General features: G+C 34.6%; 1 protein-coding gene across 2 annotated transcripts; it reads right to left on the bottom strand.

Annotated features, from left to right (window-relative positions):
- Positions 1-16,437: 16,437 nt before the first annotated feature.
- LOC117318696 lies at positions 16,438-50,114 on the bottom strand. Of its 2 annotated transcripts, XM_033873653.1 has the most exons (11): positions 50,067-50,114; positions 48,831-48,929; positions 48,066-48,137; positions 28,880-28,951; positions 26,907-26,978; positions 22,422-22,454; positions 20,960-20,992; positions 19,503-19,535; positions 18,924-18,947; positions 18,028-18,073; positions 16,438-16,698 (listed from the first exon to the last, which is right to left on the bottom strand). In XM_033873653.1, the coding sequence occupies exons 2-10, from the start codon at positions 48,839-48,841 to the stop codon at positions 18,055-18,057; spliced, it is 369 nt and encodes a 122-aa protein (XP_033729544.1). In that variant the 5' UTR covers positions 48,842-48,929; positions 50,067-50,114; the 3' UTR covers positions 16,438-16,698; positions 18,028-18,054. The 2 variants fall into 2 exon arrangements, with proteins under 2 accessions (XP_033729544.1, XP_033729545.1); XM_033873654.1 differs by lacking the exon at positions 50,067-50,114 and having other exon boundaries at positions 48,831-49,040.
- Positions 50,115-72,089: the final 21,975 nt, after the last annotated feature.

Genomic DNA, 72,089 nt, shown 5'->3' with positions numbered 1-72,089 from the left:
CTAATCTGTTATCTAGTAAGCTTCCAGTTGATCTACAGTCAATGTCATACGTGTCCATTAACGTTTGAGAGACAGGCGACGTTTAGATATGTTACATTCATATTTATTTTTTTAATTGTTTGTTTGTTTGATGAAATCAGGCCTACTTTATCGTTACCTTTAGTTGATGCATGTTTATGTTTTGAAATATTGACCAGCTGATATTTTGTTTATGTCGAGGAACAACGTTTCGAGAATCGTATCACATACATATTAGCTTATGATGACACGAACTTTCAAGGAACTACTGACTGTACACGAACTTCAGTACACACTAGCAGTACATTGAACAATTTGTTTTCTATAATAGAGGGATTTTTTTCTCAAATTTTGAATGAAATATTTATATTCAAATGCTTTAAATTTTGAAAAAAAAGCCTCTGGCCTGCCCTTTATTGAGATGGTTCTTAGGACAGGGTCAAAGTATATCATCTTTTGCATTGATAGATAAATGAAGTCAATTTTCAAATATATTTGCCTCAAATACTATACAACATATTTAAACCTTTCATTTTTATACACTGCAGAAACTAGTATGCAAGAAAGCTGTTCTGACAATTTTAAGCTAAAATACTGTCAATTAATATGTCGCATTAAGTAAAATTCAGTTATTGGGTGTAGAAAGATGCCATATTTTTTCTTCATCTGTTGAAATTAAATTAATTTCGACTTATGATAATACAATAGGTATAAGCAGAGACCTATATAATTTAGGTATCTGGTACAAGATGGAAAATTATTTGACAAAATCAAAGAGCTTCCAAGTTTAAGCTATCACAGTTTAACAAAATAGTCTATGTTTACATTTCATAAATTAGTAAACTTTCAGATATCTATAAGTTGTGTTATTATAAATACCATATCAACATATTTCAACCTTTTGTCAACATGTGCGAAAGAAAACATTGTGCGGGAAACTTGTTCTGACAAAGTTTTACTAAAATTATGTCGATTGTTTTATTGCATTAAGTTAAGTAACTAATTTAGGGTGTGGAACCATGTTGTATTTTTGTTTTATATATCTTTTGAGGTTAAATCAGTTTCAGCTTATTACAAAAGTTATTATAGAAAACAACTTGACAAAATTTTACAAAATATTTTTTCTGTATGATTATACCATGCTGTGTAATAGTAATCACTCATTCGACTATAAATATGAAAATGATACGACGGTTGAATAACTATACCCAATTGATGTAGAAATGTGGGTTAAACAGCGAAATTAATACAGTTTAAATTGTTTTGGTTCGGGCAGTAATTTTTTGTTGTTTTGAAATCAGTAGCTTACGGCGAAACAACGGGGCTATACCGGTTATCAAAATGTACTTACTGTGTATGGCATTCATCAAGAGAGGAGTGGTCAGGTCCATAATAAAATTTAGAATTACTGTAAAAAAACGTATAAATAACTTTGCATATTAGGAAGCAAATTTACATTAGTGTATAGATTATTGTTTTCAGTAGTTATTTCGCCAAAGTATGTCGAATTGGCCAACCAAATGATAAGCACATTATTTTAGATTGATAGTATTTATTGAATCAATCCCGTCAAATTGGAAAATTGGGCGCTGTTTATCTATACAAAATTGAAACAAAAAGACGAAAACAGAAAAACAAAACATTAAGCAAACGTTGCCTCATACTGTATGTAATTGGGATGAGTTGGTAGTCATTGGCAGATTTATACTGGACTTCTTATCCAGGATAATGAAAGATACACGTCAAAATTTACCGAGGTAATGATGCGTCCTTTTTTATAAAATGAAGTTAGAATACCGACAAATAGTGAGGCTGCCAATGTGCCCTTAACCAAACTTGGATGTGGGTAAATAAGTACCCGTATCTGTAACTAGATGGGTTGCATCCGAGAGACGGTGTAGATTTAAATGAACTATTGCATTTATTGTGATAATAATGATTACAAATTCAGCAGATGATGATGTAGGTGAGCTCATTTTCCTGATACAAGAGGATGTACACATGAAAGAAAAAAAAGATGACATGGATTTAATGAAAGTTTGATATGTGATCAGGAGATTGGCTTATTAGGTGTCTACTTCACATTTAAAACGCGTCAATGCTAGCAAATAGTGAATTACAAAACCAACCATATATTGTGTATAAAGTATATAAATGGTTATCACTTACCAATTGCCCATGCTGAGTCTTTGACTTGTAGTCGAACGAGTGTGCTATAAATATTTCCCGCACAGGTAAAAACTGGTTATCATTTCACGTTAAGGACCACCAGCGATTTTACATTTGACTTATGACATGAGTATAACAAATGTCCATACACGTAAAATCAAATAGAATAAACATCAACTAGAAGTTCTGTCAATAAGATATACATAATGAAACAATTTTAGCTCATGATTAACAGAAAATGTTTAAGTCGATTTTTAAAATCATTTGTCATCAATATTTTCCATTGTGACGTCATGATATATTCTGGCGATACATGTTCATAGTGTTATCAAATTATGATGTGCGAGGATATATTGATGGGACTTAACATTTTACATGTTTTATCGTGATTATATATTATCAATTGATTTCTGATAAAAACTTTCGATACGTTTTTCCTGGTAGTGTGTTAGCACATGGAAGAGACAACCCGATATGTTATCGTGTTGATTCTGCAACATTAACAGTGTGGACACAATAGATATATTTCAATTTATGTGAATAATCAACTATAAATAGCAAAATACTGCCGATATCTTTATAACAAAAACTTTAAATACTGGACTGTTAACAGTATAAAGAGGTAATTACTATTTTTGATTGGATTCTGTCTAAGTCGATTTAGATTATCATCAGTTAGGAGGAAAAAATTAAAGGAATTTAAATCATCAATTGTATTACATATATAGAGAGAAATATACATTTATGGATTGAGTAGATCTTTTTAATTTTCATTTCGGCTATGAAAACCAGTAGCTAGCTACCACTGGGAGACACGAATGTCCTAGTTTTTTTTCATATTTTCTCCTAATTTTGAAATTTTCACCAATTTTACCAAATAAGCACTAATTTAGCACAGCATAGTCTATTTTTTCAGAAACATATCTAATTATGAAATTCACACACTAGCTTTTTGCCTTCAAGCCTAATTTTGTGAAATGTACCTAAAACTTCTGTGATAGGCACAAATATTGTTTTCAGTGTCTATTATTTCCCTCAATGTCTAAAAAAAGATGAATACTCTCTAATTCGCTCTTTACTGTCTAAAACTGGGTGATATGTCCTATTATTCTTCAATGATGACTATTTTTCCTGGTCGGTGCTAGAAATATTGGACAGTGTCTAAAATTGGAGAAAATGACTAGTTTTCTTGGGACAAGGACTAATTTTGACAGATTTGCCTCGGGCTATTTTATCAAGCAGCAACACCAGCACTGCTAGCTGTATACTACCTTACCTGGACAGCAGTAATCCCTGACCACCAAGCTCAGTGGCTAGCCCTGGCCTGGAGCGCTCATCCATGGAGCTGTCTTATATAATTACCTAATTGATGGATATCAGGTCTTGAAATAATTAGGATACACTAGGGAAACATTTCATCATTGTGATAATTTATTATGGAAAATTAAAACATATACGTTTAGTGATATCAAAAGGACTACCCAAAAAGCTGATGAATATTTCATCAATTAAAGGATTTATTCAGAAAAATGGAGAACAAACTGTTATATTGAACATAATCATAGACGTATATATCACAACATTTTATGTTTATTTTATCTTTGATAACACAATAGCTTACCAGATAATGACAATTAATCAGTGACAGTGGTACACGTATACAGGATAATACAATGATATTTCACACTTTTCAAGTTAGCATTGTGACACTGTATTTCATTGCATCATAAGCAAAAATATATGTCTGCAAATAGCTCATCTGTCATCATAAGTCAAAGTATAAATAGTAATATAATTAATTATAAATAGCTATGTTATAATACAAGTAGTATTTTATCAATAATCATCGATTACATGGTGCTATCAGGTTCCTAAAACATCTCTCTTTACAGTATCTGTATTAATTTGGAGTGTATCTTATAGCTGGGTATATCTGTAAAAGACTATTGGACTACTTAATTTATCAGTGATAAAGGCTACTTTATAATATATATTAAAAGTTATAATGGTTTATATTCCATATAAAGGACTTAGTATTAGGTTATGGTATGTAGTAATTATAGTTAATAGAATAGTAGAAATTGTCAAAATATCAGTTTAGTAAATGAAAAATCTAGGACATTCGTGTCTCCCAGTGAAATATACGTGTACATATCCCGTGGTGCGCGGTAGAGACAATGTTTTCATACGGGTTTCATAGTGTATCCATGGTCATATGTTTGTTGTTTTCACTTGGTATGTTCATATCAGCAAACCAGATTAGGAATGTAAATATAAAACTGTACACGTAGCTAACCTTTGATAACAGCTGTCCACACTATCTAACAGTTAAGTGGTGTCATCATTGTGATATTTGTTTATGCACTCGTGTGATCTGATCTGATAATGTCTGTTTTGTAACAGGACGAGAGGGAAAGGTGTATTTGTATATCTGTGTTATTCTGTCCTTTTCTAATGTTTACTGTTACGCTTTAAATGAAAGTACTTTTGTAAATGCTATATAAACCACAGGTGGCCGCTTCTGGTTAGCATTGAAAGAAAAAAATATTAACCTTACTACGCCTGTGTTTAAACTTACGCAAAACCATACAGCTACTCTAGTCTATTCCATGGAACAGTTTTTTTTATATAGAATGCTGCTTACGAACCCATATAAAAGTGCATTCCAAGCCTTAATCTTGTCAGAAGTAAGATTATTCTTGTTGAAGGTGAAGAGTCTGTGTTTGACGTCGTTACTCCGGATTCGCCTCTGTATTGTGAATATGAACGGTATATATATATATGTGATCGCATGTAAAAGTGATGTTCGTAAATTCATTTTGTTTGATTTCTATCGAGTTAAACAATCTCAAACCTAATTGTTATCGGAAGGTATTTCGAGTTATCGCTCTTTTATGTTGGAATCTGTAAAAACTGATGCTTGAAAATAGGAAATTCATGATTTATATTGATTATTTGTCTTATCTATCGTGTATTGTCTAAGTTGTGAATTTCGCACGATAACATATCTGTGACTTAAGTTTACTGTGTAAGTAATTAAATGAAGATTTTTTTTTCTGATTTATGTATGTCCCCGATTAAATTACCTACGTATCGTAGCAATTTGGAAAAACAGTATATTGGAAGTTAGCGGTGAATCACGCGACATCTATGATACACCAAAACCCACATTCTCTCTATTAAACAATTACACGAATGAAGTATACACACCTACACAATGTCACTATGTATTCAACCTACACGTGTTCTGTGCATTTTAGGGGTAAACGACCTACAGGAAATCTGTTCTTTTAACAGAACATCAATAAGCTGATGATGGCGAATCATCGTCATTGATCGGGAGTTTTTCTATTTGAACAGGGAATAAAGGTGTGCATAGAGGCTATTGAAAAAATACAATGAGAAGGAGAATTCGGGTTCGAGGCGGGTAAAAATCTGTTCCTTCATCGATGACACGTAACATACAAATCTAGGTTTCATCCGGGATTAATCAAAATATGATACAGAGTTCTTCGTCTGATACTGTATGTATCACTATTTTGACCCTGTGCAACAGACTCTTCCTTCAGGAAGACTTTACCAAATTCATATTAATACTGCAAATCACTTATATTTCGCGTGGGATTTATTTTCGCGAGAAGAGTCAAACGCGAAATCAAATCCCTCGCGAATATTTATATAAGAATGGCAAGAATGAGTGGCGTACATTTTGAACCTACCGTAATCTTTAGTTGGTGAGCAGACATCAAATCACCACAAAAAAGTAAGACAGGCGATTTATAAAATAGCCATTTAACATGCATATTTGAAATGGGGAATACTTAGCTTGTAATCTATTCTTAAAAACACAACGCTAATAGTATACATAGTATAGAAGAGACAATACCGTAATGTCCTGACTACAACATCGTCGTGTATACCACTGCTGTTTTTCATTAAAACAATGATATGGTAGCAACACTGGGAAGTAATACTCTTACATATGCTACAGTGAAAAGGTAGGTGGCGGAATTTAAGCGCGGCTGACAGAGCCTTGCGAACGACCCCCGTCCTTAAAGGCCTGCCAATGCTGCAACCACAGAAATAGCCAATAAAGTACATGATATTGTGATGACCGACAGACAGTCATAGAAAGATATATAGCCAGTAGAGTTGGCATTTTACTGGAAAGTGTTCATTCCATTATGACAGATAATTTTTAAAATGAGAAAGCTTTCGGCCCGACCGGTACCGAGACTTCGGATAGTTGATCAGAAGCAAACCAGGTGCACACTGATGCGTCCTAATATTAACCTTTTTTTAAAAAAAAATCTGCCAACTTTCTAAAGAAATTTGTCACTATTGATGAAATATGGGTCAATCATTTTACTCCAGAGGCTCAACAACAATCGAAACGATGAAAGCACCTTGCCTCTCCCCCGCCAAAGGCACAGACTGTTTCATCAGCTTGGAAGGTTATGACTTCGGTTTTCGGGGATGCAGATATTATTCTGCTGATAGATTATCTGAAAAAGGACAAAAAATCAATGACAAATACTATGCTCCACTTCTGAGGAAGTTACGGGAAAATATTAAACTTAAGCGCCGCGGAAAGCTTACCAAAGGTGTGTTATTCCTTCAAGAAAATGGTCCTGTTCACTAGTCGTCATTGCCATGACTGCATTTCACGATTGTGGCGTTAAGTTGGTTTAGCATACGCCTTAATCACCTGATCTCGCTCCATCTGGCACCCCCTTTCAGTCCTATGATGACGTCATACATGGAGTGGATGACTTTCTGAACATTCATGAGAAGTAGCGATAATGTTGGAAAATAATACAATATGTCTGGCAAAATTCAAATCCTTCAATATAAAGCTCACAACATATCACACTCCGTTGTCACCATCATTATTTTAATGCTGACTTCACCTGACCTTGGTTTTGGTCTGTATTGCGGGTGTCGTCAACGGAGCAGAAGACAATTGCCCTTTCGGATAAAATGGTCTTGTTATCCTTGTATTAACCATTGCTAAAAACGACTTTGTCTTTCGAGTTATTTTTGAGTTCAACATTCTCTTATTTTGTAATGCGTTATCTGTTTACCAATAAGGAATTTTGAATATTCTCGGGAATGTTAAAAGATACAATTCCATCATGATTTTCCAATATCAACTTATTTACCAATAAGGAATTTTGAATATCCTTGGGAATGTAATAACGATACAATTCCATCATGATTTTCCAATTAGAAATACAAAAGAGAGCGGAAAGTTAGTATTGCTGGAACTCATTAAATAATTTTCTTTGGTGTCTTCGTTAAAGGCAGAACTTGCGCTTTAACGTTGAAATATCTTGGGTTCTATGATTATCGTAGATTATTATAATAATTGGTATTCTTATTTCAAATCCATTAAATTAATTAACTATATAAGGAATATACTGTTAATAAAATATATCAGGAATAGCTTATGTCTATAGTTCTACCCTTATGTCGTGGCTTTCTATCAGACTATTTGACTAGGAAATGTATTCAGCAAGCAAAATTATTAATGTCATTTCTTCAGCATTATCTTTTGGAATTTACTCTTGAAAATTGTATAGCTAACATAGAGTGCCATTTTTTTACATTATGTTCTAAGGAAAATTCATTCCGGCCGATTTAGTTAGAATTCCACACCAAAGTCAGCAAAAGGTAGAACTCATCATACTTCGTCCCGCCATTATTCGATATTCTGAATAAAATGTATTTCATTGGTCTCCCAATACTCCCATAAAAGAATTGGTAGAATTTATTTTAATAAGAGATATACACACTAGTTTTGCGTACTTTCATCCAAACGAATGATCAAGAGAAAATAATGGTGGGAAACAAACTCTACTATATTATTATCTATAGCCTATTCATTCTTCCCCAGTTACGTTGACTCTTTAATAAAAAGCACATGTCAAGCAGACTCTGTGGGTCATTAGAAGGCAATACAGTTATAAGTTTATCAAAGTTACTCCGTCCAATGCTGTTTTGTTTAAATGGTCTGCATATTTTATTAGTCATATAGAGATTGTACTGCTGCTTTGGTTTGCGTAATGTACTTGACCAATCCACATATAATAACACTGAACTGGTATTCCCGGTAGTCTTATTGATCATGTTTAGTAAACAAATTGAAATGTATTTAATCTCTTTAGTAAAGAATGAGGTGTAGTAAAGGGAGATAACTCTGGTATCGTTTCTAACTAAACATACATATTAGATTACGATGACACGAACTTTCAAGGAACTGCTGTAGATTGTACTACAGTACAGAATAGCAGTAAATTGATTGAAATTTTTGTCTCGATTTTTTTTATGAAACTCTGACTTTCCCTTTATATAGATGGTTATAAGGATATATTTAATTTCAAACTTAGTTCAAACGATTGCTAAAGGGATTATAGAAAAGCATTTCACAAATTCAAACAATGACCAGGATTTTATGATAACAGTTCTACAAAATAGTCTTCTTCGAAATGTCATCTGCACACAGGTAAAATACAGTAACACAGCGACTAATGCAAGTAGATTATATGCTTCTATTTGTAGGCCAACGCCACCATCAGCAAATATTTACATAAGGAAGCGTGTTTTAAATTGCTGGCAAAAATCTGCATTAATTTTCCCTCACCTGACATGTTGCTCTTTTAAGAACTGTTTAGTGTCCGTACATGTTGATCTTTTAGAACGTATTTAGTCATATGACATGTTGATCTTTACGACGTATTTAGTCACCTGACATGTTGATTTTTACGACGTATTTAGTCACCTGACATGTTGATCTTTTACGACGTATTTAGTCACCTGACATGTTGATCTTTAGGAAGTTTTTAGTCACCTGACATGTTGATCTTTTACGACGTTTTAAGTCACCTGACATGTTGATCTTTACGACGTATTTAGTCACCTGACATGTTGATCTTTTACGACGTATTTAGTCACCTGACATGTTGATATTTACGACGTATTTAGTCACCTGACATGTTGATCTTTACGACGTATTTAGTCACCTGACATGTTGATCTTTTACGACGTATTTAGTCACCTAACATGTTGATCTTTTACGACGTATTAAGTCACTTGACATGTTGATCTTCATGACGTATTTAGTCACCTGACATGTTGATCTTCATGACGTATTTAGTCACCTGACCTGTTGATCTTTTACGATGTATTTAGTCACCTGAGATGTTGATCTTTTACGACGTATTTAGTCACCTAACATGTTGATCTTTTACGACGTATTTAGTCACCTGACATGTTGATCTTCATGACGTATTTAGTCAACTGACATGTTGCTCCTTTCCGATGTGTTTAGTCACCTGACATTTTGCTCTTTTGCGACGTGTTTAGTCACTTGGTGAAGTTATGTTGACGTGTTATGTCTTGTGTTCGCATAAGAAAGGGTTGTTCGATAGCTGAGGTTTAATAAAAACAAAAAACGCAGAATTTGATTTTCATTTAAGAAACATGAAATTTCTCAGTGTTTATCTGGAATAGATAAACGAGAAACGGAAAGTAAGAGATGGAATATCTACAGGAACTGACCAAACATAAATGGTTACGAATGATGTGGAAAAGGTAGATATGCTGGTTAATTTATTTACCGGTGTTTTAAAAAAAGAACCGCCATGCGAAAAACCTATATTTCGCGCGAAAACCGTATATCGACCTTTTGATGAAATAAGTCTTAACGAAGAGCATTTCGGAATTATGTTTTAGAGCTGGATGGAAACCAGTCGTGCGGGCCAGATGGCATGTATTCTAAAGCTTTTACAGAAATTCTTGATGTCTGAACTATCGCTCAACCTCTACAAATCACTGAATAGAAGCAGGTTGTCAAAATTTTGAAGAGAGCAAATATTTTAGCTTTGCACAAAAAAGGTGAAATCTGAGCCAAAGAATTTTTGTCTCGTTAGTTTAACAAGTATCGCAGTCAAAAACAATGTGAAAAAAAAATGGTAAATGACTAATTAAGTGATAGTCAATTTGGTTACCTGCTCGGTAGATCTACATCTCTTCGGGTGCTGCTTGTTCTGGATGAATTGACACATACGTTTGACAACGGAGAGCAAGTGGGTATCATTAACACGAATTTCGTGATGGCGTTAGAGAAATATAGAATACATGCTCAGTGTCTTAAAATATATGCTGTATTTTTGCGAGGGTAAAGAAAGACAAAAGTGGAGAGCCTCGGCGAGCCATTTTTGTCTTTCTGTCCTGAGCCAAAAATACAGCTTATATTTTAAGACACTGACCATGTATTCATTTTATCCTGCAACAGTCACAGGGGCTTGGCACGATTTTCCAAATGATAGTCCATATATATATGTATATAGTATCAAGGGTAGTAACTACAAAGAGGGGGAAGACGAACGTATTTAAAAAAAAAATAATTTGTCGTATTCTGCGGGTCAAAAATCTTAGTGACACATACATTACCTTAAAGATAAATGTTTTATTTTTCCAATGAGTGTTCGATGAACAAAATTGGCCAAGTATTATCCAAGATATGACCTGACGAATTCGGAAATAGATGCTGAAATGGCTAGGTCGGAATCTCCCTGTCCGGTTGAATAGTCGCCTCGCCTCTAATGGGTACCTCAATAACCATTCAGAAATCGAAAAATCGACGCTTGCAGCGGTATACAGTAACCATAACTATGTCAATATAGGATGTCGGTTGTTTATGTTATCCGTCATGTGCCGTAGCCAATTCCATATTACATCACCGAGCTTACCGTCAGCAAAAAGAACCGCCATCTTTCCCTTCATTCGGAACGCTTCTTGGTTGTACGACCACTGTAACGACATAAACACGAAAGGTTAGGGAAAGATGGCGGTTCTTTTTGCTGACGGTACCCATTAGAGGCGAGGCGACTATTCAACCGGACAGGGAGATTCCGACCTAGCCATTTCAGCATCTATTTCCGAATTCGTCAGGTCATAACTTGGATAATACTTGGCCAATTTTGTTCATCGAACACTCATTGGAAAAATAAAACATTTATCTTTAAGGTAATGTATGTGTCACTAAGATTTTTGACCCGCAGAATACGACAAATTATTTTTTTTTTAAATACGTCCGTCTTCCCCCTCTTTGTAGTTACTACCCTTGATACTATATACATATATATATAGACTATCATTTGGAAAATCGTGCCAAGCCCCTGTGGCAACAGTCATCAAAAATAAGCATATTCAAGTGAAACGGTATCAACAATGTCCCAAATCTGTTCGCCTTTTAACTGTTTGACGCACGTGCTAATATTCTAAAGTATAGCTGTTTTCCCTCACTGTCGTACAACACAAAAATATATGATGGGTGTATTCCGACAATGACGTACTAATTGGAATTTCTCGAGGTTGCGTACCAAGACAACTTCTGTTTGTAATTTACATCAATGGTATAATAAATAACACAATACCATCCTATACTCTTTGTGTTGATGTCACAAAGTTATATCGCAATGCGAAGAAGATACAGATGTGCTTCAATCATATTTAAATAGCCTCCAAAATTATCTGAAAATTTCAGACGGAAAATCAATTACCCTTGAAATTACAGGTATTGCAAAGGACCAGGGATTTTCGGTAGATGATGAATTTGATTTTCAACCTAACATCAATAAAGGTATAATAAGAAGGCCTTTTACATATATGAAGGAGTCTTTATTCAGCAAGTTGTATGAAAACGTTGTATGAAAAGTTGTCGAAAACGTTCAAAGAAAAGCTACAAAGCTCCTTCCGCGAATGAACAACCATTCAATCAACGAAAAACTCAGGAAAATTAAACTCCCCACATTGAAGTACAGCAGGATGAGAGGAGACAATTACAGTTTTCAAAATAATTAACAATATCTTAAATATAAGAGTCATCTCGTAGTTATTCACATCTGATAATAATGAAATGATTCAAGGTCACAACTTCAAAAATTATAAATGTCGCAGTAATACAGAACTAAGGCGAAACATTTTTATATTAAGAATGGCAGATATCTAGAATAATCTTCGTATTCATAATTGTAGCAACTATTGGCCGAACACTTAAGCCATAATCTATGATTATAAAAAAAAACTATGTCGAGTTGTATTTTTTAAAGCCCTTGGTACGTTGTACAATTACTCGATCTTGAATTTGTCACATAATTACATAACAAAGAAAATCCATGCACTGTCCAATTTACCTAATGACACTTTACTTTGAAATTTAGTTGTTTCGATCTCTGAATCATTTCGCAAAGAGCAAATGTAATTCAGCCAACATTTTACAAGTCTGCATACTTCACGGCATAACTGTTTATACTTAACGCTTAATGTGATATAGGGTCGGAATTTGGTTCAAAGATGGACTATCGTAATATGTTTACTTTTTATCCTTTATCGGCTGCTTTTATCATTATGCCATGTTGCGTCATAACATAAGATTTATTTAAGGTAGCTCGCTCGGCCGTTTTTGAATGCGCCTGCGCATCGTTAAAAAAACCCGTTGTCGGCATATCTTCTCGGTGAATAATAAGTCTTTAAATTAATATAGTCAGACCCGTGTACGTTTGCAGTTCCGTCTTAAACGCCAAACGCTACGGAAGTGCTACGGTAATGCTACGGAAATGGTACGAAAATGCTTCGGTAATACTACGGAAATGGTACGGAAGTGCTACGGAAACGCTACGCTAAAATCGAAACTGCGAACGTACACGGATCTGTAGATGTTTTTTGAAATTTTCGGTTTGTGAGCAACATGGGTTTAATCACGTAATGACCTATGGTTTTTTGTTCATTTATTGATACAAGATATCCATAGGTGCACAAAAAACACCAATGAAAACAAAGTTAGATATTATTTCATTATTTTTGATTATGTTTAGTTAGCGATTATGTATCTGATTTCGCTGTACATATATTCTGGTATTGTAGAGCCCGTTGTCAAGAAGACACTTTTTAAACTAAGCCTGGCGAAAAAAATAAGCTCAATGACCTATAGTTTTTTGTTCATTTGTTGATACAAGATATCCATAGGTCACAGAAAAACACCAATGAAAAATGTTAGTTATTATTTCATTATGTTTTTATTATGTTTAGTTAGCGAGTATGTATCTTATTTCGCTGTACATCTATTCTGGTATTTTAGGGCCCGTTGTCAAGGAGACACGACACTTTTTAAACTCAGCCTGGTGAAAAAAAATAAGCTCAATGACCTATGGTTTTTTGTTCATTTATTGATACAAGATATCTATTATGGTGCAAAAAAACCTGAACGGAGAAAAGTTTGTTATTCCTTCATTATTTCCTATCATGTTTAATTTGATTTTGCTGTATAATTATATATTTAGAACAGTTGTTGTCACGGAAACAGTATTTTGATCGAGACTAGAATAAACATTACATCTTTGTTTTATTGTATTTTGTTCATTAACTTACATTAGACATACATATGGATACAAAAATGTATCAACAAGAAAAATTAAAGTATCATTCCATTCATTTTTCTTCGTCTTTAATGACCGACTGGTTATCTCAGTATGCTAAATATCTGTGCAATTTTTTGCCAGGGTGGTTGTCAAGGAGACGCTTTTAACTGGCGCTAGGAAAAAATAAGCTCAATGACATGTTTTTTTTCATCATTTATGGATACTAGCCATCCATACGGACATTAAAAAGTACAAACGAAAACAAGTTAGTTATTTCAAAATTGATGAGCCAGCTACCTTAAATAGCAAACTGAGCCATAATTTACCATCATCTAAACCACTACTCCAGAGCAATGGAACAGAAGTATCTTAAGTACCAATTATTAGAATGTAAAATCGCTAGCCATGGGTAATTTGTGAAGCTACCTGCTAATATAGGAAGTTATGCTTAAAATGCAAGTTCCATGTAAGTCATGTGAATCAGGAATAATCCACAAAAATGATCATGCCGTTATGTACCATAGTTTCTTTCGCAGATAATGGGGCCATTGTTTTGACCGGATGTATTTTACTTCATAAACACTTGACATGTTTTATCGATTTGTCAGAGCAGAGCTGATGTCACTGTATCACGAGAAGATGTCATCATGTTATTTATTTATGATAACACGTAAACCTCATGTTCTAGACAAGCATGTTCGATATCTTTATACATTGTTTGTACCGCCCATATCAATGTGGTGTTTGTTCTCATTGGCACGTGATTTGCTGATGTGTACAATTTTACTGGTTTTAAATAAGATTCTTTTTCTCAAATCAAAACAAAACGCCAATTGTCGTATTGTGACGTCACATTTTTCGTGCCATCCTCGGAATTCTTTCATAGAAGAATGAAAAGAATTTTTCGACCAATCACATAAGAGTATTTATCATGAAAACAAAGAAACATTAATTATATACATGTGCTGATGTGTTTCCTGATTTTTGGTTAATTGTCAAAGTGCAAGTTCTTATTCTACCATGAAGATGTCAAACAAAAAGCAATATATATACATGTACATGATTTATATACACAATCGTTTTTAAATACCTATATAAATGTCATACATATGCATTCAATGCCTTCATTGTACGATACATCCTGTCAGATTTTGTTTCTATTCACTTGTACTCGGTCTCGTTGAAAGTCGAAATGTCCTTTTTGGAGTTGAAAAGGTCGAGTGTGACTAAGTTATCAAAAGGCAAACATCCAAATAAACATTTTATTGTGAATATGAACGGTATACATATATTATCACATATAAAAGTGATGATGGTCGGTGAAGCATCTATTCCAAATCCCCAAAACAATGCATTTCCTTCGAGTCGAAAAAAAAATCCCAAAAGTTATTGTAGTCTAAAGGTAGTTAGAGTTAATTCACTTCTATGTCATAAAATGTATCTAGATAACTGATGTTTAGAGCCGGGAGCTCGCGTCTTCCCGCTTATATCTTCTTTCCCGTAAAATATTTGTGCTTTATGTGTGTGTTTACTTGTATTTTCTCAGATTCTCTAGGTTATAAGCGTTGCGTGAATAAATATGTAAAGTAACTTGTTATATTAGTGATTAAATGAAGATATTTTTCCCTGATTTATGTATTTCCCGTATTACACCACCTACTTGGCGTTTGAGGTCGACAAAACATTATATTTGGAAGTTAACAAACAATCACTTGACAAACACGATACATCCAAACGCACAATGTACACGTGTATATTTCGTATCCGACAAATCACACGAAATAAGTACGGAAACGTACACAGTGTAACTACGTGTTTACTATACACTAAAACGTACTTTGTGCAAAGGAAAGAAACCCCGGGCAGGACGCGGTGGTAACTGAAAAATCAAATTGACATCTGTAAAATATAGGTACAAGGATGTACCGAATTTTATTGTCATCGTCGCTTTTCGTTTTTTGTTTTTGCATTTAAAAAAAACAGAATTAAATATATATAAGTCTCCGGGTGCTGTTAAATCGACTGAACAAAGTGAACAAGATATCTCATGTGTTCTATATATGTCTACATGTACGTATATGTAGTGGACAATAGTCGTTGAACCTATGACCATAACATGTGTACACATGTTTTCGTTTTCGATGTAAGTTAAAACAAAAATTGGTAAAAAAAATAATAAAATATATATATATATTTTCTTGTATTATTGCAGCTCCTTACAAATTTGACAGTTCATTAGAAACTTTTAAGACGGGAATGCAATTATAATGGCCTCACTATTGTATAAGAAACTTGGTCGGAAACATAAGTTCAAAGATAAGGATACTTCATACATCACGGTTTATCATTTATCACTTGATTGTTTGTTTACTTTCATATATGGTGTTATCTTGACCTGAAACACCGTGTAGGCGTAAGTAAGTTGGGAACCTGTTAAATCCGAGATAAAGTCCTTTCATTTGTTTACTTACTGTGAGTAACTTTACAAAGATATTAAAACAATGCTCATAACTGCGACAATCCAGGAAAATAAAAACAATCTGCTTTTTGCACAGGAACAAAAACTGAGCGTAAATAAGTGGGAAGCTATCTTTCATAAAACTGGACAAAACCATTACAACTTTCATTATTTGTGTTTATCGAAGATACCCGTTATCGGTGTTACAGACAGCACTCGCGACATCGTCAATTTATTTTCACCTTTTTGTTTGGTATACAATTTTTTTAACAATAATGAACAAATAATGGACAGTGTTTTTCTTCTGCTTTGTAACACATCAGTCAAAAAAAGAGAAAAAAAGACGAAAGAAAAACACGATATGCAGAATTAAGATAAGATATATTTATTTCATAGCAAACTTTTGTGGTAATAATTGTAAGCAATGATGATTATAGATAAAAAAAAAAAAAACGCGTCAAGCTTTATATTTTTGACCAAATTATATGAATATTGGTGTGTTTTACATTTTACAAATGCACTTGAATAGGTTGTATACTCATTACTTAATCAGTCATTCATATGATTATATGTCTTTTGTCTGTTTTCACTCATCGCCTGGATCCCCGTACAGCCTTCAGACAGTTGTACCTGCATAATGATATATCTGCATTAAAAGAACACTATACATGTATGACCCTGGATGCAGGTTAATATGAAGGTTTGTTTACCCGCAGGTATCATATTTCCCTAGGACTTGTCCGAGGTAAATATGAGACCTGAGGGTAAACAAACCTTCATATTAACCTGCATCCATGGGCCATAAATTGTGTATTATACCGAAACAAAATTAGTAATGATTATACTCAAAAATAAACTGAAGATATGAAATATCACTTTTTTAACACAAACCCCTGTGATGCCGGACGCTCAATTGATACGATTCCAAGTTAAGGTGTTATTGACAGCTTCTTGGAAACAGTTGGCGTGTACATTTGTTGATATTTTCGTGTTCTGAGCAATATTATTTTGCAGAATTTTTATCTATTTCTGCTTCTTGACTGCACGAAAACGTTTGAGTTTCTGTTCGTCTGCCATTTGTAAATAACTGGAAGGGAGACAACTCCTCGCAACAGAATGTGGGGATCGTCATTGGGGCACGCAGTCCAGGGAGATAAGATATTTGTCTCCCTGGCTCACGCGCCTCAGGGAGATATGATGTTTTGTCCCCCTTCCACGTGTTGCGTTTCGGCTAATCACAGGTATTGTTATAAACATGGGGTATAATAATATGGATGTATGGCTGTCAAATTATGATTATTATCAATAAATTTTACCTTGGCAAATATGTCATCATAAGATTACTAAAGTTTTAAATATTAGTGCTTAGATATACGGGATACGCTTAAACAATTGGGTACATGCACACAGTTGATCCATAAACCTCAGTAAATGAAATGCTATCCACCTAGTAATTAGAATCTGGATGGCATTTATAGATTTTACATTCAAATATCTCGTCAACGTTACTGAAACAACACAACGGAGCATAGTTAGTTGATATAATACCACATAATTAACACAAGGACCTGAATAAACATCAATTCAATTATCGTTTTGACAGTGTTATTGTAATAAAACATTAGTCGGAAAAGAAATTTACTGACCACAGGCACAAGACGTAACACCAAGTTTCAATCTTCTTCTTATATCAATGGGTATCAAAGAGATTAGTCTGTTGTTTGGTTTAAGTAAAGGGATGTTAGATTAGTTCCAGAGATTATACTGCTGTTTTGATTTAAATATTGTGAATGCTAGATTACATATGTATTTCCACAGTGATTATGATGATATTTTGGTTTAAATTACATGTTTAGCATTGATAATACCACATGAATGATGATATAATAATAGATATTATTAGAATTTAAATAGTTATCATCAAAAGAATCTTCATGAAGAAAATCATTTCATAATCACCTGTTGGTATATGGAATAACAGGTACATCATAATTTACTCTTCTCCCTGAAATAGAAAACAAAAATACATTTTACTTGTTTGTAAATAATTTACTAACGATGTTTGGATTTTCACCCTCACTTAGCTATAACTGTAACAATGAAAATTTGCATAAATCTAGTAGATAGGGTGCCAACGATATCATATAGAATATAGTTCGTGATGATAATCCCTTCGGACAATAATTAGTTATTTACTCATACTAATTAAACGTCCAAACCGGGTGGTGAGTTAAGATGGATATTAACCACATGTGTCCGCAGTTGGTTTATTTCGCCCCTAAATACTCGACAAGAGTAAATGATAAGCTAATCTTGGTGTGGATAACATTCCATGATACTGAGGAGGATAGTTTTACTAAACTTAAACTCACTATCTGCAGCACGTATAGCCTACCTGGTAACATCACTGCAACACATCAATGTTCTAACAGAACGTTTCAATGATACAGTGATCGTCGGATGTTTCACTTTAAAAGGACTGCAGGATGTCAGATATATATACTTTTCATATAAGTATTTTGTTCATACCCAACTTGTTTGACCAGAAATAGAAATTATCTTTATCTTACTTACTCAAGCACGAGTTTAATATCATACTTATAGTTCTCTGATGATATTGAAGCGTAATTATAATCGAGGAACAGCTAAAAAATATATCTAAATTATCAACACGAACATTACTCTCTGATGTGATATCGTTCGCACCCAATCTACTAGACCTATGCAACTGTTTCAAGAATAAAAGATATGCAACCATAATCATTTATTTACAACATATATTTTTTTAATTAATACAAAAATAATCAATTCCTTTTGAGGAAAAAGTAATGAAAATTACGTATGCACGTACTTACTTTGTTTCATTAAGCATATGTATGCTGAAAAGTAAAATGACCCCACGTTAATGCATTTGATTTGCAATGGGAACATTTAAAACATCTTTTTACCAGGAAATTGACACTAGAATTGCTCGATGAAAATATTATGCTTATTTTACAAATTGCATCCGTTTTGAAGTCAAATTAAGTGAAACATTTCGTACGTAATAAAGTAATAATTTCACATTAAGCTGGGACCATTAATATTTTTTAACGATTTGTCCATGTTGATAATATAAATACTCTTAAAAGCAATGGGAATTTTATAACAACGATAGATCATCTTCCTTAAAGACAATTAAATACTTCATAGCTATGAATGTTTACAAAAATAAATTCGACCCGTTCTATGGTTTTTGTCCGCGAAGAGCTTTGATCTTTCATTTCCAATGTCGAAATACAAGCCCCAAAGATATCTATTAAGGTTGCGAATTATGACATATTTTACAAAAACTCATGTACCTTACCCTTAACTTAACATATTTTTAAATGTTCACTATATATGATAGAATGTATCTAATTATTTCAATAAAAACGATCATACAAAATACTTACGCATTCGCCTCAGTCTTAGCCATTTCTTCTTTACTGGGAATCACAAAGATTAATATGCATTATCAAAGAGCATATATGTATCAAAATCGAGTAAAGGGTTTGTTATTTGCGTATTCAATATTGATCATACATGTTCAATCTTGTGTTTTTATTCATTTTTATACATTTTCAAAGTTATTTACACAATAAATACAATATCAAAACCACAAAAGAAATGCAATACATCATTGATATATAAACATGAAATATACATTGTACTTGAATATAATTAAAACATGGAAACTCACACAATAACATAAAAAAGAGAGACAAAACAACAAAATAAAACAAAAAAAACACAAAACACAAAAAAAACAGAAATAACACACTTACAAAAGAAAAAGATTGTATTTATGTACAGAAAAAAAACATCAAAATAATGTACAGACATATATAGTACCTAATCAAAAACAACACAAAATTGTGTAATCCTAGATCAGCACTCGAAACCCATCCAAAGTAGGCCACACTCATCTAAAATCATGCATGATTGATACTGATTCAAAATGACTTAGAATTTAAGCGGAACGTTCGTTATAAAAGCAATGGGATATTTGTTATGTGTCTCCCGATTGGAGTGGAGTTTGAGGAATTATAAAAAGTAAACGTGTTACACAAAATAAGGACTTAAAGTGTATTGGACCATATGGTATGCAAACTATTATTAATATTTGATAGGAGTTTACTTGAACACATATTGGAAGAATGGCAGTAACCGAAACCGAGCCCCTGTGACATATGTGCGAGATATATCTCCATATTTTTAGTTTTTAGTTTATTAACAATTTGATATTATTTTATTTGAATATTTCTTATTGGATTTTTTAGAGCACCGAGTCAACTTAAGAGGATTGCACACGGTATATATACATATAAACAATCACATCACACACAACACCCGGAACTCATCGTATGTAACCACGGAATAACAACCGAGGAGTTCCGATTGAGTACAAAGAAACTCCGAAATTATCAAAACTATTATGATTGTTTTTTATTAAATTGATCTTCACTATTTCTAATGACCTTTACCCCCTTTGTTCCAATATTGGAAAATAAGGGTAGTTAAAATATACCCGCTAGTTATGTCACTCTTCCAAGTCCTCAATGGATCTATGTTTATGCCATTATAACACCGATAGATCATTTTCCTAAAAGACAGTTAAAATTAAATGCTATTGAATGTTTGATGAATAAATTGGACCTGTTCTGTGGTTTTTGCCCCCGAAGAGCTTTGATCTTTCATTTTCAATGTCGAAATATATGCCACCAAGATACCTATTAAGATTGCGAATTATGAAATATTTTACAAAAAATCATGTTCTTTTACCTAAACTTTACATGATTTGATGTGTTCGTTGTATATGATAGAATGTATCTAGCCATTTCAATAAAAGAGATCAAAAATATGTACTTACGCACGTGCCTTAGTCTTAGCCATTTCTTCTTTACTGGAAATCACAAAGATTAATATGCATTATCAAAGAGCATATATGTATCAAAATCGAGTAAAGGGTTTGTTATTTGCGTATTCAATATTGATTATACATGTTCAATCTTGTGTTTTTATTCATTTTTATACATTTTCAAAGTTATTTACACAATATATACAATATCAAAACCACAAAAGAAACGCAATACATCATTGATATATAAACATGAAATATACATTGTACTTGAATATAATTAAAACATGGAAACACACACCATAACATAAAAAAGAGAGACAAAACAACAAAATAAAAACAAACAAAAAACACAAAACACAAAACAAACAGAAATAACACACTTACAAAAGAAAAAGATTGTATTTATGTACAGAAAAAAAAACATCAAAATAATGTACAGACATATATAGTACCTAAACAAAAACAACACAAAATTGTGTAATCCTAGATCAGCACTCGAAACCCATCCAAAGTAGGCCACACTCATCTAAAATCATGCATGATTGATACTGATTCAAAATGACTTAGAATTTAAGCGGAACGTTCGTTATAAAAGCAATGGGATATTTGTTATGTGTCTCCCGATTGGAGTGGAGTTTGAGGAATTATAAAAAGTAAACGTGTTACACAAAATAAGGACTTAAAGTGTATTGGACCATATGGTATGCAAACTATTATTAATATTTGATAGGAGTTTACTTGAACACATATTGGAAGAATGGCAGTAACCGAAACCGAGCCCCTGTGACATATGTGCGAGATATATCTCCATATTTTTAGTTTTTAGTTTATTAACAATTTGATATTATTTTATTTGAATATTTCTTATTGGATTTTTTAGAGCACCGAGTCAACTTAAGAGGATTGCACACGGTATATATACATATAAACAATCACATCACACACAACACCCGGAACTCATCGTATGTAACCACGGAATAACAACCGAGGAGTTCCGATTGAGTACAAAGAAACTCCGAAATTATCAAAACTATTATGATTGTTTTTTTATTAAATTGATCTTCACTATTTCTAATGACCTTTACCCCCTTTGTTCCAATATTGGAAAATAAGGGTAGTTAAAATATACCCGCTAGTTATGTCACTCTTCCAAGTCCTCAATGGATCTATGTTTATGCCATTATAACACCGATAGATCATTTTCCTAAAAGACAGTTAAAAATTAAATGCTATTGAATGTTTGATGAATAAATTGGACCTGTTCTGTGGTTTTTGCCCCCGAAGAGCTTTGATCTTTCATTTCAATGTCGAAATATATGCCACCAAGATACCTATTAAGATTGCGAATTATGAAATATTTTACAAAAAATCATGTTCTTTTACCTAAACTTTACATGATTTGATGTGTTCGTTGTATATGATAGAATGTATCTAGCCATTTCAATAAAAGAGATCAAAAATATGTACTTACGTACGTGCCTCAATCTTAGCCATTTCTTCTTTACTGGAAATCACAAAGATTAATATGCATTATCAAAGAGCATTTATGTACCCAAATCGAGTAAAGGGTTTGTTGATATTCAATATTGATCATGCATGTTCACTATTGCTTTTTTTAAATTCATTTTGTATTCATTTTCAATCAAAGTTAATTACACAAGACACACAATACATCAAAAACACATAAGACAAACAATATATCATAGATTTATAGACATGCAATATATATTGTACCTAAATATAATCAAAACATTGATGTTTATGTAACTACAACTACTGATTAACAAAAAAATAAATAAGCTGTTCTATTTTATAAGGGTATTCTATATTTTAATTATGGCTCATCGTTTAACTATAGACAAAAAACGAACAAATAAACAAGCACATACAGCAAAACATAGAAAAACAAAGACAGACAAAAACAAAACAAAAATAAATCATTAAAAAATTTCCCAAAACAAATTAAAGCAAAATAAAATAGCATTTACAAAAGAAAAAAATAAGGTTTTGCATTTAAGCACAGAAAAAACATCAAAAGAAAGCGGACATATATTGAACTTAAACAAAAACAACACAAAAATATCTTAAACGGAACATACCCTGTGTAATCCGATAGCAGCAATATCTTATTTTAATAAACTGAGGAGTGAATATTTAATCGCCATATATAAAAGGAGAATGAATATAACCCATAAGTAAAAGGGAAAAGATAATTTTTCATAATACAGTGTCCTTGGCGAGAAGATTGTTAGAATTCAAACCATTGTAATAAAAGTGTTGTATGTGCTTTTAATTCAAATTGAACATGATTTCTGAGACTATTAAGTTTTAATCTTAAACATTTATCATTGTTAATGTATTGCTTTAATAAAATCAAATTATCTTAATTAAATTTCAATTATTTATTTAGGTGTTTACCAAATAAGAATTCCTGTTTATCATATCTTAACCTGAGTTTTTTTTTATATAATATTCATTATAAGGTTTCTATTAGATCAGATACATTGTCACAGTCCTATAATATGTGTGTTATTGTTTCAGGGTGGTTTTTGCAGGAGGAACAGAAGTTATTGTTTAATTTTCAAATTTTGAATAAAAATGAATTTGTAATTAGTGTTATGTAATGTATTCTGTATTATAGCCATTTAAATTTTTAGTTTGTCGTGATATTGAAGGGAGATACATATATTTGAAAATTGGTTCCATTTTTGTTCAGCGGTAATCTCAGTTCATTTCTACTTAATGTCTTATATATTTCCTGAGTTCCTTTTATTTCAAAGTAATAATGTAAAAAGTTATAGTATGTTAGGTAATACATTGGGTTTTTTTCTGAATTGAATATTTGTTGATTTTTGTTTAATACATTGATTTAAATCACACTTCAGACATTAATGAATGATTTTTAAATGTTTAATTATTTAGTCTCCCCTTTATATAGATTTTAATTAGTAAAGCTCCTTTTAACGTAATCAGGTTTATCCTTACACAGATATTTATACAATAAATTTTTGATTTTTTTTATATGTATACATTGCTAGGGTTAACAAGAAATAGGAACAAATGATTAATCTGTGATACATGCATTATTAAAGAGTTTATAACAACTATTTTACCAATGGGTGTACGTGTTCTTCTATTCGACATATGTATTAAGTTTTTAAATTATTTTAATTTTATTTAATTCATTTTTTGTTTTTTGTCAAAATTCAGTTTAGTAATTTTGTGGAGATCTACATCGTATTTCATTCACTGTAAAGTATATATAGAGGATATCTAACAGTGTCATCAGTAATACCAAATATATTTCACGAGTGGGGCTAATATTTTGATATTTTTCACGAGTGCGCAGCATGAGTGAAAAATATCAAAATATTAGCCACACGAGTGAAATATATTCGGTATTACTGAAGACACTGTTAGATATTCTGTTTATTACATTTTATTACATTTTTTATCAGCGAAAACCCTACCCCGTATGCTGACTAGGACTACAGCGATAATTTGTAAACAAAAAAGTTTCCCCTGTCCAGGTGCTGACATATATGTCGGGTTTTCTGATTGGTCAATTATTTTGGTATTTTCTAATCATTGATTTGATTGGTCAAATCAGTAAAAGTGATATTTTTCACTAGTGAAAAATATCACTTTTATAGAATGAATAATTTTTGATATTTCACTGGGAAAAATGTATTAAATTAAGCTTTTAAATTGTTTTAATTTTATTTTATTAGTTTTTTTTTTGTTTGTTTTTTTTTGGCAAAACTCTACATCTACATCGTATTTCATGCACTGTAAAGAAGTTTAGGTCGAATTAGTAGAGTAGGTATTTTCACTGTACTTTTTACTGCCAATCCATACTTCCGGGTCTTGGAGAAGTTCGTTTTTAAACCAGAGTTATTTGCAAAGAAAGTGAAAGTATTTAGTGTTACTTCTAAAGATTTTTTTGAACCGTCTAAAATAACAAAATAACAGACGGTGTCGTCAGCAAATTGCGATAACAGCTTTTTCTTTTCACTAACAGATATTCATTTGATATCATTATTATTTCTTTAAATTATTGACAAAATTTCTGAACATAATATTAAGATTTAAGAAGAATTAGGGTCGCCTTGACGACAACCAGTTCACCCCTATGTTCAGTGCTGACTGTTTCGTTTTGAGAAAGCTTTATTCATTTAATAAGATTAGGGCCAACATTTTAAACAAAACAAGTTCAGAGTTTTAGAGATGAAGTTCCAAGACACAGAGTCGAAAGTTTTCTTCAAAGTCAATTAGAAGTACAAGTCCAAGTAAGTTGTTGTATTCTGTATCATGAATGATGCCATAAATTAACGTATGTGTTTCACATATGTCTCTGCTAGGGATGAAGCCAGTTTAGTTGTTAATTATTGATTGACTTATGACAGTTTTAAATCTTCCAGCTATTGTACCAGATGATAATTTATTGATAGCATTTAGAAGAGTCATTGGTCACTAATTAGTTAATTTATTACGGGTTTTATTACCTTTTTTGGATGCAAGAAAAAATTCTGATGTTCTATAACTTTAATTTAATGATCTTAAAATAAACTGACCTAAGTAGTTTTAAGAATCTAACTGTGAAACTGTAAGAACTAGGACTTTTATTGTTTTTCATTTTTGAAAGTATATTCCTTAATTTATTTAATGATATTTAATTATTCATAAGCAGCAGATTCAGGTATCGTAAGATTCTAGAAGTAGTTCAAGTAAAACAATCTCAATAATCGGTTTCCGTTGTATAAAGTTCTGTAATAATTTTCATTTTCCTTTAAAATTTCTTTTTGTATTGATATTGTTGTACCATCTTCTTTGCTTAATCTTGCAATTATTTTACTGGTGTAGTTTCTTGATTCTAATCCAAAAAAGTATTTGGTAGGTTTTTCCACCTTCCCGATCCATTTTTCCCTGGAACGTATCATATTTTCTGTATTTTTATATTTTCCTATTTTCTCTTTCTTTTTAGTTTCCAGTTCATTTAACACTGTTATCAGGCCCTGAGTTTTCTAAAAAGAAATTATTTCATTTATTTTTTCCCTTTCATTTCCCCCCTTAATATGACTAGAATACGAAATTGTGTTACCCCTAATTTCCATCAGTAGTGTTTTTAATGTTATACACTGGAATATCATACTGTAGTTTTTATGTTTTTTATTGTAGAATAAATGATTGCTATATATTCCAAATCAAATAATAAGGAGTTGTTGATTTTCAATAAACCTTCCTTTCCTTGTTTGAAGTCAGCGAAAAAGTTAAATGTATGACAGAAAAAAATGACCTGAGCAATAACCTGGTTCAATTCTTGATGGTGATAGACTTGGTAGTTAACTGTCTGATATTAAGATGTAGTCTAATCTGGCTTGTTTTGGTAGATTTTTTTTCTATGCCATGTTTATCTTTAGGTATTAGGGTTTAGTTCTATATTTGTATCTATTAATCCAAACTCTTCATTCGATCTAAAAATGTATTCCTAGCATTCGGGTTATTTATATATTTATAGTTATGACAGTCTAAAGCAGAATCGAAAATTATGTTTTTCCAAAGTCCGCTATGATATTTAAAAGTTCTTCATAAAAAACCGGTTGGTCAGTGGTGGATCCATATAGGGGTATCAATGTTAGTTTCTCGTGTTCACTCTCGTTACTAAGGTAATAATTAAACGCTTATTGAGGTTTTGAATTTTGTTCTGCTTTGAACTTTAACTTGTCAATGCAAAATAGATGCCACATTTAAAAGCTTTAGAATGTATAACTACAAGTATGATGTGTAGTAGGATATTGGGTTTTTTTTTCTCCATAAGCAGTTGCCAGTATGATTATTATACCGGATTTGACAACAGTACTAAAGTAATTTTTATTTGTTTTGGTTCGGGCGGAAACTTTTTGTTGTTTTCAAAATGGTCGTTTGGGGCGTAAAAACATTACTGTGATATACTTACTGATGATGGCATGCGTTTACGTCATCGCGTCCACGGTGGTTATGTCCATATGCACATCTAAAATAACTGTTACTGTAAAGAACAAATAAAATTGAAAAATGTTAGATGGGATACATACTTATATTAGGTTATACATAATGTGTTTTCAATATCGGCTTAGTTATAACGTTGTAAGTCCAAACACCATGATAAATACACGAATTGGAGGTTATTTTTGGAATAACTATAATGACATTGGTTCAACACACACTTATCTGCCCGTATAATATGAAAATATAAGTCGGAAAATTGCATCAGACGTTTATTCTTTCACAGACCTCCTCATAGGGTAAAAATATTGAGAACGAGTACAATAAATATGTACGTTGTATGTAAATCAAATGACTAGAAACGAATGAGAGTAATACTTTTCCATAAATTCAAACAAATTAATGATAATATAGCTGCGAAAGGTCACCAATTAGAAATGTGTGTTATGGTTAAGGTTAGGGTTAGGGTTATGGTGCCGGAAATATGGGTACACAGACTTATATAGTCAAAGAATAGTAGGACTTAAAAAGAACATCCTTGAGAACCTCCTTCAATACGAGGCCCACAACATATCAATCAGCCCTCGTAACACTAATTTAGTGAAGGATTCTTGTGTTTAGAGTTTGTATGTATCTCATAGTATATAAGAATTTTACTCTAAATTAATCAGTCCAAATTCTGTTATTCTGTCAACCGGTTAGTTATGTATGAAACCTGAACCGAGTTTTTCTTGTTTGCTACTGTGTGCTCTTGAAGTCTGTCATGTGTTGGATTGATGTTATAGAGATAACATGCAAGTTGAAAATGAGTTAAGAGGACAACTTGGACAAATGAGGACAGGGTGTAGCTTATTAAAACACTAAGTATCTTCGTTTTTTGGCAAAACTCTACATCTACATCTTATTTCATGCACTGTAAAGAAAAAAAATGTGCTTCCCCAGTTTAGGTCGAATTAGTAGAGTAGGTATTTTTTACTTCCGGGTCTTGGAGAAGTTCGTTTTTATACCAGAGTTATTTGCAAAGAAAGTGAAAGTATTTAATGTTACTTCTAAAGATTTTCTTTGAACCGTCTAAAATAACAAAACAACAGACGGTATCGTCAGCAAATTGCGATAACAGCTTTTTCTTTTCCCTAACAGATATTCATTTGATGTCATTATTATTTCTTTAAATTATTGACAAAATTTCTGAACATAAGATTAAGATTTAAGAAGAATTAGGGTCGCCTTGACGACAACCAGTTCATTCCTATGTTCACTGCTGACTGTTTCGTTTTGAGAAAGCTTTATTCATTTAATAAGATTAGGGCCAACATTTTAAACAAAACAAGTTCAGAGTTTTAGAGATGAAGTTCCAAGACACAGAGTCGAAAGTTTTCTTCAAAGTCAATTAGAAGTACAAGTCCAAGTAAGTTGTTGTCTTCTGTATAATGAATGATGACATAAATTAAACATATGTGTTTCACCTATGTATCTGCTAGGGATGAAGCCAGTTTAGTTGTTAATTATTGATTGACTTATGACAGTTTTAAATCTTCCAGCTATTGTACCAGATGATAATTTATTGATAGCATTTAGAAGAGTCATTGGTCACTAATTAGTTAATTTATTACGGGTTTTATTACCTTTTTTGGATGCAAGATAAAATTCTGATGTTCTATAACTTTAATTTAATGATCTTAAAATAAACTGATCTAAGTATTTTAACTTGTCAATGCAAAATAGATGCCACATTTAAAAGCTTTAGAATGTATAACTACAAGTATGATGTGTAGTAGGATATTGGGTTGTTTTTTTTCTCCATAAGCAGTTGCCTGTATGATTATTATACCGGATTTGACAACAGTACTAAAGCAATTTTATTTGTTTTGGTTCGGGCGGAAACGTTTTGTTGTTTTCAAAATGGTCGTTTGGGGCGTAAAAACATTACTGTGATATACTTACTGATCATGGCATGCGGTTACTTCCTCGCGTGAACGGTGGTCATGTCCATATGCACATTTAAAATAACTGTTACTGTAAAGAACAAATAAAATTGAAAAATGTTAGATGGGATACATACTTATATTAGGTTATACATAATGTGTTTTCAATATCGGCCTAGTTATAACGTTGTAAGTCCAAACACCATGATAAATACACGAATTTGAGGTTATTTTTGGAATAACTATAATGGCATTGGTTCAACACACACTTATCTGCCCGTATAATATGAAAATATAAGTCGGAAAATTGCATCAGACGTTTATTCTTTCACAGACCTCCTCATAGGGTAAAAATATTGAGAACGAGTACAATAAATATGTACGTTGTATGTAAATCAAATGACTAGAAACGAATGAGAGTAATACTTTTCCATAAATTCAAACAAATTAATGATAATATAGCTGCGAAAGGTCACCAATTAGAAATGTGTGTTATGGTTAAGGTTAGGGTTAGGGTTATGGTGCCTGAAATATGGGTACACAGACTTATATAGTCAAAGAATAGTAGGACTTAAAAAGAACATCCTTGAGAACCTCCTTCAATACGAGGCCCACAACATATCAATCAGCCCTCGTAACACTCATTTAGTGAAGGATTCTTGTGTTTAGAGTTTGTATGTATCTTATAGTATATAAGAATTTTACTCTAAATTAATCAGTCCAAATTCTGTTATTCTGTCAACCGGTTAGTTATGTATGAAACCTGAGCCGAGTTTTTCTCGTTTGCTACTGTGTGCTCTTGAAGCCTGTGTTGGATTGAAGTTATAGAGATAACATGCAAGTTGAAAATGAGTTAAGAGGACAACTTGGACAAATGAGGGTAGGGTTTAGCTTTTTAAAACACTAAGTATCTTCGTGGAAATAGATTTGAGTGTTTGGAATAAAACTATTTCGGTTTATAATAAGTAAGTGTTGTTTTGTCATTTCGTAACAACAGTAAGTATGAAATATAATTAATTGAATGGTTAACGGGACTAGATGGTTCCATGCTTATTTAATAACGTATAAAGCATGTATACGAATTAAATGTGTGTAAAACGTTATTTGATTATTAGATTTAAAAGTGTCCATAACATGTTTTAATGAAAATATAAAAATATGAAACGAAATAGGAACGGACTAGTCATTAATTAATATCACCATCTTTGGCCGAGTGTAAACAATTCCTTTTCGCATGCGGGATGCCGGAAACTAAAAACATCATAACAAAGATGGCGAACTCCCGAACTCAGCAGAGGGGACAGTGAAAGCATATCAGTAAAACAAAAGACAGGTTAGTTGACGGCACTTAACTTCGATGTTTCGTAAGTTAACTGTCGTTTAGGTCTACATGTAAGTGATGTATGATGTATATTACATGTAAGTGTAAATGATTAAAGCTGATATCGAAATGTAGCTAAAGAAAGACTATGAATGTGTTAATACGACAGGAATCTCTGGGTATAGGCCTCTACCGAGTCCGAAATGGACATAGGAATCGAAAGGGGCGCCCATGGGGGAATTTATGGTAGGAAAAGACCAGGGGCATCTCTAGTCTTACATTAAAAAAGCCAAAAAAATATAGAAAATACCTATATATAAAGTCATTTTATAGCTATTTCTGACTATTGTTTAAATATCAGACTAGACACGCCTCAGTGACCAGAGGAAAAGAAGAAACTCATAATAAATAGGTCAATAGAGGCCATATTTAGAAAACATTTATATAAGTAATATCTTCTGGATGCAAAGAAAATACTTCAGTTATTGTGTCGTAGAATTATGGAATAGTTTCTGTCGATGCTACATGTAGATTCGAAATAATGTTGGATATCCCTACATACTTATACAATAATAGTCATTCCATTGAGAACTGTGCTGAATATCATGATTTGTATATTTATTGAGGTGGACAAATTGAGTCTGATTACAAGTTCTGATCTGTATCACTTTGTTACATATGTCTTCATGAGTGATGAACAATCAGTTTAAAAACAATCGATTGACTAGCTGTCTGTAATCTAGAGCTATCAACCGATCAATTTTCGGTTATAGAATTGTTAGATTTAAACAACGAATAAAAGAAACTGGATAATAAATATTTTTTTTTCTGGCTAGCGACTTCCGATTGTAACCGGAAAAGATTATAAAATCAAAAAATTCTGTAAATCAATTTTGTGAATTGAATGATTATGTTTTACTTGTATACGGATTGATACTGGTATTACTACCAGTCATTTCAAGCCTTGAATGTCTTTTAAGCAAGTAAAAAGCAATCAGTAATTGGATGGATCGATCCGATAAATAATTACAAATTATTTGATGACAAATCCGACAAAGGATCCTGAAGGGCCCTCTTTGCATTAGAATAAATGACTGCTATAATTTAATATAAGGCATAATATAAGCACTTTTCCACATTTTGTAATTGGATATCACAGGATAAACAAAACAGTCTCAGTGGACAGTAGTGCTTAACAGGGTGAAAAGACCCACACATCCAGGGGCTCATCAATCTGATAAAGACAAAGTAGGAATATCTAAATTAAAACCGTTGTATCAAAAATATCCTAGAAGGATATCAACTGCCCTGGCCCATTTTCCTCCACCATCTACTGCCTAGCTCGTAGAGGAGAACAAATCCCATTTAAAATGAATAGGAATAATTGAAATCCAGAGACGACCACATTTGAGTGTCTGTCCTTACATTTCTTGGTATAATTGTACTTATGACTAAGAGATATTATCTGTATCGCTAATGTCATATGATAATCAGTACAGCCTTAATTTCAAAATCTATATAATCTCAAGAGACACATAGCATAATCTGGTGAGAAAATTAAATCATGATAATCCATAGCCGTCTGTACCATTGAAGTATTAATGTTAACACTTGCTAGCAATTTATGTCAACAATCAAAATTTATCAATGTCTGCACTCACATCTGTGTCAATACTTGTCATTGATGTCAACACTATACTGTCATTGATGTCAGCACTCACTAGTCATGAATGTCAACACTCACTTGTCACTGATGTCAACACTCATTTGTCATTGATGTCAACACTCACTTGTCATTGATGTTAACACTCACTTGTCATTGATGTCAACACTCACTTGTCACTGATGTCAACACTCACTTGTCATTGATGTCAACACTGACTTGTCATTGACGTCAACACTCACTTGTCATTGACGTCAACACTCACTTGTCATTGATGTCAACACTCACTAGTCATGAATGTCAACACTCACTTACCATTTATATCAACACTCACTTGTCATTGATGTCAACACTCACTTGTCACTGATGTCAACACCCACTAGTCGTTGATGTCAACACTCACTTGTCACTGATGTCAACACTCACTAGTCATTGATGTCAACACTCACTATTCATGAATGTCAACACTCACTTACCATTGATGTCAACACTCACTTGTCAATGATGTCAACACTCACTAGTCGTTGATGTCAACACTCACTTGTCACTGATGTCAAACTCACTAGTCGTTGATGTCAACACTCACTTGTTACTGATGTCAACACTCACTTGTCACTGATGTCAACACTCACTTGTCACTGATGTCAACACTCATTTGTAATTGATGTCAACACTCATTTGTAATTGATGTCAACACTCACTAGTCATTAATGTCAACACTCATTTGCCATTGATGTCAACACTCACTTGTCATTGATGTCAACACTCACTTGTGATTAATGTCAACACTCGCTTGTAACTGATGTCAACACTCACCTGTCACTGATGTCAACACTCACTAGTCACTGATGTCAACTATCCCCGGTCACGGATGTCAACACTCACTAGTCATTAATGTCAACACACACTTGTCATTGATGTCAACACTCACTAGTCATTGATGTCAACACTCACTTGTCATTGATGTCAACACTCACTTGTCATTGATGTCAACACTCACTTGTCACTGATGTCAACACTCACTAGTCATTGATGTCAACACTCACTAGTCATTAATGTCAACACTCACTTGTCATTGATGTCAACACTCACTTGTCATCTGATGTCACACTCACCTAGTCATCTGATGTCAACACTCACTTGTCATTGATGTCAACACTCACTTGTCATTGATGTCAACACTCACTTGTCATTGATGTCAACACTCACTTGTCACTGATGTCAACACTCACTTGTCACTGATGTCAACACTCACTTGTCACTGATGTCAACACTCATTTGCCATTGATGTCAACACTCACTTGTCACTGATGTCAACACTCACTTGTCACTGATGTCAACACTCACTTGTCACTGATGTCAACACTCACTTGTCATTGATGTCAACACTCACTTGTCATTGATGTCAACACTCACTTGTCATTGATGTCAACACTCACTTGTCATTGATGTCAACACTCACTTGTCACTGATGTCAACACTCACTAGTCATTGATGTCAACACTCACTTGTCATTGATGTCAACACTCACTTGTCATTGATGTCAACACTCACTTGTCATTGATGTCAACACTCACTTGTCACTGATGTCAACACTCACTTGTCATTGATGTCAACACTCACTTGTCATTGATGTCAACACTCACTTGTCATTGATGTCAACACTCACTTGTCACTGATGTCAACACTCACTTGTCACTGATGTCAACACTCACTTGTCACTGATGTCAACACTCACTTGTCACCGATGTCAACACTCACTTGTCATTGATGTCAACACTCACTTAGTCATTGATGTCAACACTCACTTGTCATTGATGTCAACACTCACTTGTCACTGATGTCAACACTCACTTGTCATTGATGTCAACACTCACTTGTCACTGATGTCAACACTCACTTGTCACTGATGTCAACACTCACTTGTCATTGATGTCAACACTCACTTCCCTTGTGTAAACCTCATGTCTATTCAAAACTTCATTGCCCCTGATGTCAACCCCCTTCCATTGAGCACACTCACTGTCATTAGTCAAAATTCACTTGTACTGAGGTAACACTCATGTCTTTAATGTCAACACTACTTGTCACTGATGTAAACACTACTTGTCCCTTTGAAAAAACACACTTGTATGATGTAACATCACTTGCCTTAGCACACTCATTGCCTTTGATTAAACACCCTTCATTGATGAAACCATTTCTTTTTGATGTAACACCCTTCATTGGGGGAACATTCACTAGTCATTGATTTAACACTCCGGGAATGATTAAAACACCCCTTTTCACTGATGTCACACTCACTTGTAAAGATTAAACACTCACTTTCTTTTGATTTAAAACACTCATTTGTCAATGATTCAACCTCATTGTACGATGTCAACACTCTTTTTGCCATTGATGTAAACACTCATTGCCTAAGTCAACACCCCCTTGTTTGATTCAACACTACTTTTCATGAGTCAACATCAGTATGTGTCAACAATTTTTTGCTTATGTCACACTCCTTTTGTCAGATTCCACTATTTGCCTTTGATGAAAACCCCTCATTTTCTTTGAGTCAAACTAAACTGCATTGAGAAAACACCACTTGCCTTTGATGTTAACATTTTCCCATTTGAATTTAAACATCACAGTCAAAATGTAAACCCTCCTGTCTAAATCAACACTCCTATCTTAATTAACACTCACTAGTCATAATGCAACACACTTCATTAAGGTCAACACCCCTTTATCATTATTAAAACCACTTTCACTGATGTAAAACACTCACTTGCATTGAGTCAACATCCTTTCATTGATTAAACACTCACTGATTGTTAAACACTCTTTTGGGCGATGAAAACACTGACGCATTAGTAAAACCCCTTTGGGATTTTTCAACACTCACTTGTCAGTTTTGAAACACCTTTTGTCATTGATTCACACTCTCTAGATTGATGTCAACACTCACTTGTCACTGATGTCAACACTTCACTTGTCACTGATGTCAACACTCACTAGTCATTGATGTCAACACTCACTAGGCATTGATGTCAACACTCACTAGTCATTGATGTCAACACTCACTATGTCATGATGTAACACTCACTTGTCATTGATGTCACACTCACTTGTCACTGATGTCAACACTCACTTTGTCATTGATGTCAACACTCACTTGTCATTGATGTTCAACACTCACTTGTCTATTGCTGTCAACACTCACTTGTTACTGATGTCAACACTCACTTGTCACTTGATGTCAACACTCACTTGTCACTTGATGTCAACACTCACTTGTCATTGATGTCAACACTCACTAGTCATTGATGTCAACACTCACTTGTCACCGATGTTAACACTCACTTGTCACTGATGTCAACACTCACTTGTCACTGATGTCAACACTCACTTGCCATTGATGTCAACACTCACTTGTCACTGATGTCAACACTCACTTGTCACTGATGTCAACACTCACTAGTCATTGATGTCAACACTCACTTGTCATTGATGTCAACACTCACTTGTCATCGATGTTAACACTCAATAGTCATTGATGTCAACACTCACTTGTCATTGATGTCAACACTCACTTGTCATTGATGTCAACACTCACTTGTTATTGATGTCAACACTCACTTGTATTGATGTCAACACTCACTTGTCACTGATGTCAACACTCACTTGTCACTGATGTCAACACTCATTTGCCATTGATGTCAACACTCACTAGTCATTGATGACAACACTCACTTGTCACTGATGTCAACACTCACTTGTCATTGATGTCAACACTCACTTGTGATTGATGTCAACACTCACTAGTCATTGATGTCAACACTCACTTGTCACTGATGTCAACACTCACTTGTCATTGATGTCAACACTCACTTGTCATTGATGTCAACACTCACTTGTCATTGATGTCAACACTCACTTGTCATTGATGTCAACACTCACTTGTCACTGATGTCAACACTCACTTGTCACTGATGTCAACACTCACTTGTCACTGATGTAAACACTCACTTGTCATCGATGTCACACTCACTTGTCATCGATGTCAACACTCACTTGCCATTGATGTCAACACTCACTAGTCATTAATGTCAACAATCACTAGTCATTGATGTCAACACTCACTTGTCACTGATGTCAACACTCAATTGTCATCGATGTTAACACTCAATAGTCGTTGATGTCAACACTCACTTGTCATTAATGTCATCACTCACTTGCCATTGATGTCAACACTCACTTGTCATTGATGTCAACACTCACTTGTCACTGATGTCAGCACTCACTTGTCACTGATGTCAACACTCACTTGTCACTGATGTCAACACTCATTTGCCATTGATGTCAACACTCACTTGTCACTGATGTCAACACTCACTTGCACTGATGTCAACACTCACTTTGCACTGATGTCAACACTCACTTGTCACTGATGTCAACACTCACTTGCTATTGATGTCCACACTCACTTGCCATTGATGTCAACACTCACTTGTCATTGATGTCAACACTCACTTACCATTGATGTCAACACTCACTTGTCATTAATGTCAACACTCACTTGTCACTAATGTCAACACTCACTTGTCACTGATGTCAACACTCACTTGTCACTGATGTCAACACTCACTTGTCACTGATGTCAACACTCAATTGTCATTGATGTCAACACTCACTAGTCATTGATGACAACACTCACTTGTCACTGATGTCAACACTCACTTGTCACTGATGTTAACACTCACTTGTCATCGATGTCAACACTCACTTGTCATTAATGTAAACACTCACTTGTCATTGATGTCAACACTCACTTGTAACTGATGTCAACACTCACTTGTCATCGATGTTAACACTCAATAGTCGTTGATGTCAACACTCACTAGTCATTGATGTCAACACTCACTTGTCACTGATGTCAACACTCTCTAGTCATTGATGTCAACACTCACTTGTCACTGATGTTATCACTCTCTAGTCATTGATGTCAACACTCATTTGTCACTAATGTCATCACTCATTTGTCAATAATGTCATCACTCACTTGTCACTGATGTCAACACCCACTTGTCACTGATGTCAACACTCACTAGTCATTGATGTCAACACTCACTAGTAATTGATGTCAACACTCACTTGCCATTGATGTCAACACTCACTTGTCTTTGATGTCAACACTCACTTGCCATTGATGTCAATACTCACTTGTCACTGATGTCGACACTCACTTGTAACTGATGTCAGCACTCACTAGTCATTGATGTCAACACTCACTTGTCACCGATGTTAACACTCACTTGTCACTAATGTCAACACTCACTTGTCACTGATGTCAACACTCACTTGCTATTGATGTCAACACTCACTTGCCATTGATGTCAACACTCATTTGTCATTGATGTCAACACTCACTTGTCATCGATGTTAACACTCAATAGTCGTTGATGTCAACACTCACTTGTCATTGATGTCATCACTCACTTGCCTTTGATGTCAACACTCACTTGTCATTGATGTCAACACTCACTTGTCACTGATGTCAACACTCACTTGCCATTGATGTCAACACACACTTGTCACTGATGTCAACACTCATTTGCAATTGATGTCAACACTCACTTGTCACTGATGTCAACACTCACTTTACACTGATGTCAACACTCACTTTGCACTGATGTCAACACTCACTTGTCACTGATGTCAACACTCACTTGCTATTGATGTCCACACTCACTTGCCATTGATGTCAACACTCACTTGCCATTGATGTCAATACTCACTTGTCACTGATGTCAACTGTCACTTGCCATTGATGTCAACACTCACTTGTCTTTGATGTCAACACTCACTTGCAATTGATGGCAACACTCACTTGCCATTGATGTCAACACTCACTTGCCATTGATGTCAACACTCACTTGCCATTGATGTCAATACTCACTTGTCACTGATGTCAACACTCACTTGCCATTGATGTCAACACTCACTTGTCACTGATATCAACACTCACTAGTCATTAATGTCAACACTCACTAGTCATGAATGACAACACTGACTAGTCATTAATGTCAATACTCACTTGTTACTGATATCAACACTCACTTGTCACCGATGTCAACACTCATTTGTCATTGATGTCAACACTCTCTAGTCATTAATGTCAACACTCACTTGTCACTGATGTCAACACTCACTTGTCACTGATGTCAACACTCACTAGTGATTGATGTCAATACTCACTAGTCATTGATGTCAACACTCACTTGTCACTGATGTCAACACTCACTTGTCACCGATGTCAACACTCATTTGCCAATGATGTCAACACTCACTAGTCACTGATGTCAACACTCACTTGTCACTGATGTAAACACTCACTTGTCACTGATGTCAACACTCACATGTCACTGATGTCAACACTCACTTGTCATTGATGTCACACTCACTTGTCATCGATGTCACACTCACTTGTCATCGATGTCAACACTCACTTGCCATTGATGTCAACACTCACTAGTCATTAATGTCAACAATCACTAGTCATTGATGTCAACACTCACTTGTCACTGATGTCAACACTCACTTGTCATTGATGTCAACACTCACTTGTCATCGATGTTAACACTCAATAGTCGTTGATGTCAACACTCACTTGTCATTAATGTCATCACTCACTTGCCATTGATGTCAACACTCACTTGTCATTGATGTCAACACTCACTTGTCACTGATTTCAACACTCACTTGTCACTGATGTCAACACTCACTTGTCACTGATGTCAACACTCATTTGCAATTGATGTCAACACTCACTTGTCACTGATGTCAACACTCACTTTGCACTGATGTCAACACTCACTTTGCACTGATGTCAACACTCACTTGTCACTGATGTCAACACTCACTTGCTATTGATGTCCACACTCACTTGTCACTGATGTCAACACTCACTTTGCACTGATGTCAACACTCACTTTGCACTGATGTCAACACTCACTTGTCACTGATGTCAACACTCACTTGCTATTGATGTCAACACTCACTAGCCATTGATGTCAACACTCACTTGTCATTGATGTCAACACTCACTTGTCATCGATGTTAACACTCAATAGTCGTTGATGTCAACACTCACTTGTCATTAATGTCATCACTCACTTGCCATTGATGTCAACACTCACTTGTCATTGATGTCAACACTCACTTGTCACTGATGTCAACACTCACTTGTCACTGATGTCAACACTCACTTGTCACTGATGTCAACACTCATTTGCAATTGATGTCAACACTCACTTGTCACTGATGTCAACACTCACTTGAAACTGATGTCAACACTCACTTGTCACTGATGTCAACACTCACTTGTCACTGATGTCAACACTCACTTGCTATTGATGTCCACACTCACTTGCCATTGATGTCAACACTCACTTGCCATTGATGTCAATACTCACTTGTCACTGATGTCAACTGTCACTTGCCATTGATGTCAACACTCACTTGCAATTGATGGCAACACTCACTTGCCATTGATGTCAACACTCGCTTGCCATTGATGTCAAAACTCACTTGCCATTGATGTCAATACTCACTTGTCACTGATGTCAACACTCACTTGCCATTGATGTCAACACCCACTTGTCACTGATATCAACACTCACTAGTCATTAATGTCAACACTCACTAGTCATGAATGACAACACTGACTAGTCATTAATGTCAATACTCACTTGTTACTGATATCAACACTCACTTGTCACCGATGTCAACTCCCATTTGTCATTGATGTCAACACTCTCTAGTCATTAATGTCAACACTCACTTGTCACTGATGTCAACACTCACTTGTCACTGATGTTATCACTCTCTAGTCATTGATGTCAACACTCATTTGTCACTAATGTCATCACTCACTTGTCACTGATGTTAACACTCACTAGTCATTGATGTCAACACTCACTTGCCATTGATGTCAACACTCACTTGCCATTGATGTCAACATTCACTTGTCTTTGATGTCAACACTCACTTGCCATTGATGTCAATACTCACTTGTCACTGATGTCAACACTCACTTGTAACTGATGTCAGCACTCACTAGTCATTGATGTCAACACTCACTTGTCACCGATGTTAACACTCACTTGTAACTGATGTCAACACTCACTTGTCACTGATGTCAACACTCACTTGCTATTGATGTCAACACTCACTTGCCATTGATGTCAACACTCATTTGGCATTGATGTCAACACTCACTTGCTATTGATGTAAACACTCACTATTCATTGATGTCAACATTCACTAGTCATTGATGTCAACACTCTCTAGTCATTGATGTCATCACTCACTTGTCATTGATGTCAGCACTCACTTGTCACTGATGTCAACACTTACTTCTCATTGATGTCAACACTCATTTGTCATTGATGTCAACAATCACTTGTCACTGATGTCAACACTCATTTGTCATTGATGTCAACACTATCCTGTCATTGATGTCAACACTCACTTGTCACTGATGTCAACACTCACTTGTCACTGATGTCAACACTCACTTGTCACTGATGTCAACACTCACTTGTCACTGAAGCCAACGCTCACTAGTCATTAATGGCAACACTCACTTGCCATTGATGTCAACACTCACTAGTCATTGATGTCAACTGTCCCTGGTCACTGATGTCAACACTCACTTGCCATGGATGTCAATACTCACTTGTCACTGATGTCCATACTCACTTACCATTGATGTCAACACTCACTTGTCTTTGATGTCAACACTCACTTGCCATTGATGTCAACACTCACTTGCCATTAATGTTAACACTCACTTGTCACTGATGTCAACACTCACTAGTCATTAATGTCAACACTCACTAGTCATGAATGACAACACTCACTAGTCATTAATGTCAACACTCACTTATCACTGATGTCAACATTCACTTGTCACTGATGTCAACACTCATTTGTTATTGATGTCAACACTCACTAGTCATTGATGTCAACACTCACTAGTCATTGATGTCAACACTCACTAGTCATTGATGTCAACGCTCACTAGTCATTAATGTCAACACTCACTTGTCATTAATGTCAATACTCACTTGTAACTGATGTCAACACTCACTTGTCACTGATGTCAACACTCATTTGCCATTGATGTCAACACTCACTAGTCACTGATGTCAACACTCACTTGTCACTGATGTCAACACTCACTTGTCACTGATGTCAACACTCACTAGTGATTGATGTCAATACTCACTAGTCATTGATGTCAACACTCACTTGTCACTGATGTCAACACTCACTTGTCACCGATGTCAACACTCATTTGCCAATGATGTCAACACTCACTAGTCACTGATGTCAACACTCACTTGTCACTGATGTAAACACTCACTTGTCACTGATGTCAACACTCACATGTCACTGATGTCAACACTCACTTGTCATTGATGTCACACTCACTTGTCATCGATGTCACACTCACTTGTCATCGATGTCAACACTCACTTGCCATTGATGTCAACACTCACTAGTCATTAATGTCAACAATCACTAGTCATTGATGTCAACACTCACTTGTCACTGATGTCAACACTCATTTGTCATTGATGTTAACACTCACTAGTCATAAATGTCAACACTCACTAGTCATTGATGTCAACACTCATTTGTCACTGATATCATCACTCACTAGTCACTGATGTCGACACTCACTAGTCATTCATGTCAACTCTCCCTGGTCCCTGATGTCAACACTCAAGTACATTGATATCAACACTCACACTGAAATACAAGAGCATGTAGTAACATATCATGTACATAGTTGTACATGTAGGTGAACATGACTGACATCAATCGGCCAATTCTTCACATGGCGTACGTAGAATTCATCATACAACATTTTGACTAATCAGTAAGACAAGCAAAGTCCATTAGTCCAAAAACTACTAACTCAATACAGTTTCCCATTTTCATTAAAATGTCAGTTTGAAAGGCCTAGGAAATTCTAACAAGTAACAATTTCTGAGTAAAACTGGAGGATTTTTCTTAATATTCTCAGCCTTCAGTTTGTTTGGTGTCAGTTTGTTAAGTGTTTTCAGTGCGATAAACTTACGAGGTCGATCATTTACATTTTGGTAGGCCTAACATTTGGTTTGTTTTTGTTTAACGTCATATTAACAGCCAGGGTCATTTAAGGACGTGCCAGGTTTTGGAGGTGTAGGAAAGCCGGAGTACTCGGAGAAAAACCACCGGCCTACGGTCAGTACTTGGCAACTGCCCCACGTACGTTTCGAATTCGCAACCCAGAGGTGGGGGGCTAGTGATAAAGTGTCGGGACACCTTAACCACTCGGCCACCGAGGCCCCGGTAGGACTAACAGAAATAGGCATTTTTTGTATTATTACTGTTGCGTCGTCACAACACTGTGCACCGCAAAATTAATAACTTTACTTTGAAAAAAAAACTTCGGTTACTTATTTGGACGATATTTATGTTAAATGAACAATTCAAAAATGAGGAATAGCAATAATTTTCCAATTCGCAAAAAAAAAAAAAAAAAATAAAAGTCCCCGTCGGAGGCCCCATCGCCGGATATCAGTCCCCGTCGGAGGCCCAATCGCCGGATGTCAACAGTACACTTGTTTCTCATGGGATTGATACAAATGCATTATGTAATTTTATTTGTTTAAGTTACATAATCAACGTTAGTGAATAGCCATTGGTGTTCATAGAGACCATATGATTCATCCGCTTGCAAAATAAAAAATAAACATGTTCTTTCTCCACGTGATAAATGATTACAATAACCTCGGATTCCATTTTCGTCTGGTAAAAGCGTGGCTTCTTAAGCCTCGTCAGGCACTCGGCTCTCTCCGATAAAAACAGCAAATGGTGACAGATAAAACTGCCAGTTGTTCAGCGATATTTTGAAATTGATACACATTGCCAATATTTCATAAGAAGTGCCATAATTTTGTAAACAGTCTAATTTTGAGTTTTACAAAACTTTTCGGAATTAATAAAAAATATAATGAAATCTATACTATTTATTCTCTTCAATAAAAACAAATACTATTAAAAGATCATAATCAAATCTATCAAATTCAATAGGGCCGTGTGACGATCGTTTACCTAAAATACACGTATATTATAATATCTACCATTGATATCAACCTCCTAAATATGATAGATCGATTCGTTTTGTATGCTTCAAACTGATTAGTCAAACTCTGAATGGCTGTAATATTCGATTTTAAAATTCGATTGTTCAAAACCCGATCGGTTTTCATCAGTATGACACAATGAATGAAGGTCAGCAGAGTAAGTCTTTTTTTCCCGTTTTGATTGTTGATGTCGCCTTGATGGACCTTATCTCAAGTGTTCTAATTGTTGGAAATCAATCATATTTCAGCCAATTGACATAAACGCTACCAGCTTTTAAAAGTATATACATCGACATTACACACCGACATTACAAATAGGCATTGCACACCGACATTACACATAAACATTACACACCGACATTACACACCGATATTTTACATCGACATTACACACTGACATTACACACCAGCATTACACACCGACATTACAAATCAACATTACACACCGACATTACACACCGACATTACACACCGACATTACACATCGACATTACACACCGACATTACACACCGACATTGCACACCGACATTACACATCGACATTATACACCGACATTACACACCGACATTACACACCGACATTACACACATACATCGACATTACACACCGACATTACACACCGACATTACACACCGAGATTAGATACCGACGTTATACATCGACATTACACACCGACATTATATACCGACATTACACACCGACATTACACATCGACATTACACATCGACATTACACACCGACACTACACACCGACACTACACACCGACATTACACACCAACATTACACACCGACATTACACACCGAGATTAGATACCGACGTTATACATCGACATTACACACCGACATCATATACCGACATTACACATCGACATTACACACCGACATTACACATCGACCTTATACACCGACATTACACACCGACATTACACACCGACATTACACACCGACATTACACATCGACATTACACACCGACATTACACACCGACATTACACACCGAGATTAGATACCGACGTTATACATCGACATTACACACCGACATTATATACCGACATTACACACCGACATTACACATCGACACTACACATCGACATTACACATCGACATTATACACCGACATTACACACCGACATTACACACCGAGATTAGATACCGACGTTATACATCGACATCACACACCGACATTATATACCGACATTACACATCGACATAAACATCGACACTACACATCGACATTACACACCGACATTACACATCGATATACAAAATAATTGATTAAAATATAGAGCTAGAACTCGTTGTAAATATCGGTATTCCTCTACTTTATCACTTTCGGCGAGTGATAGTTACGTTTGATACTCGATTATAGTAAATAAAAGGGACATTTCGAAATGATTGACATTTAGGTAATAACTTAGTTTTTTTTTAACTCCTGCTATCTACTAAATAAACGAATATATCATCAAAATATATATAATTGCTTTACTATATTTATAAACCTATGTCGAAAATAGATAACATTTCAGTATTCGAATTTTTTATGAGAGCAAAAGAAACAGGCATTGGATTAATTAGGCGAATTTAATTTCCTTTTACACGGAGATACAAATGTGATTCTTAGATGTCTTACTGAAAATAACAGCCTGTGTACATATTCATATGCAATTCCTTTCTAATTAAAAACTGTGTTTGTGAGCTCTCTATAATGCCTGTTACCTTTGTCGAGGAGAGAGTGGTTGAGACTTGACGAACTTGTCAGGAAGTAAGGGTATGTTTTCGTCCGAAATGAACTCTAACAATTGGCGGTATTGATGTAAAAACACGTTGACTTCTTATGAGTTAACCCATTTTCGCTTACTACTTCAATATTAATGAGTTAAGTTTAGGACAGAGACTTATGCAATGGAGATTTACATTTAAACAGTTAAAATTGAAGCAACAATATAACATATTTATCAAAAACAAATTGAGCAGAAGATCGTACAGGTAAGTTCCACATTCTTTCGCAGAATAATTTCTTGCGGTTGACTATACAAGAAATAAGCGCAAAGTAGTCTTCTCCAATGATTTGCCCAATAGGTGGTGTACATGGAGAAGCATGATATGCACGTGCAGAAGGTTAGCTGGCAAATTAGTTCAAAACAACGCACTAATCGAAACGAATGAATGTTCATTTTCATTTTTTCTTAATTTGTTTTATTGTTCAAAGTTGCCTGTTCAAGTGTTTTATCTAGGACGATGAAAATATCTTTGTAATTTTGTATCAGTGGATCATAAGATGACATCGGCGTTGTACATAGCGTAATGATGTTCCTTGTTGCCAACTGATGTTGGGTCATAGGAGAAAGGGATTTTTAAACCAATGATATGACGTGAAAACACTTCATAGCTCATGAAAAACAGAAAATCCGCCTAAATACTATTTCCGAGTCTTTCTATCTGTTCATTGCATATCTAATTTTAACCGTCACATATCAGTCAAGTTTTAGCATTTTTGTCAATCACAAGAAACAAAATCTTCTCTATGCTGTGGTGTAGGGCGGGGGCAGACCAGCCCGTCATGATATAAAGCATACCACGACCTACATCGTAGATATATTCGATTTCTCATCATCTTGAATATGTCATCTGATTTCCTAACTATATATAAGTATATTTTTATCTGCTACATGTACATCAACTTATCCATGGACAACCTATCGCGACAAAAATGAAGGGACGCAGAAACCAATAAAACAGTCTACTGCTAAATTGACCTGATGACACAGGACTAATTAGCCCCTCTATTCATACTTTTCTTTCAAATGTAACATTATGTGTTGGTGGCATGCGGGATCTTCAATATTTTATTTTCAACGTCATTTATTAACGTATTTCAGTTGAATCGGTTTTTACAATATTTCAGGAAGAACAAATCCAATTCGGTTAACAGATGCGATATGTCAATATGTTTACATGACCTTGTGAGCCTTTATCAGTTTTCTGATAATGTCTTGTTATGTAATAGAAATTTTTAATTTTGCCCGACAACAAGTACGGAGGCCGACCTTCAAACTTCAGAAAGGGGATAAAGAGGTCCAAAAAACATCAATTTACTGATAGTGATTCTGAATAGATCTACGGTGTAGGTCGTGGTAGTTTTACATAACTTTTAGCTGGTCTGACACGTGGCTAATAAGCCGCCCTATTCATACTTTTCTTTTTAAATTTAACATTCTGCGTTTTGACATGCTGGATCTTCAATATTTTATTTTCAACGTCATCTATTAACGTATTTCAGTTGAATCGATTTTTAAAATATTTCAGGAAGAACAAATCCAATTCGGTTAAGAGATGCGATATATATATGTCAATATGTTTACATGACCTTGTGAGCGTTTATCAGTTTTCTGATGTAATACAAACCGTTTTTGCCTAACAACAGGTAAGGAGACCGACCTTCAAATTTTTTTTTTTTTTTTTTTGTTTTTTGTTTTTTTTTTGGGGGGGGGGGGGGGGGGGGGTGAGGGCGTCTTGAAATATAAATCAAATAAAATCGTATACATATGTTTTGTTGTCGTAAATAATATGTTAATGCACATGTATTATAGCAATAGTACTCAGTCCATACATAGAGTACATACATGTGTAAATGTGTGCATGTCTAATTGGTACACATGTTATACGTAAATGTATGACAATAGCCCGATATGCATAAGTGTGGAATGTATGTGTGTAATTTACGACCATGGTCTTATCTGTCACATACACATTATCAATATTGCCGAATATACCCCTATTTGCCCCCCCCCCCCCCCCCCCCCCCCCCCCCCCCCCCCCCCCCCCCCCCAAATCTGGGGGATCAGTCCCATCATGTATACGTTTGAATCGTAGTCACCTTAGGATGCCTTTTACTAAATTTGGTTATAAACTGATCCTGAAAAAGAAGTCAATTGTTGACGGACGGACGAACGGACGCCAGACTTCAAAGTGTTAAATAATCTCACGTTGGTCCTTCATACCAGGTGAACTAAAACTGAAGGATGACGTAATCCAATAAAAACATCAATTTACTTCCGGAAATGCCAGAGCGTTGTACAAGAGCAGTACAATCCGACGCCACAAAACTGATAAAACAAGATAATTAAGTTTCTCACGAAAAAGTACATAAACAACTGAAACTATTTCAGACACTGAAAATGATTCTGAATAGAAATGAATGTCTGTTGTGCATTTTGAGATCAAAATCATAACTTGATGCCCATATATGGATCTATCCAAATAATCGTCAAATACTGGGCATGTAACGAAAAATACCATGATCGTAAAATACACATACAATATATATTCGATCATATAGATATGTACACATGGATTGGGTATTATTTCAAAGTCACCGTGGCATCCTACATATAAATCTAAATCATGTTTGCGATATCAAAACTTGTTTATAACGTAATGATTAAGATTGAATTAAATTTACATTTCAAAACGACCCCTAACCCTTCGAACTTTGAAGTCTATGTCTTCCGGACCTGAAAGTGACACCACGGTAAAAATAACTATACATTATAGAAATCCTGGTTTAGGGACACTATTTATGCAAATTAAATTTGTCGTTGCTTTGGAGATGGTTGTTTGGGACAGGGAAGTGCAATGTGATTACTCTGTCGACAATTGTTCTTTAATCAGATAATCGTTATTTCATATTTCAGACATGGTAGCTCTGTCAAAGATCCACCTACAGACCAGGGGCCGCGATGGCCGAGTGGTTAAGGTGTCCCGACACTTTAACCCTAGTCCTCCACCTCTGGGTTGCGTGTTCGAAACCTACGTGGGACATTTGCCAGGCACTGACCGTAGGTCGGTGGTTTTGCTCCGGGTATTCCGGCTTTCCTCCACCTCCAAAACCTGGTACGTCCTTAAATGACCCTGACTGTTAATAGGACGTTAAACAAAAACGAACCAAACCAAACACCTAAAGACCACAAGATAACCAGTTTGATAAAAGGACAATATCGCAATGATTCAATTTATTCATTAAAAGTTACTCGCCGATCATTGCACTCCTTTAATTCCGCCTTAGAACCATGTTGATGACCCTGAGAGCAAGTGTAGTTTGATTGCCTAAAAGACAAAGTAACTGTGCAGCCTTAAGTGTTAAACATGCATGTAGTTAGATATGTCATGTTTAGCTGGTGATATTCAAACACTAGCGATCATCGACCTGTCAGCGATAATGTCGTTCTTCAATACCTCAAAATGTACAAATAAAACTGAAGCAATATCTAAACAAAAATATATTCATGTGGAGATATATTTTCTAAGGTAATTGAAGTCATATCCTCTTAACGACGATATCCACCATAACTCTGTGTCTGTTTATTTGTTGTTGTTGTTTGTTTTTTGGTTTTTTTTTGGGGGGGGGGGGGGGGGGGGGGGATAAGAACCTGAGTTATATCTGCAAAAGCATAATGAATTAGAATAATTAGGCAGGTTTGATTTTGCACATGGAAATACAAAAGTGATTCTTTAATATCTTATTGAAACTAACAGCATGTATATTCATATGTTATTCCTTACAAATTCAAAAATAATATTTTCAATAAAAACGAATTGAGCAGAAGATCATATAGGTAAGTACCGCTACCTTGAACAGAGCTGTGTATACATATGAGTGCGTGGAATTACTGAAAGTTTGATATGTGGTCAGGAGATTTACGTTTAGGTGTTTATACCTCATTTAACACAGTAATAGTAAATAATTGATTAAAAAATCAAACATATATTGTTTATAATGTATAGCTCGTCATCACTTACCAATTGCCCATCTTGACAATATGAAGCGATGTCCCCGGCAGTGGTCGAGTGAAGGAATTATCAAATCACAGGTGACAAATCCTTCCCCGAACACCAACTCTGGTAAAAACGAGTGAAGTTGTTGGTGTAGGAAGTTCTTTGAAGTAACGTTATAATCTGTTTAAATATGGAATACCATCTCAGGTAAAAAAAATAGGCATCAACTGAGATATATGTTATATATTGTTATCTAAATTCAAAGCAAACGTTATAGATATTCCTAATAATCATGAAAATATCTGTTCATGAACAACTTAACGCTGACCTGTGTGTTCACCATTCCGTGTAAGAAAAACAAAAATTATTACTAGTAACTAAAGCTGAAACAGATACACCCAAGAATATTACAAATGTTTTACCAAAACTGATCTATAAAGTAATTATATGATAATCTAAACAAATCTGGAAAAAGCCAGTATATATATATAGGTATTCGAAGAAAACCTGTACTATACCTTAACCTGAAACAGATAGAACTTTAGAAGAATATTACAATAATTTAACTGATCTATAAAGTTTGATTCTAAGTAATATAACATATAAACAAAAACGATTACTACTTACTTAACCTGAAATAGATACAACTTTTAAAGAATATTACAACAATTCTGCAATAAGTTAATTATCTATACAAATCAGCAAAACGTATAAAGTTAATCAATATGGAAAAGTACAAAGTCTAACTAATATAAAATTGATTTACAGTGAAAAAATAAATTTAAGATTCCGTAATGTTGATAAACAGATATATATATTTACACTATCAATGAAAAATGGTACAAGGCTGAATTTGCTAAAATAATATACATGAATGTAACTTATTCAATCGTATTAAAATATATCTTAAGCATTTACACTATATCTGAAACCAAGCACAAATCAAATCAAAATGACACAAAATTTAACAAAATAATAGAGTTTGTTTTATCAATTTGTTTACAGAAAACAAGATTCAAAAGTATTCAATGATATATTCTATACATGTTTTCTGTTTATAAATGATTCAGTAAGCACATATATAGGTATGCCAAGATGTTGATCATTCAAATATCAAAGCGAAATATGATGATTTTCCAAAGTGTGCTTCAGTTTTATCAGAGACGTTATATTTACATCTCTGGTTGTATACATTATTTCTTTACAGTTTGGCAATCATTAACAGCTAATGACATTCTGATTACCTACGAGTTGATTTACCTGTGTTCTGATTTACCTGTCTTCTTACGCTGAGAATATTTCTATAACAGACTATAACTCCCTATCAACACACTTTAACCCCTATGTAAACACCCCACCATAACCAGAGTTGGTGTTTGGGGAAAATCCCGACAAATCGTTATCAGTTCCGTATTTTTGTACGAAATGAGTACAGAGGATTTTCATACCCGTCAAACAAAATGGAATACAAATGACTGACGAGCGAGAAACTGCTTTCATGAGTCCTTTGTCACTTTATCGATTTTGCCATTTTGATGTCATGATATATTCTAGAGATTTATCTTTATGGTGTTATCAACTTGTATAGTCTTATTGTGCGTTTCATACGAAATTCATGAAATATCCGTGATAGATAGCGGGACAGGTCAGTAATGATATCAAATACTTTTTTGTATATGGAACATTTTACTTTTTTATCCTCATTGTATCAACTGTTTCTGATAAAGTTTTTAAATGTGTTTTATTTGATATTTTGATCCTTAAATAGAAAAGACACCTCGATATCGTGTCGTAATAATCAGTCAACCGGACAACAATAACAGGGTGGCCCCAATAGACGACTAACGAAATATATAGTGTGAGTGTTTAACTAAAATAATAGAAAAAAGGCAAAGTATGGCTTTATGATGAAAGTTTGTATGTATTATGATTGTGAAAAGTCTAAAGAATTAATGCAAGTAACTATTGTGCTAGAGTTATTATCGCGTACGCCCACTTTTCTTTCCATTTTGTACTTAAAATGGACTTTGCTCGAGAAAACGAATACCAATAGTCCTTACATCAGTAAGTTTGGGGGGGGGGGGGGGGGTTTCTTTTCTTTTTTCTTTTTTTTTGGAAGGGGGGGGGGGGGGGTTGGGGGCAACGAAAATTAAGCATAGATTGTTAGATTATATAACACAGAAAGTTAAATGTTATTCAATTAATTTATCCAGAAGTAAATATTTTTACATATTATATGTAGATTTCCTCGCTATCAAACATGTAAATAGAGCATGAACAAGTAGTATCATCGTAATAATTGCTCGGGTTCTCATGTGATCTGATAAGGTCTGTTTTTAGCAGAGAGAGGAGAGTACGTTTATTCGTTTACACGTTGAATCCTGTCACTTTCTCATGTTAACTGTTATTTCTGCAGTAGATATAGCATCTTAGTAAACATATGTTTAAACGTTGCCTGATGGCGTAAAGCATTTATCCACTCTATCGTATTCCGGGAAACAGTTTGTTTATACAGAATAGTGCGTGCATGCCCATTAGCATACTTATGGCATAATTTTGTAGTGCAAGCCTTATTTGCATCATAAGATATTGTCAGATTTACGGAATCTGTTTTTATTTATAAAAATGACGATCCCATTGAAAGAGGGAATGTCCTTTTTGAAGGTGAATAGGTCGTTCTTACGTCCATAGAAGTCAAACTTCAGAGTTAAGAGTGTTTATATCAATTTTTTTTTAATTTTTTTTTTTTTTATCATTTATTTATCTTTTTATTTATTTTTTGCCAAACTGGGTTATTCAAACTGAAATTTCATCACTAACATACTGTATGTCCCTTTGGGGAACTTGGAATTTCTTCACTATATTTTATTTCTACATGTCTGCTGTCTATGAACTAAGTCTAGGAGTTTTCCACCGGGAATGCATACGCATACGGTATGCTGAACGAATATGTATGGTTAAAACCAATTGACATTCATGCCTTCATTAATTTTAGGTTTTATCATTAAAACCTGTTTTTAGTATACTAGTAATACCAGATACTAGTTATAATGACATTTTTGTCATAATCATCCTGTCTTTGTGAACAAGTGTCTAAACAAATATAATCAGTACAGTATAGAGAAACAAGAACAAATACAACAAGTGAAGAAGATATGAAACATCAAAATGATCACATGCTAAATTGGTAGCCATGACAACTAAATTGGATGCAGAATGTAAATACGAAGAGAGAAATTGCAATTTAAATTGTTTACATAATGGTAAAAAGTCACATTGATAAAATCAGCTTCAATATCGTGATTTGAAAACATATAAGCTGTTGACAAAAACTATAAAAAGACATGGAAAATAGAGCTATTATAGATAATATCTAAATGTTAAAACTAGTTTACCATGAAAACAATTTAGCAAATTTATAAAATATGATTGATGATAAACATTTATAACCATGATACAGTCAGTGAAAGCTGAAGTTTTACATTTCATATTTTAATTCAGATGGGGCAAATGAAATACTGTGATGTGTATTACATTTATTTGTTTTTGTAACTCGAGTTGTTTCCCTTCCCACAGTGTGAAAACATGCAGACCTTTTGATGTGCACCGAAATGGCCTTTCGCTTTATGTTTGTGCGTGTCTATGCGTGGACAAAAAAATTACCGTCTGGCAGAAGTCCTCAATATCACCAATCAGCATAGGTTTTTGAATTTATGTCTTGTGGATAGTAAAGTTTATATCTCGCTTTGTCCATTAATCGGTGAAAATTCAGGCTAATCAGCTATTTATAGCACTTGTATTTCTACGTTTACGTTTCATACAATGAAGTTCAAGCGATTAAAACTAATCTTTTTTTGGAAAATTAGCAATTTTCACACTATGACCAAGTCGTGTTGCACAAATCTGTTATCGTATTTATCCATTTAGATTTTAAAGGGTATGGATACAGGATTGTTAAACGAAAACCGAGTATAGCAATATTGATTTGCATGGTGTTTATAGTTATAATGATCAGTCAATGTAAGTTGTGTAAAGACTATATTAAAATAAATAAAAACACATACACACATTGCCGGTCAAATAGTGCCGCTACAGTTCTAAAGCTGAAAGAATAGTTATAGTAAGAGTTCATATTTGTCATAAAATAATTTTAGAGGTTAACACGACAGGAAATTGTCGTAATATCCACCAATGTAATCAGGTGGAATAAGACCCCATATACTGAAAGGAGCACGTTAATGCAAGTCATTTATATAACGTTTATTTCCCTTGGGCTATTTGCATGTCATCATTAACGTGAACATGCACTATGTTGCATTTTGATAAGATAGTAGAGATCTCTCCCATCAAACGTAGGGAACATAATAATCCATATGCAAGGAGAGTACGAGGACGAGCTGCACTAAGAACACATACCCAGTGGCAGACATTAGAGGGGTCACAGGAGGAGCCTTGGGGAATCAGTACAGTGGAAGTTGGTGTTCTATGCCGTCCCTACTGATACGTGTTGGGGACGCAGTGGGTGCACCTCTCTCTGAACCAAACAGCAATGCATAAATACATCGGGCTACTCAACTTGAAACTAATCAAGAGTTGCTCAACAGTCACAGATACGGAAGCTGTGAGGCGACTTTTTGACATTTGACTTTCGATTTTTGACTTTTTCAATTTACGCCGTGGCACATCTGTCAGTCCGTCAACTTTTTCATTTAAACAATTTTTTTCAAAAACCATGACACCCAGAGACCTAATATTTGGCTGTAGCATATTCGAATGATAAAGCTATCAAGTGCGTTCTTATGAATGACCTTGTATCATACCTCCATGCTATTTCAAAGATGCTCTAGAATCAGGTGAGCGATACGGGCCCACTGGGCCTTTTGTTTTATACTGCGTCATGAGGGTATAAGCAATGCTGTTTTTTGTATATGATTGTACTATGAGGAAGATACTTCATTGTACGATAAGGATGATATTGTTTGTTATATCATTGTATGATGGGGATGATATTGTTTGTTATATCATTGTATGATGGGGATGATATTGTTTGTTATATCATTGTATGATGGGGATGATATTGTTTGTTATATCATTGTATGATGGGGATGATATTGTTTGTTATATCATTGTATGATGAGGATGATACTGTTTGTTATATCAATGTATGATGAGGATGATATTGTTTGTTATATCATTGTATGATGGGGATGATATTGTTTGGTATATCATTGTATGATGAGGATGATATTGTTTGTTATATCATTGTATGATGAGGATGATATTGTTTGGTATATCATTGTATGATGAGGATGATATTGTTTGGTGTATCATTGTATGATGGGGATGATATTGTTTGTTATATCATTGTATGATGACGATGATATTGTTTGTTATATCATTGTACGATTGGGATGATATTGTTTGATATATTATATAGCAAAACATGTACTTGTCTTGTCTTTTTTTAGTTCGTTCATGGATGTCTTGTGCTATTACCTTAACCATGGATAAACTTGAACTTAAAGTCGTATTTTCATCACTTATTATTTTTGTGCAGCTAGAAAAAGAAACATGTCCATCTTAATATTTGTATCCAATCAAAAAAAGGGCAAATAAAAGCACTCATTTAAGTAAATATATAGATATATGAAAGAATTGTCATCAAAGAATGCTTCTCTTACAATTGTTAGTGATTGGAGTTTATGTCTTGCCAGAACTCGTGCAATGTGTAAAAGGTCATGTATGAATGATATTATGAGTGTATTTAATTTCGCATAATGCATTTTCTGCTTATTAATTGGGTAGTTATTTCGTCCTTGATGAAAATAAAAGTGATTCAAGTCTATGTAGAGTATTCAAGCCTGGAATGCTGAATTGCACATCTTTATATTTCAATTAGGTAAAGTGGTCCAAGGGACCATATGGTGAGCTAACGCTGTGATTCGGTGTCCATCGTCTGATCAGTATCAATTATCATTTCAATTAACTTCTTCTCAAGACCCGCTGAATTGATTTCAGTCAAATGATCTAAAGCATCTTTGTGGTGTAAGCATTATATATTGTTAAGTGAGGTTATGGGGCTTCAGAGATTTTCAAAAATCCTGTTGCGATTGAAAACAAATGCAAACTTTTGAATAAATATACATTTGTATCTCATGATTTGAATGCCCTATATATGTGACATTGTTAAAAGCAGGCACGTGGGCTCATAAATACGGCAACGCCTATAGGTAGGTCCAAATTCAGCTTGAGGACGTAATGGAGGTTTGAAAAATATTCAGATTTAGGAAAACCTAATACCTAAATAATTTGTCAGTCATGCGTCCGTAAACATTTTACCCCAAGAGGTGATTGCTGCACGGATGAAAAAGCACTAATCAAAAACGTTAACCAATTTCACACCTTAGGGCTTCACCGGTAAGTGAAGTTTCTGGAAAATAATTCAAGTTACAACTACTTAACTTGGGGTAATTAAGGAGCAACCATTTAATTTATTATTAATTTTATTTACTGATAATGTTGTATAATTTGAATTTGTAAATCCGAGATTTATCCCTTTCCTTTCCACATTGTTAACATGCAGACCCAATCTACCTTTTTATTTTGTACCAGAAGTGGCATTTCGCTTTCGGTTTGTCACGGAGAACAAGTTTATGATCCTTTCTTTAACTCCTGATTTCTGTCGAAATCTAACTGGGTTCGATATGAAATAATATATTATTGACACAATTGAGTCATCGAAGTTAAATGGTTACCCGTTTGACTAAAGTAATCAAGATTTTTATAAAACATCTTCCGACACTATTTAACAATCAGGTGGTCATACCACCGTGATATATGTTAAGTCATTTGATATTGTTTGTATTGTAACAGATAAAAAAGAAGAGGTGTATTTGTATTTCTGTGGAATTATGTCGTTTTCTCGTCGTGTTTTACGTCCGTTATTAGAAGACAAATGTCCATACCAACCACTGTATTGTAAATATGAACGGTGTAAATATGTCACTGCATGTAGAGATGATGCTCTATTCAATCTATGAAGCGTCGATTGACGCCGGGTTTCTTTCGTGTCAAAACAGTTGTCTGAAGGTAATCGAATTACCTCCCTTCCATGGTAGGAAATGCATTTGAACAAGAGGTCCAAGGGTCTTAACGATCACCTGGGTTTTGTAATATTTCTATCAGTTTAACCTTTTCTGACCCATCAGCCCCTGGGGTCAGAAATGGCTAACATGTGCATACCATTAAACTGCCATCCCATACTGCTAATTTTAATCAAGTAAGCATTAATTCCAATTGAAACTCAATAAATGACAAGACCCTTCCATATATGAAGAATATGTGATTCTACTTTATTCTGGTCTTGATTAGATATTTTTGATGGTTCAGTTAATGTGACCCCTTTTGGCCCATCAGCCCCTCGGGGAGAGTAAAGGCCAACATGTGCATATCACCGAGAAGTCATCACAAGCTGATAATGTTAGCCAGGTTAGAAAGAATTAAAATAGAAATAAAAAAAATGATAGTCAAAATTGCGATTTACTTATATAAACTATGGTAAAGTTTATCCCTCCCAAAGGGCAAACGTGAGACCCCAAGGTCATGAAATTCGCCATATTTATTATAAAAGCACCGTAAGGCCCATCTATGTATAAGCAGTATTTAATTCTACCTTATTTTGGTCTTTGGAAGATATTTGTTAAAGACAGTTATTTTGACCCTTTTTGGCCCCGCCAATCAGTAGGACCAACATGTGCAAATCATTATGCTGTCATCCTATCCTGCTAATTTAAAAGTTGTCATTAGTTCTAATAGAAACTCACCAAATTATAGTCAACAAGCGCCCAATGGGTCCGAATCGCTCACCTGCTATCCAGTGGTCCTTTTCTTACATAAACATAATTGAGAACAAGTGTATCAAAGACCATATAAAGATCCTAGGGTCTGGAAGTTATTTGAGAAGGTGACTTTTAGATATTTTGGCCAATTTAACTCTTCCAAAATCAAATTAAGGCCAAGGTCATTCATTTGAACAAACTTAGTTGCCATTAACCTCAGCATGCTACAGACCCAATATCAAGTCCCTTGGCCTATTGGTTATTGAGAAGAAGTTTTTTTTTTAAGATTTTAGCATATTTGACCCCATGTGACCTTGGATGAAAGTCAACTTCATTCATAATATCAAACTTGGTAGCAATTCATCACAACATGCTACAAGCCTAAGTATAGGTATCTTGGCCAATTGGTCATTGAGAATTTGTTCTAACAATTCTAACAAATCTGTGACCTTTAATGTAGGTCAAGGTTATTTATTTGAACACTCGACCTTAAATGTAAGTCAAGCTCATTCATTTCAACAAACTTATTAGTCCTTTACATAAGCATGCTACAGTCCTAATATCAAGTCCCTGGGCCTATTGGTTTTTGAGAAGAAGTTGTTTAAAGATTTTGGCCAATTCGGACAGGTGAGCTAAACTTCGATATCCCAATATAAACTATATTCTACCATGTTTGCTATGTAACGCCAGTTTTGATTGGTTAAAAACCATGAATTATTTTCCAATAACCCACGCTCGTGCCAATAATACACGCTCGTGAGTCACGGCTGTTACAATTTTAAATATCTAATATTCACCCGTTTCATAAAAGGTTACTATAGCCGAGTGGGCTAATGGGTTAGTCTGTCAATATATTTTTATCACGACGCGAGTTCGAATCCTACGGATGCCCCCACTTTTTTTTCTTTTTTTTATCCTTTTTTTTTTAATTATCAAAATCAATGCCATATGATAGATGCTCTTGATCGTAGTACTGTATTGCCTGTATATTTTATCAACAAATAATGCAATACTCAAGAAATAGATTACAAGGTTTTCCCGGGGTTTCTTTGCTGTTTTTCTATTAGAAAGAGGTCGATCTCATAACTAAACAGTACTTAGTAGAATAGAAATAATCAACTTTGACTCGTGTATTGTTGCAGGATATACAACTCGGACTCGGATATTTTACAATTTTAATTAATAACTCAGGCCTGCGGCCTTCGTTATTAATTTAATTGCAAAATATCCTCGTCCTCGTTGTATATCCTGCAATAATACACGAATCATCGTTAATAATTTCTTAATTAAAGTTTAAACCCTCCCCAAGGGCAAACGTGAGACCCCAGGGTTATGAAATTCATACTTTGTCAAATTTTGGTAAAACTATACTTAAGACCCTTCTACCTATGATGAGTATTTTCCATTAATTTATTTTGGTCCAGAGAAGAAGATTTCGGTTAATTTGAACCTTTTTGGCCCTTATCCTCACGCCTCTTGGTAATGGGGACCATATAATTCACAGTGTTGGCTTACACTCAGCCATATACGCTTCCTGCCAGATTTCATTTAATTTGGTTCAGCTGTTTTAGAGAAAAAGACGAATTAAAAATAAAGGTGTGTATGGAGAAAAGGACCAGGTTTTCCAGGCGGGCCAGCATCTCTATTTCATCGACGACACATAGCATACAAATCTAGGTTTCATCTAGGCGATACAGATATCTCCGGCTAATAATCTCTGTAGCACTATTTCCGCCTTTTACAACGTATCCTTTCTTAAGGAAAACTTTACACAAATCAATATTAATGAGAAAGCAAACGGACTCTCCTTGATTAATTTCTATGTAAGACAGACGAATTCTGAAACTTATGAAATAGCCGTGCAGCATAGCAGACCAAGTAGGCCTCCATGCTTTGATGTGCATTTCCATTGTAGATATATCGTCAGAGTCACTTTTGTCCTGAAAAATAGCTGCTGAAACATGAAACAAAACCGTATTGATCTGGCAATTAGCCATTCTTTAATAGTCAAAATGAGAATAATATAAAAATCAAATTTTCAGGGTAAATGAGTCATGGTGAATGCAGACAATTGCAAAATACCTAACATTGTTTTGTTTTCACTATCATAACCTTAATTATTGAGATTATGATGCTACAATTATAGTTTTCTGCCAACTCTATATCGTACCAATGTTCAACGAACAGAATATTGGTAAAACATGTCCATACATGTTTACCTTTTTTCCACGATTCAAGAGAACTGATGACTGTCGATCAGACATTGTTCTGTACCTGAGTGAGCACACCTTAGAACTATGTAAGTGTCTGTACGTCATTTTCAGACATACACAATGTTCTTCGCTTCGCTATACTTCGATACTGATCGTTGTCTCCGGGGACATCAATCTAAATTGATCTATGAAAATTATTTTACTGAGCAAATAGGTACAAAAATATAACAACAAACATTTCTTTTCAGGCTGATATATTTCTCTGACTGGTGTTTTTTTTTTTTTTTTTTTTTGACTGGTGTTTTTTATGTACATCTGTCGAAAGCAGTGCCTTAAATATTTATGAAATGCAACTGTTGGATAAAGTAGCTATTTTTCATACACCGAGTCCACTCATTCAGAGTCGCCGTGCAATGTCCTAAATCGGTTAAGTAACGTCTAGTATAACACCAGTTCCTTAATTGAGAGCCCTCTCCCATAAAGGGGTATTCCTTCGTTCAGACATCGGAAAATACAAAATTTATTTTGATGAAATGCATGTCCGAACGGTGATTATACTAGTGTCTGCGCCTACATACATGTATAATGAAATTAACGCCGAAATGTACGAGAAAAATGCATATCGTATACAAATATCATATGTCTTTGCGGTAATTAGCTATAATTCGGGTCGAATTAAAAATTTGCAGGGCTTAATACTCGAAGAACTTTGCTATATCCTGAGAGTAGAACTGCCTTATGAATGTAAAGGCTATAACTTTACTACTTGGAAAATATACATATTTTCAAGTAAGTTTAATTTGTACGACCTAAACTTTATTCATACGAAGGAATGCCCTTTTAGATATCGGTTAGGTGTTGATAAGACAAAATAATACAATATTTATTTTACATCAACAGGTTTTATTACCGATAGATTACACACACTTGAGGATTTGTCCATTCTGTATGATAGGTTGAATCCATTTATCATAGGGTATATAGGTCCTGTCTGTATTACAGGGAAGGTCCCGACTGTATGACAGGGTAAGTACAATAGTGGAAGTCCATTTTGTATGAAGGAGTAGAAAAAAAATCGAGTAAAGGCACGCAGACCAAAATCAACAGCAAAAGCCCTTCCATCAACTAGTTCTCCAACTGCTTGTCACCTAAAATATATATAAAAAATATTGTTCACTACTATACACGTCAAAGCTAAGTTTGAATAAGGATTTAGCATAGATATGATAATGAGTGTGGAATGAAGTAATGAATACCTATAGTATACACATATTTAAATTCCGTTTATAATATATGTAATTATGACTTAATCCAACCTACGAGAGAAAAGGAATGGAGCAAAAATGTATTTGCCAAATACTGACGCAATCGGAAATATCTCACAATCATTTACATTTGTATTTGGTTGCTGCGCACGCACGTACGCACACTCATACATACATCAATTTAGTTTGCATGTTATTTTGCGTATTTACAACATACATTTAATTATTAACTTTCTTATTAATGACTGACTACCTATCCTTATCTGCCTGTTTTCGGCATTCTTTATGTTATACATCTCTGCCTGTAACAGGATAAAAATCAATTTAAAAAACATTTATTAGTTTTTCCCTTCTTCAGACGAACAAACCATTCTATGTGTATTAATACGAGGGATTTTGCATTTTATATTTTTATTTTCCCTACAAGTCGTGAACTTAATGATCGCAAGACCCGCTTATTTGTCTTTTCGATGGCAATAAAATATAATTGAAAAAAATGAACAACCATGTCAACTTTGCCAGACATTGTCTTTGAATATACCGTCCAGGCAAACTTCAGACAATTACCTTTAACATTAACAGCTTCGGCTTCCTCACTACAACAAAACAAATGCATTTATAATAACACATGTTTCGCACTATAAAATTATAGGTAGAAATAAGTTCGTTTTCATAAATATCATCTGAATAAAAAATCATTTTAAAACACCTGTTGCAAGAAGGCATACCACGTAATAAGCTGAACAGATATATTTTTTTCATAAAAACTACTTAATATGTTGAATCTTCTCCAAATCCATGTGTAGTATTTTTTACGAACTTAAGCAACATTCATTTAATATTAGATCAAAATAGCAATTGTTGTTACAATAAGCCGACCGAGACGAAGGCCACTCACAGGTGCTGTGTTGGAGGGGTCGAGACAAAAACAAGAAGTGTTTAGATATAAAATAACAGGAAACAAGAAGAATTTTTGTTTATGTGCATTCCTGGATGTTTACTGATGATGATCATGCCATTTTAGGAATTTGATTAACTTTTAAAAGGCTATTAACGATCTGCTTGTGCAGAATATGTTTAAGGCCCACTGAATTGGCATAGTGATAAACGTTATTTATCAAATCGGTGGATTTAGGGATTTAAATGACTATTACGTTTCCTGATAAAGCACATCGCGATTCTCTGCAACATTACCGTAAATTACTGACCCACATTTGTTTTCCTGCGTTTTCAATGTCGTTAATTCAATTAAATGCGTTTTTCTCCGTGTCTTAATGCATTTGGATCATGATTAGATATCTAATTTTTGATAAGTTTCGTAAGAAGAAACTTCTCTTGGAAATACCTGTATGCGTAACTTACCACATGATACCTAAAATAAAAATCACGAGTATGTGTGTAATTAAAGAGAAACCGAATGGAGTTATTTATTAATTTTAAAGACTGAATCAGCAGAATGATTTTGAATTAATTTTAAGTATCAAATAGATAAACAATCACAAATTTCATTAATTGATTGCTAATTTAACAATACGTTTGATCAAATTTATTTATCTCAAACAGGTGTTTTTGACCATATAAAAACTTAAATCATCTTACACCATAGTAAATTACTATTTTGCGGAAGGAGATAGTGTGTTGCTTTGGTTATTATTCGGTTCCATCCTGAACCCATCGGGATATATCGTAGGAATATGCTACATGTATATTCGATTTCCAGAGGAATCCCGAGATTGGCGATGCTTACTAAAAGTGACCATTTGAAATATCTGATGTAATTCTTTAGTTTTACTTGATCCTGTTACAGATGTTCTGTAAACTATGAGAAATATGTCTTTTTTTAGTTGCATCATACTGCCAAAAATGACGAAATTACATTTGACAGCCTAATCAAACATAAAAATGAATAAAATTATTTCTTAATCTTACAACATGAACCCTGGAGGTTTTCTAGACGAGTCCAAACACATCCTAAAAAAGAAAAAAAAATTACTAGTTTGTTGATTATTATATTTTCATTAGGTTATTTTTTGGAAATTTATCTCTACAATTTATAAATTATAATACATGAAAATAAGCTCTTATTTTACTGTCGCTTCATTTGATCTGCACCAAAAACTAGGCGAGTCACAATTAAGGTAACCAACGAAGTATCCCCAACTAATCAAATTCTCAAAATAAATTTACCTCGTTAGTCAAAATAAAGATAGAAAAATGAAATTAAATGAATCAAGCCTTTGACATTTGTTGTGTGATAATTAAAGAAATTAAGTAATTGCACGTACAACTAGCAACAGACAATTCGGTTCACATAATCCAGACAGGAATATCGAGGATTTATTGAAAAACAGATAGACCTTTCCTGTTTTCGCCACTAATACGACACATGATTTCAGTTAACTATTTAAATAACTATTCACACGTAAAGAATGGTTTCTTTTTTAAATAAAATGTGACGATTTTTCTCCAATTAACAAAGACGTCTATATAACTCTAGATGTATGTATATAATGCTTCCAGCCTATTCCAGTATATTGTTTGGCCCTTAATGATCCTAGTTGTCGATGGGCCATAAAACATAAACAAACGATTCCAGCCTTTCTTGCTTTGTTTTTGTATTATTTGTCTAAATATGTATATATGATTATTATACGAAAAATCACTCGTTGCTGTATAATAAATACTATGCTATTTTGATCAAAGTATTTAAGTTGGTGCGATTTTTAGACTTCATGTACGAAAAAAAACATATTGTAACAAGAAAATGTCCTACATGTACCTAAAATTCATAAGCCGATCATTTCCTTTTAATAAACACATCATTTTGTTAAAAATAATAAGTTGTCTTCCTTCGTTATTTGTGTTGATATATTATATGTAATATAACATAGCAACACAAATGACGAAGGAAGACAACTTTTTGACTCGTGCCCTGACCGGGCCTCGAACTCACGATCTACGGCACCCAATCGCCTAGCCAGAAATACCTGCAGCTTATACCGCTGCGCCACATCGGCGTTCTAAAAATAACGTTTCAATGGCGCATTGATGGTCGGCCCGATACCCTGACATGATCATTGCGGATGTTGTCTATTAGATTATATGAATACCTGGATCGCAATGTATTTAGCTTCAATCTCTGAATGGGCCGATAAATTTCAGTCGTAGGTTGGACATTGACCTACTTCATCTTTTTTTCAACAATAATCCAATTGTACAATAAGCATGTCAAAACAGCACGTTAGCATGTTGATTTAGCATAATAGCATGCCAGATCTGAATAACGTCATGAAAACAAACCTGTCAACCCATGTACATATTCTACCACATGCCAAATCTTAATACATGCATTGCAGATCATGGTATCCGTATTATTAATAGACGGGTTGTCCCTATATTCCTACCAGGATACTGGGCCAACCATCACTACAATATTTCTGCAATTCGGTTCCGTAGATCAAGAGTTCATCAAGGTAAATGGTATATTTAAAACAAATCTATTCACTAGAACAAATATATTTGATTCGTATATCACTTACATCATAAGGTTCCCTTTAAGATCAAAGACCTTATTATCCCTGAAAAAAAAGATATTGAAGCGAATGAATTATCACCAATGAGCGGTTACAGAAATGATAATAAAAGTTAAGGCGGAATAAGTCCATTTTATTTTTATATTACAATAAACTTAACAATAGGTATCATAATGTAACACTATCATTTATTTACACTATCGATTTTTATGAACCAGTAAGGGCGATATGGAACATTGGACCAAATATGTTAAGGACTTAATTAATTTTCATTTATTTATTTTTTAAATCTTCTTCGTGCATTTGATTTCCGGAAAGCACTGTGATACTTGAAATTAGACTGTTTACAAAATTATGGCACTTTTGTGAAATATTGGCAATACATATCGACTTCAAATTATCGCTGAACAACACTGGAAGTTGAATCTGTTGTAATTGCTGTTTATAACGAAGAGAGCCGGGTGCGTCACATGATTTCATTATCCTCGGCTTCACCCGACGAAAATTTATAATGAACATAAAGTGCATAACTTTTTACATACTTTTAATTACTATATCCTTTTTTTATATGTTATTAAAATGAAAATATAACTGTTTGGTCCCTTTTAAAGGAAATTGCGAAAAAATTAAACTACGCCTACGTACAGTGTATACTTACATTGTCGCGAGGTTTTGCTTGTCCATTACCTTAGCGCCACTGGAAAGCGATATGATTACAGATGAATATATCAGTAATATATACTGTAAGTTTATATCATTGCTAAGTAAACCAATTAATGGGAAATAAAAAATTTGAAAATTAAGACTATCATAGAATTATCTTGTTTGTTCTTAAATTAGCAGTCAACATCACATGGCTTCCGTCCAGGAACACGTATCTTCTGATCTTTTTACCAAGGTAAAATAAGTCGATAGTTTGTAGATCTATCGATAGTTTAAGTTAAAATTAAAATTGTACCTATTGAGCAGTGCTAGACTACAATTAGCTCTATTTTTATTTTAAACATCTACATTTTCAAAGCCAAAACGCTTGAACCTTCCATAAATGTATCTAAGTGGCTATGATTCCACACAGAGCTAATGTGAGCACTTCTCATAGCAGTATACACATACACTGGTTGTTTAATCTGATATGAGGTGATATTTCGACTGATGCGTTCTATCTGTGTATCTATATTACGTTTTTTCTCATGTCCCATTAGCAGTTGCTTTAATCAAGTCTGATAAAGCAACAATATTAATGCAGTTTGAGTTGGTTTGCGTTCATGTTTACTTTATGTTGTTTTAGAAGTTGACATATGGACTAGTATAACGTGATTATGCTCAAGACCAGATTATATCACATCACTGTTAATGTTTTCCTGCATTCTGTTGTGTGTAAGTGTATTCTGTAAAATATACATTGTTGTACTTTGTTGCAACTTCAATATTCAGATGACGTCACATTGTTTACAGGTTCCTCGTTGTGTTTGCATTGCATCACACGAACACTACATTTTGTATTTTGCAGTGTCTTTGTTAGATTTCGATGTTTGATATAATGAGATATATTACAGCAACATCGAATAATATCCGCTATGAAACGAGTATTACGAAAAACGACGAGTAACACATAAGAATTCTACTTTCACTTTGTCACCGCATTTCCAATCGAAGTCGGGATCGACTGTCAAACTGAAAACGTTCAACAAAATACAGTTTGTCTTTGAAAAATTATCTGCAAATAATAATCAATGTAAAATGGAATGATGTGAAATTTTGGTTTGTTTTTGCTTAGAGTCCTATTAACAGCCAGGGTCATTTAATGACGTGCCATGTTTTGGAGGTGGAGGAAAGCCGCAGTACCCGCAGAAAAACCACCGGCCTACGGCCAGTACCTGGCAACTGCCCCACGTAGGTTTCGAACTCGCGATCCAGTGGTGGAGGGCTAGTGATAAAGTGTCGGTGCACCTTAACCACTCGGCCACCGCGGCCCCGAAAATTTATCATAAGATGTCTCTAACGAAAGGAAATCCATACATACGAGCTCTTAAGGCTGAGAAGTGTTGATGGATACAAGCGGAGTACAGATCCTAGCTGGTGTCTTCCGAAATAAACATCTAGCACAACTTCTTACCCACTCGTCAACATCTTTCGTCATTCCAATCCAGTAAAATCTCTCCCGAACTAAGGATAAAGTCCTGTCACGTCCTTGATGCCCAAAGTCATCATGCAACATGGTGAGTACAGTAGAGATTCTGGACTTCGGTAGGATTATATGGGTCTCGACGTCAGCATCTTTCATTACGTCACGGCACAACACACAATCTCTGATTCTAAACTTCTCAAAATTCTTCATCATAGCCTGATGTCCAGGTAAAGGAGGCAGATCCTCTCGACGCGGTTTAATCCCAGACTTCACAAATGGAATACAATATCCAATAAGTGTGTCACGCATCTGTTCCTCCTGCAGTCCTAGACTAGGATGAGTAGTTGAAGATGGTATATCCAGAGGTACCTGTGCCGACATAGCAATAGTCTCAATGTATGGAGTGACATCGATGCCCTTGCTAAGTGCTTGGATAACATCTTTGGAGATCATCTCTGAATCTGCGCTGAGTGAAGGGTGTCTGGACATGCTGTCAGCGTCGGCATTGTTGATACCGGGTCTGTACTGGATGTCGAAATCATAGTTGGCCCATGCCGCTATCCATCTTTGTGATGTAGCATCAAGCTTAGCAGAAGACAACACATACGTGAGAGGTGTTGTCCGTGATGACAGTGAAAGGGCAGGCGATGAGGTAGTCCGAAAACTTGTCTGTAACTGCCCATTTCAAAGCGAGGAACTCCATTTTGTGCGCTGGGTAACGTCTCTCAGCTTTAGTCAATCCTCTACTAGCATATGCTATCACCCGCTTGACATCATCCTGGTACTGGTATAATATGGCACCCAATCCTAGTCCAGAGGCATCCGTGTGGAGAACAAAAGGCTTCGAAAAGTCAGGTTAATTTACAATGGGTGGTCCAGTTAGACTTGTCTTGAGCTCCTGAAAAGTCTCTTCTTGTTCGTCTTCCCATATCCAGGGATGTATGCCTGGGGCCTGCTTCTTAGGCTTCCGTCCTCTCTTTTTTTCATGTGGGGTCATAAGGATTGTAAGAGGTCGGGTTTTGCGTGAACAATTCTTGATGAAGCAGCGGTAATATCCGACAAAACCCAGAAATTTGTTCATGTCGTCAGAATTTTCGGGACATGGCCATGATGTCACTTTTTCAATCTTCTCAGGTTCCGGCTCTATTCCTTGCCCTGACACTATATGGCTAACAGACCTCACCTTGCGACGGAATAAAGAACACTTGTCTAGTGTAAGCTTCATCCCACAATCCTCTAAGCGCTTAAATATCACCTCTAGGCGTTGTAAGTGATACTCAAAAGTCCCAAAGAACACTATCACGTCATCAATGTAAACAAAGCAAATCGTTGTATGTAGTCCCTGCAATGCTTCTTCCATCAGCCGTTGATAGGTTGCCGGGGCGTTCGCCAATCCAAAGGGCATACGGGTGTACTCGTAGAACCCAAATGGTCCTACGGTAAAAGCGATACGGTCCTGATGTTCTGGATGAAGTTCAACCTGATGGTATCCTGACTTCTTATCCACAACTGAAAATAATTGATTACCAGCAAGCGAAGCCAAAGTCTCATCAATGCGTGGTAAGGCATAGGCGTCTTTGACAGTCCTCTCATTTAACTGACGGTAATCCACACAAAGACGTAGCTTTCCATTTTTCTTCCGAACGAGTACAACATTCGATGACCATGGGGAATGTGAGCGACGGATGACTCCAGCAGCTACTAACTGATGTAAATGAGTCCTCACTTCGTCAAACAGTGACGGTGGAATACGTCGACATCTCTGTTTGAAGGGTATGTCATTAGTAAGCTCAATCCTGTGAGTTACTAATGATGTATGGCCTAAGTCTGTATCACCAGTAGACATGGCGATGTTGCTCCAAGAATTGTCTCCCTTTAGCTATCTCATCCTCTGACAATCCCTCTGTACATAACTCTACTTTCTCCAGCACATCCTCTGTGTCGAATTAAAAATTTGCAGGGCTTAATACTCGAAGAACTTTGCTATATCCTGAGAGTAGAACTGCCTTATGAATGTAAAGACTATAACTTTACTACTTGGAAAATATACATATTTTCAAGTAAGTTTAATTTGTACGACCTAAACTTTATTCATACGAAGGAATGCCCTTTTAGATATCGGTTAGGTGTTGATAAGACAAAATAATACAATATTTATTTTACATCAACAGGTTTTATTACCGATAGATTACACACACTTGAGGATTAGTCCATTCTGTATGATAGGTTGAATCCATTTATCATAGGGTATGTAGGTCCTGTCTGTATTACAGGGAAGGTCCCGACTGTATGACAGGGTAAGTACAATAGTGGAAGTCCATTTTGTATGAAGGAGTAGAAAAAAAATCGAGTAAAGGCACGCAGACCAAAATCAACAGCAAAAGCCCTTCCATCAACTAGTTCTCCAACTGCTTGTCACCTAAAATATATATAAAAAAATATTGTTCACTACTATACACGTCAAAGCTAAGTTTGAATAAGGATTTAGCATAGATATGATAATGAGTGTGGAATGAAGTAATGAATACCTATAGTATACACATATTTAAATTCCGTTTATAATATATGTAATTATGACTTAATCCAACCTACGAGAGAAAAGGAATGGAGCAAAAATGTATTTGCCAAATACTGACGCAATCGGAAATATCTCACAATCATTTACATTTGTATTTGGTTGCTGCGCACGCACGTACGCACACTCATACATACATCAATTTAGTTTGCATGTTATTTTGCGTATTTACAACATACATTTAATTATTAACTTTCTTATTAATGACTGACTACCTATCCTAATCTGCCTGTTTTCGGCATTCTTTATGTTATACATCTCTGCCTGTAACAGGATAAAAATCAATTTAAAAAACATTTATTAGTTTTTTCCCTTCTTCAGACGAACAAACCATTCTATGTGTATTAATACGAGGGATTTTGCATTTTATATTTTTATTTTCCCTACAAGTCGTGAACTTAATGATCGCAAGACCCGCTTATTTGTCTTTTCGATGGCAATAAAATATAATTGAAAAAAATGAACAACCATGTCAACTTTGCCAGACATTGTCTTTGAATATACCGTCCAGGCAAACTTCAGACAATTACCTTTAACATTAACAGCTTCGGCTTCCTCACTACAACAAAACAAATGCATTTATAATAACACATGTTTCGCACTATAAAAATTATAGGTAGAAATAAGTTCGTTTTCATAAATATCATCTGAATAAAAAATCATTTTAAAACACCTGTTGCAAGAAGGCATACCACGTAATAAGCTGAACAGATATATTTTTTTCATAAAAACTACTTAATATGTTGATTCGTCTCCAAATCCATGTGTAGTATTTTTTACGAACTTAAGCAACATTCATTTAATATTAGATCAAAATAGCAATTGTTGTTACAATAAGCCGACCGAGACGAAGGCCACTCACAGGTGCTGTGTTGGAGGGGTCGAGACAAAAACAAGAAGTATTTAGATATAAAATAACAGGAAACAAGAAGAATTTTTGTTTATGTGCATTCCTGGATGTTTACTGATGATGATCATGCCATTTTAGGAATTGGATTAACTTTTAAAAGGCTGTTAACGATCTGCTTATGCAGAATATGTTTAAGGCCCACTGAATTGGCATAGTGATAAACGTTATTTATCAAATCGGTGGATTTGGGGATTTAAATGACTATTACGTTTCCTGATAAAGCACATCGCGATTCTCTGCAACATTACCGTAAATTACTGACCCACATTTGTTTTCCTGCGTTTTCAATGTCGTTAATTCAATTAAATGCGTTTTTCTCCTTGTCTTAATGCATTTGGATCATGATTAGATATCTAATTGTTGATAAGTTTCGTAAGAAGAAACTTCTCTTGGAATGCGTAACTTACCACATGATACCTAAAATAAAAATCACGAGTATGTGTGTAATTAAAGAGAAACCGAATGGAGTTATTTATTAATTTTAAAGACTGAATCAGCAGAATGATTTTGAATTAATTTTTAGTATCAAATAGATAAACAATCACAAATTTCATTAATTGATTGCTAATTTAACAATGCGTTTGATCAAATTTATTTATCTCAAACAGGTGTTTTTGACCATATAAAAACTTAAATCATCTTACACCATAGTAAATTACTATTTTGCGGAAGGAGATAGTGCGTTGCTTTGGTTATTATTCGGTTCCATCCTGAACCCATCGGGATATATCGTAGGAATATGCTACATGTATATTCGATTTCCAGAGGAATCCCGAGATTGGCGATGCTTGCTAAAAGTGACCATTTGAAATATCTGATGTAATTCTTTAGTTTTACTTGATCCTGTTACAGATGTTCTGTAAACTATGAGAAATATGTCTTTTTTTAGTTGCATCATACTGCCAAAAATGACGAAATTACATTTGACAGCCTAATCAAACATAAAAGTGAATAAAATTATTTCTAAATCTTACAATATGAACCCTGGAGGTTTTCTAGACGAGTCCAAACACATCCTAAAAAAGAAAAAAAAATTACTAGTTTGTTGATTATTATATTTTCATTAGGTTATTTTTTGGAAATTTATCTCTACAATTTATAAATTAAAAAATGAAAACATATTTGTGCATTTGTTCGTGTGATGATGTGTGAGTGCATGTCTGTGCGGTTGTGTATGGATTGTGTTGATAGCTCGGTATGATATACAGTTGTGTGTATGTATACGAATGTCTGTACGTCAACGTGGTTCGAGCAATTTCAACAAACTGATAATCTATGTATATTAATATAGCTTTACTTAGAAAGTTGTTCTTACAAAGATGTTATCTTATGATAATAGATTAAAAACTATAATGGCCATTTATAATACATCAAAATAAGCTCTTATTTTACTGTCGCTTCATTTGATCTGCACCAAAAACTAGGCGAGTCACAATTAAGGTAACCAACGAAGTATCCCCAACTAATCAAATTCTCAAAATAAATTTACCTCGTCAGTCAAAATAAAGATAGAAAAATGAAATTAAATGAATCAAGCCTTTGACATTTGTTGTGTGATAATTAAAGAAATTAAGTAATTGCACGTACAACTAGCAACAGACAATTCGGTTCACATAATCCAGACAGGAATATCGAGGATTTATTGAAAAACAGATAGACCTTTCCTGTTTTCGCCACTAATACGACACATGATTTCAGTTAACTATTTAAATAACTATTCACACGTAAAGAATGGTTTCTTTTTAAATAAAATGTGACGATTTTTCTCCAATTAACAAAGACGTCTATATAACTCTAGATGTATGTATATAATGCTTCCAGCCTATTCCAGTATATTGTTTGGCCCTTAATGATCCTAGTTGTCGATGGGCCATAAAACATAAACAAACGATTCCAGCCTTTCTTGCTTTGTTTTTGTATTATTTGTCTAAATATGTATATATGATTATTATACGAAAAATCACTCGTTGCTGTATAATAAATACTATGCTATTTTGATCAAAGTATTTAAGTTGGTGCGATTTTTAGACTTCATGTACGAAAAAAAACATATTGTAACAAGAAAATGTCCTACATGTACCTAAAATTCATAAGCCGATCATTTCCTTTTAATAAACACATCATTTTGTTAAAAATAATAAGTTGTCTTCCTTCGTCATTTGTGTTGATATATTATATGTAATATAACATAGCAAGACAAATGACGAAGGAAGACAACTTTTTGACTCGTGCCCTGACCGGGCCTCGAAGTCACGATCTACGGCACCCAATCGCCTAGCCAGAAATACCTGCAGCTTATACCGCTGCGCCACATCGGCGTTCTAAAAATAACGTTTCAATGGCGCAGTGATGGTCGGCCCGATACCCTGACATGATCATTGTGGATGTTGTCTATTAGATTATATGAATACCTGGATCGCAATGTATTTAGCTTCAATCTCTGAATGGGCCGATAAATGGCAGATTCTCTTCAATCCTAATAAGACGATATCTATGAATTTCAGTCGTAGGTTGGACATTGACCTACTTCATCTTTTTTTCAACAATAATCCAATTGTACAAGAAGCATGTCAAAACAGCACGTTAGCATGTTGATTTAGCATAATAGCATGCCAGATCTGAATAACGTCATGAAAACAAACCTGTCAACCCATGTACATACTCTACCACATGCCAAATCTTAATACATGCATTGCAGATCATGGTATCCGTATTATCAATAGACGGGTTGTCCCTATATTCCTACCAGGATACTGGGCCAACCATCACTACAATATTTCTGCAATTCGGTTCCGTAGATCAAGAGTTCATCAAGGTAAAT

The sequence above is a fragment of the Pecten maximus genome, unplaced genomic scaffold (assembly GCF_902652985.1).
Source record: "Pecten maximus unplaced genomic scaffold, xPecMax1.1, whole genome shotgun sequence".
Lineage (NCBI taxonomy): Eukaryota > Metazoa > Mollusca > Bivalvia > Pectinida > Pectinidae > Pecten > Pecten maximus.
Note: the sequence above shows the minus strand (reverse complement) of the source record. Positions and strands in the feature narration are given on the sequence as shown.

Bases quoted from the DNA above. Each gene is read 5' to 3' on its own strand.
- LOC117318696 (XM_033873653.1), bottom strand. The intron at 26,979-28,879 runs GTAAGTATATCA...TGTTCTTTACAG, and splicing joins GTAACCGCATGCCATGATCA to TAACAGTTATTTTAGATGTG. The intron at 22,455-26,906 runs GTAAGTATATCA...TGTGATTTCCAG, and splicing joins GTAAACGCATGCCATCATCA to TAAAGAAGAAATGGCTAAGA.